The sequence below is a fragment of the Chanodichthys erythropterus genome, chromosome 11, assembly GCF_024489055.1.
Source record: "Chanodichthys erythropterus isolate Z2021 chromosome 11, ASM2448905v1, whole genome shotgun sequence".
NCBI lineage: Eukaryota > Metazoa > Chordata > Actinopteri > Cypriniformes > Xenocyprididae > Chanodichthys > Chanodichthys erythropterus.
Genome location: NC_090231.1, coordinates 49,000,064 through 49,057,888, shown reverse-complemented (window position 1 = coordinate 49,057,888; position 57,825 = coordinate 49,000,064). Strand labels below are relative to the sequence as shown.

The 57,825-nt window shown below is 37.8% G+C and overlaps 1 protein-coding gene across 2 annotated transcripts; it reads right to left on the bottom strand.

The window, feature by feature from the left end:
* Positions 1–36,736: 36,736 nt before the first annotated feature.
* LOC137030938 (C-type lectin domain family 10 member A-like) lies at positions 36,737–38,273 on the bottom strand. Of its 2 annotated transcripts, XM_067401476.1 has the most exons (5): positions 38,070–38,273; positions 37,727–37,987; positions 37,468–37,595; positions 37,178–37,284; positions 36,737–37,066 (listed from the first exon to the last, which is right to left on the bottom strand). In XM_067401476.1, the coding sequence occupies exons 1-5, from the start codon at positions 38,221–38,223 to the stop codon at positions 36,895–36,897; spliced, it is 822 nt and encodes a 273-aa protein (XP_067257577.1). In that variant the 5' UTR covers positions 38,224–38,273; the 3' UTR covers positions 36,737–36,894. The 2 variants fall into 2 exon arrangements, with proteins under 2 accessions (XP_067257577.1, XP_067257578.1); XM_067401477.1 differs by lacking the exon at positions 37,727–37,987.
* Between the last annotated feature and the right edge of the window lie 19,552 nt (positions 38,274–57,825).

Genomic DNA, 57,825 nt, shown 5'->3' with positions numbered 1-57,825 from the left:
TCTACATTTATGTTTATTTATTTATGTATTTATTTCCATATTTGTTCATTTACACATTGATTCATTTCTACATTTCTTTATTTTTACATTTATGTATTTTTACATTTCTTTGTCCGTAGGGTAATGAGGAGGGCGTGGTTTACCTCAGACATATTTTAAGTGTTTGTCACATGTTGTGCATGTAAAAGTAGGAAATATGAATGTGAAGTGAATTTGTGGTTTTGTTTTAAATGCAATTGATCAATATGCCAGCCAGCATAGTTTCTGAAGAAAATATGATCATATATCACCAATTTTATCATTTCTACACTGGTTACCCATTAAGTTCCGTATCGATTATAAAGTATTGCTAATGACTTATAAGGTTCTAAATGGTTTAGCTCCTGTGTACTTAACCGATCTTCTATTGCTCTACAATCCTTCACGCTCTTTAAGATCACAAAACTCTAGACTTCTGGTTGTACCTAGGATATCTAAGTCCACTAAAGGAGGGAGAGCCTTTTCACATTTGGCTCCGAAACTCTGGAATAGCCTTCCTGATAATGTTAGGGGCCCAGACTCACTCACCCAGTTTAAATCTAGATTAAAGACGCATCTCTTTAGCCAAGCATTCACATAATGCATCTCATACCAGATCAATTGCATATGACTATCTTTGCTTAATGTTATGAACAGCAGCTACGCTAATTATTCTCCATTTGCTTTTCTGTTTTACACCCGCTTCAGCCTCTTAAGAAGACCTCAGATGACCAACACCTATGAAGAGATGGCACCAACTCCTGCGAGGACTTCAGAAGACGCAATCATATGGATCAACATGCACAGTCCCAAATTTCTATATATCCTAATTATTGTTAATATGTAATTCATTATTTCCAGGAGCTCATTGCTTCTACCTTCAGTTAAACTGCTAACATTGATTTTAAATTAATTGCCTAAATTATTAAATTGTAATGTTGACATGCATTCTCTGTAAAGCTGCTTTGAAACGATATGTATCGTCAAAAGCTGTATACAAATAAATGTGAAATGAATTGAATTGAATTGAAAAGAGGAGCTGCATAAGCTCTGATGACAACACAGCTGTTCCACGATTGGCCAGATTCACCACATGACAACGTGTGTTTTTTGTTTATTTTCACACCTTCAGTTCAATGTTCACAAATCTGTATTTTTATAACAGTTAAAGCTATTTTCATGTAAGAAAAGTGAGGTTAAGAAAGTGAGGTTAAATACATAAAATATATTTGTGTTATTTAACATATTTAATTATTGCTGGTTTCTGTAATATTCTGAATTTGCATTTCACTATTTGTATTAATTTCGAGGAATACTGAATCTGTTTTTGTGCAAGTGAGAGGAGTAAACACGTTCACATTTAGTGAACATAATATGTACTTATTATAGTAATAGCAATAACTGGGTAATAACCATGTACTAACTCTGAACCTACCCCTAAACCTAACCTTAACCTATGTAGTTACCTTATATTACCCAGTACTTTCTTGGGTAAGTACGCTGTAAATACATGTAAGTGCATGTACTGTAAAATAAAGTGCAACCGGAAAAACAAAGTAACTTGCGTTACTTTTTTGAAAAAGTAACTTAAATATTTTGTTGTAAATTTAAAAGTAGGCCTAATGCATTACTTTACTAGTTACTTGAAAAAGTAATATGATTACATAATTTGTGTTGTAATGCATTACCCCCAACACTGATTACTACAGTAACTACATGTAACATGTGTAACAAGGACACTGTAAAATAAAGTGTTACCAAAATAACTTTTTTTTTTCTTTTTCCTTTTTTTTCAGTTGAGTACATCCTTAGATCTTCATATATTTCTAATGGAGAATTTTTATCAGCTCTAGGGATTCATTTGTTTACAAAGTATATAAATACTGTAAATAACCCCCACCATCCTCCACCCTCAGATGAAGCTGTTGTGCAGTTCAGTTGAATTGCTGTATAAATAGGATAGATTAATGAGGGGGCAGGAGTCAGGTGTGTTTATGACATGGGTTGTAGTGTCTAGTGTTTAATCATACCTGTCAATCTAACATCAAATAACACATTCAAAATAATAAATAATAACACATTCAGTCTCAACACATTTCTCTCTCTTTCTCTCTCTGCATGTGGTAACACTTTATTTTGATGGTCCACTTTAGACAAGTAACTTTACAACATGTCAATTAATTCTCATTAAAGTATGAGAAGACCGTATTCTTAATATCTGATACTTTATTTTGATGCTCCCCAACAGACATTCTACTGAAAATAAGTAACTTTGCAACTACATGTGAAGTTATATTGTAACACCTAACCCTAACCTAACAGTCTACTAACCGTCTACAACAGTCCACTAAACTCTAATAAGAGTTAGTTGACTTTAGTGTTGTTTTTGGATGCCTGTTTTTATTTTAGTGTTAGTCTAGTCTTTGTGTCAAGCTGTCATTTTAGTTTTTATTAGTTTTAGTCATGTTCATACTCTTTTTAGTCTAGTCAAGTTCCAGTAGTATAAAAGTCTGAGCATTTTAGTCTTATTTTAGTCAGAATTATCCATGACTATTTTCGTCTAGTTTTAGTTGACGAAAACTAATGACATTTAGTCTAGTTTAAGTCAATGAAAATTGTATTTTAGTCTCTTTTTAGTAATGCAATTCTATTTAACCCTGTCAATATAGTATAAGTACCTAGTAGTATAGACAAAACCAACATTCTTTTATCCAAACCCATTTCAAACAAGGTTATATTATTATATTAATGTTACCTTATAGATAATACCTTATAATGCCTTGAGATGTCTCTTAACCCTTTAAGACCTGAAGGCTTTTTTAGAGTTTGTTTTTTTTTTTTTTCTGAGTGACATACACAAAACTAAAGACTCATAACTCCAAAACTGTAGCAAGGAGAGTCAAAAGGTAGTTTTGTTTTTGGTAGTTTTATCTAGTTTCTCGCAGTGTTCATCAAAGTCTTTAGAGAAGACTATAATGTCATCCAAATATACCCATGGATGCTATTTTATGTTCAAATATTAACTGTGATGATGACACTCACTGTAATGACCTATGTGAAATGTACAATAGTATAGTGAGTGTTATATATGAGGCCAATAGACCTCTACACACTCACCCTAGAAAGGTTAAGAATACCAAGCCTGGTTGGACAAAGTATGTGTCACGGTTCACACAGAAACAAGCAGGTAGATCCAATTGCGGCAGAAGCATTTATTAAAGGGTAATCCAAAGTCGTAATCCAAAGAACAGGCAAGGGTCAAAATCCATGAAGACAGTCCAAACAAACAGATACAAAATAACACAAAGAAAACCAAACACGAGAATCAGAAGAACACGTAACATTAACAACGAACCACAACCAAAGACAGAAAAACCTCAGTATAAATAGACACTAATGACATAATACAAAACAGCTGAGTGCAATGAAGTGATGACGGGTCCATGCAGTGTGTTATGGGAAATGTAGTGTAAGTAACGAGTGGAACTAAGAGTCCGGGATGGAGTGCCTTCTAGTGGCTGATAGGGCACTTTCACTGGTGATCATGACATTACCCCCCCTCAAAGGAGCGGCTACCAGACGCTCCACCAGACAAAACAAAACAAAAATAAAAAAACTCAGGAGGGAAGTGGACAGGAGGAGGATCAGGAGGAGGGATAGCGGGCCAGATCCAGGGTGCCCAATAGATAGTCAGGGCGGTGCTGGAGAAACTGACCAGGCTGGTTCCAGCGGTTCTGGCGCTTCGTTGGCGCCGGCAGGACACGGCGCTTTGTTGGCGCCGGCAGGGCAAGGTTCGCTTGGAGAACCCACGAACAACCCCTAGAGTGGTCTCCAGGCCTTGTAGGACGGAGGAAGCCCTCTTCTTCCTTCTCCTCCGCTCATGAGGGTGAGGCGGTGGCTCACCCAAAATGGACTCACTGGCTGGAGCGGGCTCTGGAGCGGACTCGCTAGCTAGGGCGGGCTCTGGAGAGGACTCGCTGGCTGGAGTGGGCTCTGGAGCGAACTCGCTGACTGGAGCGGACTCACTAGCTTGAGCGGGCTCTGGAGCGAACTCACTGCCTGGAGCGGACTCACTGACTGGAGCGAACTCACTGACTGGAGCGGACTCACTGACTGGAGCGGACTCACTAGCTGGAGCGGGCTCTGGAGTGGACTCACTGCCTGGAGCGGACTCGCTGGCTGAAGAGGCCTCCAGGCCTTGAAGGATGAAGGAAGCCTTCTTCCTTCTCCTTCTCCTCCCTTTACCGGAGTGGAGCTGAGGCTCAGTGCCCACCTCCTCTGAAGACTGAAGATAACAAAGCTAGTGGCAAGGATAACATCACTGCGGAGCACCTTAAGTTAGCCAGCCCCAGGGTAGCAGTTCTATTGTCCATCTGGCTCACAGGACTGATGACACATGGCATACTGCCAGATACCATGTTGACAGTCACATTAGTGCCAGTCATTAAGGATAAGGCAGGTAAAATAGGGAGTTTGGACAGCTATAGACCCATCGCCTTAGCCAGCATTTTTTCTAAGGTGTTAGAAAAGTTGCTGCTAGATAGACTGAGTGAGTCAGTTTGGTTTTAAGGCCAAGCACAGTACAGATCTATGTACTGTATCTATGCCTTGAAAGAAGCTGTTGAATCCTACAGAAGGCAGGGTTCTACAATATTTGTAGGGTTTATTGATGCCTCCAAGGCTTTTTACAGGGTAAATCACCATAAGCTTTTTACTAAACTTAAGCTTAGGGGTGTGCCTGGATGCATCATACGTATCCTGGTTTATTGGTATGCCAAACAACATATGCAAGTTAAATGGGTAAACAGCCTATCCTCACCCTTCAGTGTAGGCAATGGAGTACGGCAGGGGGGACTTTTGTCTCCAGCCCTGCTCAACCTATACATGGACAGCCTGTCAAAACAGTTGGGAAAGTGTAAGACAGGTTGTCTGATAGGGAACACTCTGTTAAACCATCTGATGTATGCAGATGATTTGGCTATTATGTCCCCCAGCTCTGTTGGGTTCCAGCAGCTGTTAGATATATGCTCTGAGTATGGGGTTGAGTTTGATGTAAAGTACAATGCAAAAAAGAGTGTTGTATTGATATGTAGGACCAAGCAGGATCAGAAGCTGCATTTTCCAATGTTTTACCTGTCAGGGCAATCCCTCTGTGTATCTTACTGTACAAAATATCTTGGGCATATCATCACTGACAGGTTGGAAGATGATGCAGATATGTATAGGCAGAGACGAATGTTGTATGTTCAAGCAAACATGTTAGTCCGGAAATTCCATCATTGCTCTGATGATGTGAAAGTGAGATTGTTTTGAGCATACTGCACCCCTATGTATGCAGCCCCAATGTGGGTCAACTACAAGAAGGAGACCATGCGCAAACTTCAGGTAGCATATAATGACTGCCTGAGGATACTGCTAGAAAAGCCCAGGAGTAGCAGTGCAAGTAAGCTCTTTTGTGACTCAGGGCTAAGCACTTTACAGGCTCTCTTGAGGAACCTAATGTTTAAGTTCATGTCCCGACTTGATAAGTCTCAAAATTGTATTATAATGATGCTCACAAGCCCTAGGTGCAGCTCGGTTAGATATCAATCATGTTTGAGGAAACATTGGTATGGGTGCCTGTTAAGACTCTCATGAATCAAAATGTGTTTTTCTGTGTCTATGTATCTATTCCTTCTGTTATGTTGTTGGTCTTGTTGGGTCTAGAGCCTGTAATAAAGTTTATATACAGTAAAAGAGTGTCAAATGTCAAATCTCCAAGGACAACCCCCATTAGGTGTTGAAATGTAGCTGGGGCATTGCATAACCCAAAGGGCATGCGGGTCCACTCAAACAACCCGAAGGGTGTAGTCACCGCAGTCTTTATTTGATCCTGACTGGAAGTAGCCAGATGTCAAATCAAGCATTGAAAAAAAGCGGGCATTTCGATTGCATCGATTGACTCCTCCACTCGAGGGAGAGGGTATGCATCTTTACAGGTTATTTGATTCAGTCTCCTGTAATCACAGCAAAACCGAATTCCACCATCCTTCTTAACAACAATCACTGCGGGAGAAGCCCATGGACTGCAACTTTCCTTAAGGACGCCCTGGGACACAAGGTCCTGTACATGTCGCTTGACTTCTTGAAAGACTTGTGATGGGATGCGTCTGTGACGTTGTTTGATGGGCTGAGCATCCCCTGTAGGGATGCAATGAGTAACTGCAGTGGTGTGACCATAGACTTATGAGACTCTCTCACTCTCAGACTTAGAGAACACATCTATGTGTTTCTCTAAAAGTGCCCTCAATTTCAACATATGGTCGGGCTGCAAAAGTTCCAAATTAACTTCTACCGGTATTGGCAAAGGGTCAGATAATCCACCATGACAACTGACCTCACTTTTAACCCGTACACAGAGTGCATCTTGTTGCTCCTCAAAAATTATCGGGTCTTTCAGGTAGATCTCTGCCGGTTTATGGACCTCAGCAAGCCTAGCTCTGGGTGGCAGCCTCACTAGCTTGCTAGTGGCATTTAATATCCGAACTGGCACCTTTACTTCTTTTGCCTGGGTCAAGACATTACCAACAAGAACCCCACTTGGCAGACTTACTCCAGACTTACTCCTGTTGTGGCCTTATACTTGACATTGGCTCTTAACTGGAGTTCGGAAACGCCCTTGTACAATTACCTGAGTGTACGGTGGAATAGAAATTTTCCTCCTCCCTGCTACCTTGACATAACCTATTCTACCTTATGGGGCAATAGAGTTTGTCTCCCTCTCAATAGTTGCCAGTACTCTCTTGACACAGGCGTTCTCTCCCAACACCCTGTGGCAGTCTAGCTTGGTCAGCTCTTTGTGTGCCCCAAGCAGACCCTTAAGGTCCCCAGTGGTGTATAAAGTACTCGAAAACCATACTTGAGTAAAAGTATAGTTATCTTACCAGAAAATGACTTTGGTAGAAGTCAAAGTCACTGTTTAGAATGTTACTTGAGTAAAAGTTTTAAAGTATTTTTTTTTTATATTAAACGTACTTAAGTATTGAAAGTAAAAGTACAAGTAAATGTAAAATACAAAAGGAGCAAAAAAATTAAAAATTGTTCTATACACAGTTTGAGCAGCAAGATTGTGTTCAGTTTTAAATCTTTCTTACATTTTGTTTCTTTGAATTAAAAAATGGCAAAATGTTTATTGTAATTTTTAAATTTAAAAAAAAATAATATATTAATTATACATTGATCGTTCATGTTAATTCATAGTGCATTATAACTAATGTAAGAGACAACTTTAAAATGTAAAAATGTAAATGCTGAAATTAACAATGAACAATACTTTTATAAACCTTTAATTTACAAATGGACTCTTATTGTAAAGTGTTACCATTTCATAACAGCCATGCTTAAAACTTACCATCTTTACACACAAAATATAGCATGGGTCTATTATATGTACACATTATTTGCCTCAATTTTAGAAAACTTGATGATGATCTAATCAAAATATGTGTTACAGTGCCAATAAAAAGAACAAATCGAATACATTTCTGATAAATGTTTCTGTCGCTGCATGATGATGATACAGTTTAAATATGCAACTTTGCTGGATAACGAATGCATACCAGCGAACAAATGGATATAAACTAATGCAAATGAATGGTAACAATCGTGACATTAAACAGTTGGTATTTTTGTCACATTAGTAGTACCTCAAGCGGTTAAAACAATGTTAGCCTCGACGGAGAACATACTACTGTTCTCCACTAATGCAGCATCTAACTAATTACTTTATAATGATATGAAAACATGTACTGTAGTGTACACTGTATAACATACCGTTTTGTTGTTCGTTTTAAATCCGTTTTTGAAGTGTCCCGCTCTGTGCAGCGCGCAGCCTCACGTCACGTGTCAAAACAACAGCGCACTCTTCTCTGCCGCTCCAGCAACGGATGCAACCCGTATAATGAAATCAGCCGCGGTTGTACAAGCACTTGCTTGCAGTCTGTGTTCTTCCGACTTTATTTTGTAGTAAGTAACGAAAATGCTTTGGGAAAATGTATCGGAGTAAAAGTATACATTTTAAAAGTTGACAGAAATATAAAGACTCAAGTAAAGTACAGATTCTCTCAAAAAATACTTAAGTACTGTAACGAAGTATTATTACTTCGTTACATTACACCACTGAAGGTCCCCTAGTATATTCATGCCAACGATGCCAGGAACCCCCACCTCTCCTGGCTGTTCTGGATCATTTAGTACGAACACACACTTGTTACATAAGGTGGGTCCCATGCACTCCACATCCGTCTCCAGACACCCAACCACTGGGATCTCCAATCTATTTGCCGCAGTGAGGCGCACCCATCTGGCACTCGAGAGCTCTGATCCATCTCTACCAAAATGTTCTCTAAAGTAAGACTCTGTAATAACCTCCGAGCCTGTGTCCTACAAACAGCTGGTTACAACCCCAGCTATTTTTACCCCAATAACCAGACAGTTACCGAATGCCTGACTAGTAACTGGGTGGCCATGGACCACAGATGAGGCAGACTGAACCCGAATCGAAGATGACATATCAACACCTGTACTATCACCCTGCTGACTCGACACTGTTGTAGTCCTGGTCACCGGCCCCGTTGGCTGTTTTTCTCGATTTTGAGGACAATAGCTACTCGTGTGCCCAGGCTGGCCACAGGAGTAGCAAATGTATCTACCATCACTATCCTTCAGCGGGGCCCGAGAGCTGCACAAAGTAACTTTCCCTTGGCTCTACCTTCATTTCTTTAACAAGGCGAACCTCCTCAAACAGCTCTTCCTGACGGGCCGATAGTTTCTGAATAGCCCCATGCAGGCTTTCTAAACTGAGTGAAGTTGATTCTTCCACAGCAGTAGTAGCACTCACTGTGGCTCTGGACTTGCCACTACTTAAAACTGAGGCTGGCACATTCTTTTCACCTTCCTCCGACCAGGTAATCGCCGCTTCTATCACATCCTTAAAAGACATACTCCTTTGTTCCTTAACTGTCCTTTTAATTTCTCGGCGAAGACCGGCATCAAACAAACCCAACACCAGTTGTTCCTTCAGAACAACTTCTGGCTGAGGTACACGGTCTCTTTTTAAAACCTTCTCCAACTTTTTTTGAAGAGCGTAAGCATATGCCCTAACTGTCTCTCCTGGTCTCTGAGTGGTTTCGTAAAACTCCCTCAGTAGAGTCCCAACTGGTGTTCTGTCACTATAAGTGTCAAAGAGCACCTCATATATCTTTTCTGGATCATTTTCATTTTCACTTCAAACTTAGCTTCCCCTTTAAGGTGCTGTTTAAGAAGTTCAACTTGATCATCCTCAGGTATGTGGGACAACCGGAAGGTGGATCTCACTTGATCAATCCATTCCTCCACGTCTTGTTCCCCTGACGTACCACTGAAGTCGGAAAGCTTCCTCTCTCGAGGGATATAAATAGCTGATGTTACACTCTGTTTTTCTGTGGCAGCTTTTGCTAATGCCAAGGCCTCACGTTGACCTTCTCTGGCCAGTAGCAAAGCTTCGCCTTTTTCTTGCAATTTTTTGTTAAGTAAATCCACTTTTTTCTGTAAATCTTCCATTTGTCAAAGTAGGCTACTTATTCCCCACTTATATAACAGGCAAAAATGAATCCTGTTTGTGACGCCAAATGTAACGGGCATATATCCTGTGGCTCTGGATGAATGGTGACAATGGATCTTTGTCCTTGCCTCCAAATTCAATACGCTCCGTACTATTCTGTTTTTCTTATTAGGGCGAAAATGAGGAGGGCTCCAGGCTTTATGTTCTGTCAGCGGCCCAACCAGGAGTTTATAACACGTGAGAGAGCCCTGAATAACCTAATATATTCCCAACCTCACAATGTCCTACAGCATAGACGGGAACGCCCCTACCCCAGAACCAACAAATGCTTAAAGCCTAAATACCAGCAGTAACAGGCAGAAAAACATTCACAAAGTTTTTTTTCACTGGCTCAGAATCAACTATTTAATTTCTAGAAATCATATAAAAAATAAAGGTTTAGTCAGCTTAAACTGGTATAAAAAACAAAAAACAAAAAGAAAAAGAAAAAATAAAAAAATAAAAAATAAATAATTCAGAGAAAATAGACACTGAATAAATCAATAGAAACAAAGAAAACAACAGTTTCAAAGATCCAACTCTTGGGCTCTTTTTAAGTAAACAGTGTATACACAATTGGGGCTAATTCAACTTCGTTCAGAATAAACATTCTCTTAAAGGAAGTATTTCAACATTTCAGAAAACATTCAAATCAAATTAAATCTCTTTAACACAATCACATAACAAATTTCACCCAGTCAAATGAACATTTCTGTATTTCTTTAAAAGAACATTTTTTTCAAAACTCAAAGCTTTCTCTGTATTTCAGTTCTCTTAAATCTAATGCAGTCCAATCGTAGAACAGCTCAGATGTGTAATAAGCGTTTCAGTTCAATCTCTCCTGTTTGTTCAAATGTCCGTGCTGCTTTTACCTCTTAATCTGCAGGTTTCAGAATGAACAAGGAAACATCTCACTCGTGTCAAATCCTGCAATGTCATCTGATGGCAGGGTAAAATTATGTTTTTTTCCAACCAGCGTCAATGGGAGAGGTGGTTTCCTCGGTAATCCAGACTGATGGCACAGCACACTCACGATCTCAGGACGGCCTCCCTGTCTGTGGCGAACTCCAACTCCATGGAAAGTCACAAGTCATACCAGCTGTTGTAACTCCAGTCTTGACATTCGCTTGAGAGCAACAGTCAATTAATAGTATAACGTTAGTATACACAACTCAAATTCGTGATCGCATCTCCGGTCCCAAACTCGTCTCCTTCCCTCTCCTCGCACACCAATGTTGGGACACGCCCCTTCACTTTTATTACACAAATATGTTAAATCATTCCATGAGTAATGTCTTGTGATCAACACAATATATTATGTTGAAGTTGGATTCATTTTATTCGTGAGAATCTGCTTTAAATAATGATGTGCATTTTCTATGATGTGTGCATTTTTCATGAAGTTATGAGCACGTGAAATCTACATATTTCCCTACATATCGGCCCCTTTCTCTGTGTCAGACTTAACTTTGTTTGTTGTCCTTTATGCTAACTCAACGCAGCTGCATCTTCTAAATAATGCCGCAAGTGAGGCTTGAGGAAGTGAGATCGTATTATTATAGGGAGATAAGAGGGTCATCTCTTACCATTGGAAAAAGCGTAATGGCTAACTTAATCACATGCGGCACCTCTCAGCCTATCGTGTAATGGCAGTGACATCAGTCGCAACATTCCTTAGTCTGCCTTCTCTTAAAAAAATACATTTTTACATACATCTACATATAGTTCCCAACGAAAGTATTATTTAGTGTAAAACATGCTGAAGATTAGCAAACAGGCTGTCAATTAATGAAATGATTAGCTATTTCCCCACAAAAGCTGTTTAAACAGCATAGTGAAGCTTCTCATCCATTGACATCCATTCAAAAAACAGCCTCTGGTCTCCTTCTCTGCGTACCGCCGGGGGCGGGGAGTTAGCATTAGCCGTTATGCTTTTTTGGCTAAATGTTGCAGGCTTGCCTTCCAGTGGCTTTGCTGATGCAGCCCCTGAAGTGAGACACAGGAAACAGAAATACTGCAAAATAATAATAATAATAATAATAATAATAATAATAATAATGCGACTAAACGAGACGAAATAACATTATAACATTTCATCTCGTCTCGTTTTGGACATTTTAGCATAGTTTTTATTTTGCAAACCACATTTAGTCTCGTTTTTATTCATCAACAATATTGCATTATACATTTAATTATAGTCATCGTCACATGACCAGCATTTATAGTGATTATTATAGTGATATAAGTTCATTGACAACGATATTTAGTCATAATTTTCGTTGGCGAAAGCAACACTAGTTGACATGTAGTTGGAAAGTTCCTCATACTTATTAGAATATCTAAAGTGGACCATCAAAATAAAGTGTAACCAAAGGTTAATTGGGGTTCTATATAGAACCCAAGGGTTCTTGGCTCAATTACTAAAGAATGCTTTATGTCAAAAAATGTCCTATATAAGGAGAATCGTTTTAAATGATTGCATAACAATTTCATGTTTAATGGGTTATTTCAGTTTTTCTAGTGATACAGTATGTTTACTAGCTGTTTAACTTATAAAATTTAATTAAAATTACAAATAAAATAAAAATGATTCCATGATGGAACCCCTAATAATGTTTATATTTTAAAAATGTAACATTATTCACTACAGTTCACTCATAAAAATAAAGGTAGAAGAACCATTTTTGCTTCCCCAAAAAAACATTCAGTGAACAGTTCTTAACATAACCTTTTTTTTATTTTTTATTTAGTATAAAGAACATTTGAATAATCTAAAGATCCTTTTTGTGATGGAAAGGTACTTTGGATGTTAAAGGTTTTTCATGGAACTATATATGCCGATAAAGAACCTTTATTTTTAAGAGTGCATGTATGGTTTTGATAGCTTTTGCTTTATTGAAGTAACCTTGTGTTTAAGCAGCATAGTCAGCAGTATGTAAAAACACCTCATTATCAGAGCTGAGAGAGTGTGCGTATATGTGTTTTCCACCCCGTTCTGCCACGTACCTGACAGTATGATGTGGTAACAGTCGACACTAATAACAAAGAAGTACAGAAAGAACAGTCCTCGACCCGTCAATGTGCGTTCTGAGGGTAATGAATGAGCGCCGAGGTGTGTGTGCATGTGGGCATTAGAAAAATGAATAGTGCCGCAATCATCTTGTTGCAGCTACAGCTCACTGACTGGCCTGACAGATTTTTCACTACACTGACACACACACACACACACACTGAGTTCAGACTCAGGATTATATTTGGAAAGCCATAAATCAAATGGCAGACATACCCCTGTCCCTCCAATATTCAATTCGTTCTTTTCGGTTATTGTTAAGCCAGTGTATCTTATCCATGTATAAGCATTCATAAAGAGTGCTGATTTGATGACACAGAGCATGTCATTGTCAAACAATACATTCCCATCATTCTTCATTAGGCCGGTTGTCATGGTATTGGTTCAGCTGAACTAAACCCTATTAGTGGCACATCTGAGAGAACATTCAATCAACCTCACGTCTGCTATATTAGAGTTCAGTGTATTAGGGCATGTCTGTCTTTCACAGCCCAATAATGGTCTCTTTATGGATCTAAATGGTTTAGAGTTAAAAAGTGGGGTATAAAAATGATGTTTGAGTGATTTTTATACTTTGTGCAGTCATAAAAGTGTTTCTTGGGTCAGTGTATTGAGAACAGCAGTGTATTTGGTCAGTGTTGGGTGAGTGAGTGATTTGTTAGTTAAATGAGTATGTAAAGTCAAATGTAGCACCTGATTTGCACCGTGCAATTCTCCAACCCTTTGTAAAAAAAAAAAAAAAAAAAGAAGCACACTTTAGCATATTTTAAAAAGAGTACTTATTAACTTAGATCTGATCTGACTTGAATTTGGTGAAAATCGGACAAACAGTCTAGGAAAGGTTTGTGCAAGCACACTTGGCAATAAAGCTCTTTGTGATTCTGATTCTGCTACACTTCAAAACACATCAGTGTACCATCCCATTGCATGAATATTCATGACCCTAAATGAGAAAAAGTCACAAAATGTTAAGAAAAGAAGGGTTAACCAGTACTTCAGACAATTCAAATATCGAAATAAGTCAAATTAACCCTCAACAAAAGAACATAATATAACATAATTGTGAACTGAATATAAACTTATTAGACACTTAACTGCATCTTATTAGAAATTAAATGAAAATGTTTTATATCTTTATATTTATTTTAAATGCATATTTTCATGTAATTTCATAATTCTATTGTCTTTTGAAATATGGTTAAAGTCTACTTAAATTTGTATTATAAATTTGCAAATTTAGTATGTTTAAAATTGGCATAGGCCTTTTTCACAAGAATCGGAAATCACGTGACGCAGGGTAAAGTTAGTTCCGCTATGCGTCCACGGCTATTAGATTGATATGCTCTTTTCTCAAATATCGCTTCTTACCTTTTATGTTTTGTCTGTTTTCCAAGTCGCTTTTGTATAATCTACAAAGAAATTATTTTCTACTGGTTTGTAGCTTGTACGGCCGCTAAGACCGTTGCTCGAATTTACCGGCAGGTGGATTTATATTACCAGCTGTCATACAGTAAAGGCTACGCAGCTACTCATTCAGCTATTCCCCCAATCGTATTACCTACGACGAACATTATTTATTAATTAAAAAATAACTCCCAATATATACTTTAATGGGGGATATAAAATCGAGATACATAATATTGTCGTGAGTTTAATATGTTTTAAAAATATATAGCATGTAATATCATATGGCATCATCCCACATTCAAGCATATGTCATAACTAATCCTGATCGATTAAAATGATTAAACTAAGACATAATTAATTTCCAAAACCACATTGTACAACTATCAGTCTTTGCATTAATGTTGCAACAGCACAATACTGTGCATAATACACACTTTAAGATGACGACAGGAAAATGAGTGAGAGACTGAAGTGTTTATATCATAGACTGTAAGGTTTATATCCAGGAATATCAGGGTGCGAGTGGTCCTGTTTCATGAATCAGAGGATCTTGCGTGATAAGGGAGCTTCCAGCTGATAATTTCCCCAGCACGTCGCTAAAAGCACTCTATACTCCCAAAGTGCATACTATCCACCCTAAATAGCACTGAATATTAGTACACATAGACTACTATTTACTATTTTATTACACATAGACTAGCACTTTGAGACGCAGGCACCGTCTGTACAGCACATGGAGCGCGATAATGCACAGCCGCGCCAAACAGGCACGAAGAATATAACCAGTTTAACCGCCATCACTTCAAATTATTTATTAAATTTTGCTCTTAATAAGAGCTCTGTAGTCTCACCAATAATTCAACAAGAACGTTCAAACATTTTCATGACATTTAATTCGTAAAACGACTTTGATTCCCGAGCTGGTTCTGATCGAGGCTATCTATCACTGTAACCGGAAAAAGTTTTGCACTGCGTGGATCGTTCCGGAAGCCAAAAACCCGGAAGTGTGAAATTGGCCTATTATTGCAAATTTTAAAAGTGTGTTAAGAAAACTGTTACTCTCTTTAAGTACACTTAAGTGGCCTTTTATTTCATTAATATTATATTATCTGAAAGTACAGTTTTTACACATTCATTTTTTTTCACATTCAATACAATTAATCTCAATGATACAGATACAGAAACACCTAACAAACTTGGGTGTCACCATGAAATCAAAATGGTCAATTCTTGATTATTTATTGAATTATTTATTGCAGTGCTTATTGTAAATGCATGTATATGTAAATCAGTGCACATCTTCTTCTTCTTATTATTATTATTATTATTAATGTTCCTTGTAATTTTTAATCAAAATGATTTTTCCCCACTATTGGGTGTACTGGCACAAGGATGGGGCAACCTGTCACTCACATGACATCGACCCATAGCAAACCATAACCATCCAATCAATTCACCATGAACAAAATCAAGTCCCGCTATACATTTGTTCTTGTTCCAGAAGCTATTTCACTCAGATATACGTCAAAATGGGAAATAAAAGACTATCACAACTTCTGTTTCAAGCTGACTTTATACAAAACTTTTAAGTACTGTTCACAACTTTTTCTTATTGAATTTGCCCTTGAAAACATGTGAAGTACTGTATTAAAGGGGAGTGTTGTGTTCATGTTGTTAATGTATATGGCCAGATATCATCTCACCGCTCACATTGATCAGAACCTCATGGTAGATATTATAACACAGGGAAATGTTTGTATTGGGTGTTTGCGTGCATATGTACACACACTGTTGTTATATATGTCTCATACAATTAATCTCAGTGCAGCGCTGTGTGATTGGAGATTTGGTCCAATCTCTCTAGGGTATTGAGGTTATTTTATAGTATAAATGAATGGTGTCTGTGGGCCTGTAGTAAAGAGCAGTGATATTACTGCAGTAATGGAGTGTAATGAACTGGGCTCTGAGAGAAAAAAATATCAACATTTCTTATGTTTTCTCTCGTCTTCCCTCACCTCATGTTATTTTTACTCCAAATTTTAGAGACTTATTCTAGAGGAAAGACACAAACAGAGAGTTCCCTATCTGCCAGTCACTTTGACATGGTGTCATTTTAGAAACCTTTAGAAAAGTTTCCAAAAAATTGGCGAGTGGAATTTACATGCACCACTCCCCTGGACATACATTAAAGGAGCTGGTGTGCATCCACTCATTCAGATTTGTTCTTCTGAGCTGAACAAAGTGTCATCTATACACAAGCTCATTCCATTCGCTTTGTTTGAGAAGAATTGATGGTGTTACAGCGCAGTACTCTATCCATGTCTCACAGATAATTGCAGAGAAAACTTCCCCTTGGCTTTTAAGCAATCTGAAAGAGCAAGCTTGCTCCAAAAGAGCAAACACAGATGGAGAGCACCTTTTAACAGATGCCTTTCTGATTGTGGGTTTCTGGGTGCTGTCAATATCTCTAGTCCTTGGACTGCCGCGATCTTTGTCTCTCGTGTTTGGGCCACACTCACGCTGGGACAGCATTCGTGGATGGTTCATGTTCTCACGAGAACATGTCCATGGCAACGTTTCTAGTAAAAGGAGTCACCTCAGCTTAATTATCGATCACAGCATTGGGGGATTGGCTGATGCCTTCTGATGCTGAGAACTTGGCTGGTCTCACACTTTTGGGTGCGGTAACTCAGCCTAAGTTCGAAGCAGAGCTGCCGGTTATGCTTGTCTGGTATGATTGTATCTAGGCTTGGAGCACAACTCACAACCACACCCAGCCACAGTGCCCTTCTTCCCAGAAAATCATTGGTGACACCTTTACTGCCAGGTCCTGCTTTGTAGGCTATTCCATCCTAACTACCCTCGACAATAGCCAGGGGGTACAAGGAGGTTCCTCATGTTACTCACCTGGTGGTCCAGGAGAGACATCTCTGGTTGAACCTTGCTAAGATGCGGGATGCAAGTGGCAGTGGTACCCAAATTTGCAAAGAAAAAGCAGTTTCCTTATTCTCTGGGTCACACAGTTCACAGCTTGGACATAATGAATGTGAGCTGTCCGCCTCCTCATGTCCAGACGTGACTCACACAAAGCCCTGTAAAGGTTGGTGTGGCGTGTTTAGAGGATGTGCAGCTTCTTCACTCATCACAGACCAGTTTCAGTTAGGGCTTACGGAGCTAGGTAAGCATTTCAGTACACTCACAGCCACAGGATCGGGATAGATGGATTCCCAACATGGTGGCCAACACTCCCCTTTGCCACCCTGTCGCAGATATATCAAAAATGATTGTTCCTCTAGTGCCACTCGGGCAGGGTTTGGAGGCCTTTTAGCACTTCGCTGGCTCATCAGGACAGTCAGACTCAGCTACGTGATTCAGTTTACCAGGTGCCTGCCCAGGTTCAGCGGCGTTCCTTTACCTCAGTGGCAGGCAAATGTGCCCCTGTCATGCATGCAGAAATTGCAGTCCTATTGGACACAATAGAGCCTGTCCCTCCAGCTGAGATGAAGAAGGGTATTTACAGCCCTTAATTCATTGTGCCAAAGAAAGGCCATGGGTTGCGCCTGCGACTTTTGAATCAGGCCCTACACAAGCTCCTGTTCAAGATGTTAATGCATGAATGCATTTTGACATGCATTCGCCAACAGGATTGGTTCGCAGCAATAGACCTGAAGGTTCCTGTCACCTTGTGTCTTCACAAAAGTCACAGAGGCTGCCCTTGCCCCGTAAAGTGAATTGGGCATTCGCATTCTCAACTCGCATTCTCATCTCGATGACTGGCTGTTCCTAGCTCACTCTCAAGATTTGTTGTGTGCATGCGGGGACCTGGTGCTCAGACACCAAAGCCATTTGGGGCTTGAGGTCAACTGGGAAAAGAGGAAGCTCTCCCCAGTGCAGAGCATCTCTTTTCCTGGGATGGAGTTAGACTCAATCACTATGACAATGCTACTCAAGAACGAGTGCACTCAGTTGTTGTTGAATTCCCTGAAGATGTTCAAAGGAAAAACAGTGGTTTCAACGAAAACAATTTCAGAGGCTCCTGAGGCATATGATTTCCTCTGTGACGGCTATGCTTTTGGGATGATGCATATGAGACCACTTCAACATTGGCTACAGACTTGAGTCTTGAGATGGGCATGGCACAGCGACACACATCACGTGGTCATCATGCAGATTTGTCTTGCTTATCCAGCCCTTGGATAGACCTTGCATTTCTATGGGCAGGGGTTCCACTAGAACAAGTGTCTAGGTGTGTTGTGTTCAAAACAGATGCATCCAAGACTGACTGGTGTGTCATGTGCAATGGGGACACAGCGTCAGGCTCTTGGACAAGACCTCGACTGCAGTGGCACATAAACTGCCTTGAGTTGCAAGCAATTTTGCTGGACCTGCAGAGGGTTTGATCACTGATCCAGGGCAAGCATGTGTTGTTCTAGACAGACAACACAGCGGCAGGAATGTATATAAACCATCAAGGTGGTTTATGCTCATGAAGCATGTCCTAACTCGCCTGCAATCTCCTCCTCTGGAGTCAGCCACAATTGATGTCACTGCAGGCCACTCACATCCCAGGTGAACTCAATTGCACAGTGGATGCGCTCTCATGAGGAGTGACGTTTCAAAGGAGTGGAAACTCCCAGGAATCCGCCCATCTCCCGCTGTGGTATTCCATGACAGAGGCCCCCCTCGCCATGGATGTGCTGGCACACAGCTGGCCCCGGAGCCTAGGCAAATATGTCTTTCCATATGGTTGTGGAATTGCAGGTGTTCTTTGTCAGCAAAACATGCCTTGAGTTCAGTTCGGCATTCTCTTACATGATCTTGAGACCTTGGCCGGGCTACTTGCCCAAAGTTTTAGGGACAAAGTGGTGAACTTGCAAGCACTGCCCTAGGATGAGGTAGACCCAGCCTTGTCATTGCTGTGTCCAGTACCCTGCTTTTTTCCTTGGACTTCACACAGAGCTTCAGAAGCTCTGAGCAGCTCTTTGTCTGTTTTGGGGGACAGCAGAAGGGGAAGGCTGTCTCTAAAAGATGATGGACCACTGGATTGTGGATGCCATTTCCTTGGCATACCAGGCCCAAGGCCTGCCATGCCCTTTAGAAGTGTGAGCACACTCCAAGAGAAGTGGACATCTGTAGAGCAGAAGGCTGGGCTACACCCAATACCTCTCTGACATTTTACAATCTTCAGGTTCTCTTGGTTACAAACAGGTAAGTTACGGGCAATTTTCCAGATGTACCGCTTACATATAGTACCTTTCCCCTCCCTGATAACTTTTGGAGGGAACGAGACATGGTGTTCCTCATGCCACAATGCTGAACTGCCCGCTGAAATGTCGTATGTCCGGGGGAGTGCACATTCAAATACCACTCGCCAATTTTCATACTTTTCTCAAAGTATCAGAAGTGATACTTGGGGCTCTCAAGTATGACCCGTAGTGTCAGTCATCAACACCACATCTCATTCCCTCAATTAGAGAACAGAGGTTACAATAGTAACCAAGATGTTTTCAGTGACTGCAACAAAGAGAGGATTTCAGTGATTGTAAGATGGAGATTGAGAAGCTGCATGTAGTCACTCAGAATAACAATGTGGTCAGTGTGTGTGTGTGTGTGTGTGTGTGTGTGTGTTTGATGGAGTTATACTGATGTAAGCATTACATTCCATTCTGTCATTGGAAGATCAGAGAAAACCATTTTGATGGAGAGCAGTGGGAGTGAAAAGGGCTGAACCTACAACAAAGAATGGCACAAGAGCTTCATAAATGATGTATTCTCTTGTCCAAACACATCTCCTCCATCTTTTCTCACGTTCTGAGAATGATGAGCTGTCGTGATATGAATCATATTTGAAATCAGTCTGCTTTAAAATAATAAGTGTGTCATATTTTCTATCTTGAAGTGGTAATAAAAAAAAAAAAGAGAAAAAGAAAATTGTCATAATTTACTAATTCACCAATTAGTTGACCATGGCACCCGGACTGTAACTGTGTCCTAACCAGATGTGCCACAACACATCATAAAAGGTATATTTTCCATGTCCAGTAAAGTCAAGTCACCTTTATTCATATAGCGCTTTATACAGTTATACACATTTTGTATGACCTTTGGATGATTCACCTCAGATCTTGAAAATAAAGTCAGGAAAAGCACAGTTTGGCAATGATCAGGTTGAGGTCTGACTTTATAAGCAGCATATATATTATATATATATATATATATATACAGCATTTTATTCTTCTTGTTGACTCGCATATATGTCACAATAGGGAAGAAAAGACTATTGCAACTTACGTTTCATGCAGACTTTAAAGAGCTTCAGCCAAAGATGATAAAGTCCAGTCACTGACCAATCACTGCAGTCCAGAAACATCCTGAGCACAGCAAAACGAAGAAAAAAAAAAGCAAATACTCCACTACAGACACACACTAGTGGATCAAACGTAGTAGATTTTTGTACAAGTCTACACTTTATTTATTTAAAAAATGTTGTGCACATTTAAAACACTGTAAAAAACAAATGAGAATGCAGCAAGTTAAAATTGTTTTTACGTTTCAAATATATGACTGTTCCACTAAAACACATTTGTGATAAATGACGTGCCGCCTTTCATCTACATTTAATTATTTCAGCATCTTAAGAGTGTTTGATAATAAACAATGTTCTAACTGGGAAAATTATTTATAGATGTCATAATTTCTGGCATGGATGGGCAAGAAAAGACCCTTTGAAATGACTAGTTACCCTAGTAACTTTGTTTTCTGCTCATGATGAGATCGTTTTAATTAGTGAAGTTCCTAAACGTAATTTAGGGTGGAGCGAGCCCATCTAATCTTCCAATCAACAGCCAGAGTATATAAGCAGCTGTGTCTACCAACACAATGGCTAGTTCAATCCCAAAGAACTTTCAAATCTGCTCTATTTTCCTCTATAGCTTTCAGCAAGGTTAGTCCAGTTGCTCCATGTCCTTGTCGTTGGTGTACTTTTCAATCTAAAGAGTGTTAAAAATCTGCGCTTACACACATGCCATTACCTCCATCATAAATTATAATAATATGATAACATGTAAAGGCTTGTAATGTACTGAATAAGATACATGTATAATTATGGATTATCTTCTCGGTCTTAATGAAGATACGTTGGTCATCAGTTCTAATTAGATGTGACAAACTCAAGTCATTTTAATTAAATACTCTGATATCACTCATATCTCTCTCTTGCGGGGCACAGACATGATCCATGGACAAAGATTAAACTCAGTCTGACACGAAATTGGATTTTCAATAGAGAGCTGCCATTTATAATTTAGTTCTGAATTAAGTTTAGGCTACCCACGTAGAAGGCGACATTCTCATGACTTTGCGCAACGTTCCCTAAAAGTTCTCTAAAGGTGACGAAAATTCTGAACCTTTACAGAACATTAGGGACGTTCCTTAAACATCTTCTTTTGGTAATGAAAGTGCTGCAGTTCAAGGTTCCTTATATGACTTTAGGGAGGCATTCGAATTTGGTTAATTTTATGGTCACATAAGAACGTTACAAAGAGGATATTTGAAACATTAACTGAACGCTCCCATATGGTCATCTGTTGGTCATTTAATAACGTTCCCGATATGAGTTTAGGGGGATGTTTTAATTTGGTTATTTTATGGTCACGCGAGAACATTACAAAGAGGTCATTTGGGAAATTAACAGAATGTCCCATAGTAATAGTCCCCTAAACATTCCCAGAACATCCTGAATGTTTCCTGAAGGTCCACCAAATGATGTCCCCCAAAGAGCTCCACATGGTGACCGTCTCTGAACGTACTGGGTACGTTTCTAGACAACGTCCTTAACACCAGTGGGGACGATCTGAGAATGTTCTAGGAACTTAAAATTTCTAGCGGGGTATGTAGATAACAGCATGCCATCATGTTGCTATTTCTGTACTATATCGTATGATTAGTATGACATGCTAATACATTTGCCATATGTGCAGTATACAAAATAATGTATCATTGTAAAGTGCTTAATTTCCATTTCCAGTGTGATGAACCAAAATAAATATTAACAGTTATTATCATATCATTTTTTTATTTATACTTTGATTGTACTGATTGTGTTACCATTTTTCAGTGTACTACTTTACATCTAAATTAACAGGTTTTATTATTTGTTGTCTTTTTTTTTTTTCACCCGATCTCATGGCAATACATATGTATTTTACAAGGCGGCTAATTTGTACAAATTCGTATTAGTGAGGTCGTTTTTTATTAATACATTTTTTGCTAAATCATACTTATTATACGAGTTGCCAAATTCGCCTGAATTCGTATGAATGACATACCCCTAACCCCGCCCCTAAACCTACCCATCACTGGGATTTAGACAAGTCATATGAATTCATATATGTAAAGTCATACAAATTCATACGAATTAGCCACCTCGTAAAATACGTTCGAATTGGTCATGAGATAGCGTTGGTTAAATCAGGTAAAAATAGCTCTTTAAGGTAACAAGTGCAGGTTACCACTGTTCATAGTGTACTATTTTTTACCATAAGTCATATCTTGTTTGTCACTATATTTAGCTATAACAATACTAACACTGAGTCTTGTTCAATATTAAACAAGCAGAAAAAAATAGTTCAATTTGACAATAACAATTTTACACACATTCATTCTGCTCAAGATTGTGCCCTAATGTTAGTTTTGCTTGAAATATTGATTTGAGTTCAAATTATTTTAGTATGTGAGAAGGAACACTGAACTCATCACATCAGTGTGTATTTTGTGATAATTACCAGTACATTTATATCCTACAAGCAACTAATGAAGATCTGCAGCCTAAAACAGGCAGAGAAATCCAGCTTTAGATGCCATTGCTTGAGCGATGCACAACTGAAGATACCATAACACCTTCAGTTAAACCAAGGGCTCTTTGATGCTAAAAATGTGAGGTTTTATTCAGTTAACATTCATGAAATAAAACAACCAGCATTTGTGTGTATGTGCGTAGTGCGTTATACTAGCATTCCAGATTCTATTAATCAAATCTTATCTGCCTGGCATGTTCCCTTGAGACACACACACACACAGCGGCCCTCTCCGTAACAAGACTGCATTATCTCGTTCAGTAATGGATTGCCATGGTGAATATTCTGTCGGTGCTCATGTTCATACTGACACCTCGAAGAGCTTCAAACGCACTGCTTAAGCATTAATGGTCTGACAAAATTAGCTGCCACTCTTTTATTCATTCTTTACATCTTTAATTTTTCCTCAATCTTTCTTCCTTAGATATATATTTTATTTTCATTCATTCATGCATTCTTCCATTTGATAGTTGTATCTTTTGTTCATTAAAATGAAAACAGAAAATCTAAAAAGCAAATTCAAACTATTGCTCAATGACAACAAAATAACACTGGTTCAATCCTTTCATTTGTTCTTTATATCTTTAATTTTTCCTCAGTCATTCTTCCTTAGTTGTGTCTATTGTTCATTGATTTGTTCTGTCATTCTTATTTGTATTTGTGTCTTGTATCAGTTCAGAAGAACTCTTATTTTGATATTCATTTTATTCAGCTGTTCCTTGTTCATCTTTTTCTGTCCATTTCCTGTTTCCTTTGTTACCAAGGCTGCGTTCCACTCCACTTTTAGACATGCACTCACAAACTTCCCTAAGCACTTCCCCTCAGGGGAATCCCTGCCGCCATTTTGAAGTGCATTCCACTTCGTGAAGTGGTTGAGGGATATTTATATGGACAGACCCTCTCTCCCTCAATTTTGACCGAGTGAGTCGACTTCATATGTACACTTCAGGCAACACGACTGTGACGTCGCTGCATATTGTGTTTAATTTATCTCACCATATATATATATATATATATATATATATATATATATATATATATATATACAGTGTATATATATATATATATATATATATATATATATATATATATATATATATACATACAGTATATATATATATATATATATATATACAGTATATACATACAGTATATATATATATATATATATATATATATATATATATATATATATATATATATATATATATATATCGATATTTATATACACTGTATGTATATATATATATATATATATATATATACAGTGTATATATATATATATATACACTGTATGTATATATATATATATATATATATATATATACACTGTATATATATATATATATATATATATATATATATATATATATATATATATATATATATATATATATATATATATATATATATATATATATATATATATATATATATATGTATATATATATATATATATACTGTATGTATATATATATATATATATACTGTATGTATATATATATATATATATATATATATATATATATATATATATATATATATATATATATATATATACACACTGAAGTGTACAGGCAACACGACTGCGACGTCGCTGCACAGTGTATATATATATATATATATATATATATATATATATATATATATACATACACAATATATATATACATACAGTATATATATATATATATATATATATATATATATATATATATATATATAAACCCGATTCCAAAAAAGTTGGGACACTGTACAAATTGTGAATAAAAAAGGAATGCAATAATTTACAAATCTCATAAACTTATATTTTATTCACAATAGAATATAGATAACATATCAAATGTTGAAAGTGAGACATTTTGAAATGTCATGCCATATATTGGCTCATTTTGGATTTCATGAGAGCTACACATTCCAAAAAAGTTGGGACAGGTAGCAATAAGAGGCCGGAAAAGTTAAATGTACATATAAGGAACAGCTGGAGGACCAATTTGCAACTTATTAGGTCAATTGGCAAATGATTGGGTATAAAAAGAGCCTCTCAGAGTGGCAGTGTCTCTTAGAAGTCAAGATGGGCAGAGGATCACCAATTCCCCCAATACTGCGGTGAAAAATAGTGGAGCAATATCAGAAAGGAGTTTCTCAGAGAAAAATTGCAAAGAGTTTGAAGTTATCATCATCTACAGTGCATAATATCATCCAAAGATTCTCTTGTACCACTGTTTGAAGAATTTATCTTCCAGAATCTGGCAGTAAGGTGTGGGAGTTCACTTTTAGTCCATCTCTTATCCTGAAATGATTTTTGACTTTTCAGTCTGAGTTAAATCTCTTTTTTGGCTCATTTTATCTGTAAAAGAAAACCTGCCTAATAATTCTGCACACCTGAATATAGGGCATTTTTCATTTCCAGCCTTCATGAACAATTATATATCACTTATAAATGATTAAAAACAATATTAATAGTAGTTATTAAGATTGATGTGGATTGGAATTGGTAAAATGTGCTTGGAAAAAAAATATGATCAGAAAATCAACTTGCCTAATAATTCTGCACACAGTGTACATATATGTATACATACACACTACCAGTCAAAAGTTTGGACACATCCTCTCATTTAATGTTTTTTCTTTGTTTTCATGACTATTTACCTTGTAGATTCTCATTGAAGACATCAAAACTATGAATGAACACATATGGAATTATGTAGTAAACAAAAAAAAGTGTGAAATAACTCTAGATATGTTTCATATTTTAGATTCCTCAAAGTAGCCACCCTTTGCTTTGTTGACAGCGCTGCAAACCCTTGGCCTTCTCTCAATGAGCTTCATGATTTAGTCACATGAAATGATTTTCACTTCACAGGTGTGCCTTGTCATGGTTCATTTGTGGAATTTCTTGCCTTTGTTGGGACCATCAGTTGTGTTGTGCAGAAGTCTGGTTGGTACACAGATGACAGCCCTATTTGACAACTGTTAGAATTCATATTATGGCAAGAACCAATCAGCTAAGTAAAGAGAAATGACAGTCCATCATTACTTTAAGAAGTGAAGGTCAGTCAGTCCGTAAAATTGCAAAAACTTTGAATGTGTCCCCAAGTGCAGTTGGAAAAACCATCAAGCGCTACGACGAAACTGGCTCACATGAGGACCGCCCCAGGAAAGGAAGACCAAGAGTCACCTCTGCTGCTGAGGATAAGTTCATCCGAGTCACCAGCCTCAGAAATCACAAGTTAACAGCACCTCAGATTAGAGCCCAGATTAATGCCACACAGAGTTCTAGTAGCAGACACATCTCTACATCAACTGTTCAGAGGAGACATAAAGGCGAATCAGGCCTTTATGGTCAAATAGCTGCTAAAAAAAAACACTGCTAAGGAAAAGCAACAAGCAGAAGAGATTTGTTTGGGCCAAGAAACGCAAGGAATGGACATTAGACCAGTGGAAATCTGATGAGTCCAAATTTGAGATCTTTGGTTCTACCCGCCGTGTCTTTGTGCGACACAGAAAAGGTGAACGGATGGTCTCTACATGCATGGTTCCCAACGTGAAGCATGGAGGAGGAGGTGTGATGGTGTGGGGGTGCTTTGCTGGTGACACTGTTGGGGATTTATTCAAAATTGAAGGCACACTGAACCAGCATGGCTACCACAGCATCCTGCAGTGACATGCCATCCCATCTGGTTTGCATTTAGTTGGACCATTATTTATTTTTCAACAGGACAATTACCCCAAACACATCTCCAGGCTGTGTAAGGGCTATTTGTCCAAGTAGGAGAGTGATGGAGTGCTGCGCCAGATGACCTGACCTCCACAGTCACCTGACCTAAACCCAATCAAGATGGTTTGGGATGGACCACAAAGTGAAGGCAAAAAGGCCAACAAGTGCTCAGCATCTCTGGGAACTCCTTCAAGACTGTTGGAAAACCATTTCAGGTGACAACCTCATGAAGCTCATCGAAATAATGTCAAGAGTGTGCAAAGCAGTAATCAAAGCAAAGGGTGGCTATTTTGAAGAATCTAAAATATAAAACATGTTTTCAGTTATTTCACAATTTTTTGTTTACTACATAATTACATGTGTATTTATTCATAGTTTTGATGTCTTTAGTGAGAATCTACAATGTAAATAGTCATGAAAATAAAGAAAAAACATTAAATGTGAGGGTGTGTCCAAACTTTTGTCTGGTAGTGTATATATATACATATTTAAATATCTAAAACAACCCAAGCACACCTATATACATATAGAATGCTGCATTAAACAGTTTTGTAAGGGAAAAAAGTAAATAATAAAATCAACTCCATAGCAGATTCCAAGTGATCAAGGGCTTTGGACATTCCAATTCAGCCAATTGCACTAGTTCCACCAGTAGTGGGCACTTGTGCAATGTAAGCAATGACGTACATCTAAGTCAACAAGACTGAGGGAAGTTAGCGAGGGAAGGGCATAAAAAACCGAACTGGAACACAGCCTAAGTATATTCTCATTTTTTTTTTTTTCCTCTGGTTACTGATTATGTTCCTGACCTGTGTCTATTTAATTTTTTATTATACAGGTAGCCTACATCAGGTGTCTCCAGCCCTGCTCCAGGAGGGCAATGTTCCTGCAGACTTAAATTCCAACCCTGCTTCAACACACCTGCCTGTAATTTTCAAGTAATCCTGAATACCTTGATTAGGTGCTTCAGGTGTGTTAGATTAGGGTTGGAGATGAACTTTGCTAGACGGTAGCTCTCCAGGAGCAGGGTTAGAGAGGGCTGGTGTGCATCTATTCTCGCTGTTGGTTTTTGTCTTTGCTTTGTTAAGGCAGGAACACTTCAAGCTGACACCGACGAACTAGTGGCGACGAAAGCAGACTGCAGGGTTGGCTCACATCGGCAGCGTCTGGGTCCAAAGTTACCCTGACACACCAAACGGACGCTCGACAGCCGACGACCAAGTAGCACACACGTTCTGCGCCTGTGTAAGATGAAATGCCTTTCCGTGCCAGCAGGTGGCACTAGCTGAACAGCCAATCAGAATGATCAGATGGCCCGACGGACTGACAAGCTCCGACACCGATTTAACATGTCGAATCGGCCGAAAAAAAAAAAAAATGGACCAACTTAAGCCGATGGTGTTGAACACACTGAGAATACATACACATAGTCGTCCGATGAACAAAAACTGCCCGACGGCCGACCGTCGGCTTGGTGTGTTCCTGCCTTAAAGGTAAAAAGCTGTCACATCAGTGTTTTTCCTTGGATCATCTTCTTGTTTTGTTTAATTCAAATAAAGACTGCTAAATGTTACAATCTGCTGGATGCGGCTCCAGGTTCACGACCCTGCAGGTAAATCACAGTGTGTGTATTCAGAATGTGTCAGTACTCTGCGTGAGTGTTTTGGCGTCTCCTTGCACCTGAGTAACGCTTCAATGTCACACCTGCTGTGAGAATAAATTCAATATTTAAGGAATCTTCCACTCCCCACGTAACAGAGAAGTGGAACGACTCAAAGTTAATTATCATCTTCATGCATGATGTTTGTCATTCGTTTTACTCGCTGTGAAATCATGTTCATTGTTTGACATTCATGCAGTGTTTAAAGTACACATTAGCCTCAAAAACTCACCATGTTTTGATGTTATAAAAATGTTAATTTGATCTTTGCTGATGTCTGCTCTTAAGTCAGCACAAAAATTGCCATAGTTTAGTGGGGCGAATCTCACAAAGAAATAAACTGGTCTTTTTCAACTTAGAATCAAAAGTGAAAACAACCCAGGAAAAATGTGCCTGTGATAACCCTTACACAAAGAAAATATATTTCCTAATATATGAACAATCATTATATTAAATGATTTACCAGTATATTAGAAAATAAACAGAATAATACATAAGGAATTGCCGCTTTCATATATTGAAAAATATGTGACAATATCCAAAGTCCTGTCCAGGCAAGTCAGAAATGTTACTTGATGATATTTTCCAGTGAAAATTCTTATACTGGTCATACTTTCAAGACGTAGAATCTGTGATTCTGAAATACAGTATCCACTGGTGCGGTGACTGACAGCAAGCATTAGATTCATCCGCGCTGACGAGCTGTGCCGTTGCACAACGCACGTACAGATAACTGTTCCGCATATGACTGCAATTGCAGGTTTCAAACAGAGATGGCAACAAAGTGGAAAAAAATCACAAACTGCAGCTTTAATAATTCACTTAATTTTATTATCACGGGAAATGACGCAGACAATATGTGAATCAGCTTCCAACATTTTGCGAGCAACTGGTGATAAAGAAAAATGGCATGTCGCAATATTGAAAATATTACCATTTTAATCCATGAAAGCGAGCCAGTTGATATCACACAAACAATGTGCAAACTTTGCATGAGAGTTATGCGGGTAAAGTCTCACTAGAGAACAGTAGCGGCTCCTTGCCATAAATATATGTAGGGCAGATTCTGGGTGTTAGTGTGAGTTTATAATAACTATTTTGTAAGCTATAATATTCTAATCGTTGAACACATCAGACACACTTTTGACAGAATTCGAATGTCCTTGCGTTATTCAGCCTGAGGGTGGCGCTCTAATGATGATTGACGGACTTTAGTACACACAACACACAAAATCTGAGAATCTTGTATTATTGCTGCCGAATTTTGTTTTAGAATATTGTTTTAGAATAGTTATGTAGGAATTCGAAAAAAGACATGTCTATTTTCAGAACAAACATAAACAACAGAACTACTAAAGCTATTCACATGAGCACGTTTAAAATACTCTCATTAATTTGATACGCTACTCCACGTAGGAAGAACAGACATGCCAAACAGTACTGACCTGATACAGACGCATATCTGAAGTAGACTGATGTCGTCTTGGTCTGGAGCAAGCGGCAACCTCCCCCTTTCTCTCGTGATCCAATACGGAAGTAACTTAAACTGCGATTCATCGACTGGCCGCTAGGGACAGGCTCCAAAAGAGAGCAGAATCTCATAGAGTCCCATGTTAAATTGGCCAAGTTTTTAGCAGAAAAAATATGTTTACAAGTTGGTTCAAATTGTGGTTTTGGTCTATACTGCTATTTTTGCCCTTCATGACAACTCTGAGGGGGGTGAATTTTTTTGTAACTTATCCATTTAAATTATATTAAGCCTTAAAGTTCTGCATAATTCAGGGCGTGGTCACTTGAGTGACAGGTAGATTGCGCTACTGTCTGTGAGCCGTCACTTTACCTCAGCTGCCGCTGAATTTGGCATCTCAGCCGTTTTTTTTTTTCTCGATTATTTTATACAATTATAAAATATGGCTTGCTGCATAATATTCGAGACTGATATGTGTCTGTGTAGATGTGTTCGCATGCGGAAGAAACAGAACACACGTTGTTGGATCTTGGCATTGGCTGAAAGGTTTGGTTGTGAGATTTACTACAATGACAATGGCGGGAGGATATCAAAATCCGACAGCACTGCTTTTTATATTATAACTAAAACTGCTGCACTACTTTTGAAAAAAATATACTTTGGACACAGGCTCATTTGTTTGTTAGAAACGATCGTATACAGTTTTACAACATAAAGGCTGTTCAGATTGCATCCTTTCTTGAAGAATGATGACAGAGAGCAGATCATTCAGAAGAAATGTGACATGTTTTTTTGTTTTGCAATGGACACTCATATTTTACCCAAGTGCCACAGATTGGTTTCATCTCGGGATCTCTATTTTATTATAAAGGTATGAAGTCACATTTGATTTTCCATGTTGTTATTTGCACACCCAACACTACTGGTGTTGGAGGATCTATATCTTAAAAAAACACTGTAGATTGACAGTAAACCTTTAGAACATTCTGATGATAAAACTTATCTTTTCAGCAACCAGTCATATCAGCTCAAACCACCTCCCCGCCTCTTTGCCCATTTTCAGTTATCCGGGAGTGACGTGCGGTGACGCGCAGCTAAGATGGCTGCGGCCTCATTTACGTGTCAAAACTGCTGTTCAGAACTCTATGGGTGACGTCACGGACACTACGTCCATATTTTTTTACAGTCTATGGTCTGGAGCGAGGTTTACGTGAGGTGTGTGTGGAAATAAGCAGGGCAGCCAGAAATCTGCTACAATGGCTCTCTATGAGAGGGTGCTGCAGTTCCATTTTACATCACAGATTTACATAGGAAAGTTGGGGCGCTGTAGAGCTGGGAAGGGCTCTGAAACCGGCTGCCCCGCTTAGTATTATGAATACATGCCTGTCGACTCCATGCGCTACATTTTAATATATCCACTTTACGTCTTAAAATAGTCTAGAAAATCTGAAAAATATTTGTTGCAGAATGCTGAACACATTTATTATTTATTATTCAGTGTAGGAGGTAGGCCTATATTTTAGGATGATAAATATTTTGGTAATTTTTACAAAGCCACAGAAACTGAGTTTTTGGCTTTTGTCACTGCATTAACGGCGCATTCTCTTAGAGACTATTAATTTATTTTCTTAATTGGACCCGAGCACCGATGGTGTGAGGACCCTATAGAGTGCCCCAGGGATGACGCGTTTTTGTAGGCAAAACACGGAAGCGAGTTAGCATTTTAGGACTTCCGGTTCCAACACCGTAAAGTCGATGGGTTTTTTGAATGGGTTTTTTGCTAAATCGCCTGAAATAAGGTCTGTGGTTAAAAAAGCCTTAAAAATACTTTCACGTTTTGATCTATGACATAAAACACACCAGTTATAACCCACTTGTGATTTTTTTTTAACTTTTACTGTGTTTTCAAATCGGCGGTTGCTAACAAATTGCTAAAAGGGACTACTTCCTTTGGTGGGGACTTTAGACGTCATCATTAAAAACGGGACATTTGGAAAGCATTTCTCATGAAAAAGTGGATAAGTATTCATACACAGCGCAGATCATAATCAGTGAGCATGTTTTTAAATAGAGTTGTTTTCTAAATAAAGTTTGAGGACGCTTGGTGGTGACGACGTTGATCCTCGACCATGGTGTGCTGTAGTCCGTTTATAGCCTACTGTTAGCCTAGCTTTCAGTCGAGGGAACCCATGCTTCCGGGTTGGCCTACAAAAACGCGTCATACACATATATATATATACACACATATATATATAATCTATGGGGTATTTTGAATGAAGAAGTGAAAGTCTATATCGTCATTGTATTATAAAATACAATGACAATGTAGACTTTCAGTTCTTCATTTTTACTTGCATCAAACTTGTATCTTTTCACCTTCTAAATGTTTAATATGCCAATAAATTAGGTCTGTGATTTTTTTTTTCATTGCACCTTTTTTGTGTGTGTTCCTTACAAAACAAAACAACACAAACACATTGTTAAAAAAAACACAAATGCACAAATACAAATGCAATTTTACATTTTTATTCAAGAATATTATTTGTTTCATTTTGCTGGAGCTTAAGCGACTCCTTTATTACTAATCACATCCCTAGCTTTAGAAAATATTTGTTCATTTGTCCCCGACGTGATGTGTCAGTGAGGTAACAAAGCTTAATTTCCACAGGTCACGTGACAGACTCATTTCAAGCAATGCTCCGAAACACAGTTTCAGAGCACTAGTGTGTCGAACTCGAGACATGTGTCGACACTGGATGTCGAGCTACCCTTCCCTAGTAACAGCCCAATACCTCTATGCCCAATACCTACAATAAAGTCTCTTGGAGCTGAAACCGAACAGGAAGTCAGATATTTTTAATTTTCTTTAAAAAATGGTGTCACTTCCACATTGTACTTTAACCAACTCCTGACCATCAGCAGCACAAAACCAGCAAACAAAGTCCAGTGAAAGATTTAGCATAGATGTGATGGCAAACAGGTATGCATGTTGTTTTTCATAAATAAATTTGTCTGTAATTATTACCTTCCATCATTTTACTAGTCTCAAGTTGTAACCCGTAATGTTGTCGTGTTTAATCAGATTGTCCATGACACCCTGAAAAAATAATCCAGTGACAAGAAAGAAGACTATGATAAGACAGACTTGTGCACTTCCATAAGGTAAAACTCGCAATACTGTTGCAATGTCATTGTGAACTTCGAAATTATGGTTGTAAATACCATAATGCAGTGGTTTTCAGTCATGGTCCTGGGGACCCACAGTTAAATTCATGGATCTCCCTGCAAATGAGCTGATGATCTGAATCAGGAGTTCAATAAGGACATAATCTGTGGAGTGCAGCTTTTTAAATTTTTATTAAGGGGTTAATTTACTGAAATATAATTTGTGCTTGCCCTCATGACATTCCTAACCCTTAAGACTTTTGATCATCTTCAAAACACAAATGTAGTTATTTTAATGAAATCTGATTTGTTGATTCATTGACAGTATACAAATACCACTGTGATGCTTCAAAAAGTTCATAAAGAGATCATAAAACTTAAGTTGTTCTGTATTTTCTGAAGAGACTTGCATTATGTGAATATTTAACTGTCTTTTTATTTACATATAAACACAAACAGATCAGATATGGTAAACGGGAATTCATGCACAAGTTTATTCTCAGTGTTATGCAGCATCGTTTGAGCTTCCACAAGAACTATTTGTGCTGATTAATGTGAATAAAAACCTAAAATAAATCTCCATCATATAAGGTGGCTGTGTTTCTTCAGAAAGTTTGGACTAAAGTGCTAAACTTCATATGGATTATTTTTACAATCCCTTTATGAACTTTTTGAAGCATCAAAGTGGTAGCTGCGTGGACTCTGTGGGTGGACAAATCTTTCAGTATTTTCACTTGTATTTAAAAGATGAACAAAAGTCTTACGGGAGTGGAACAACATTGTTTTGGGTGAACTATCCCTTAAAGCACAATTCTCATCAAACAATACTATTACTGAGAGTATGTTTAACCGCTAACATTTTGAAGTTTTACATGTCTTTTGACCTGCAGAGTTCACATGGGTGAATTTGATGATGTTTTGTCTAAGACACATCATTGTTGAAAATAAACGTTCAAACTGATACAACGTATTGGCTGTTATTTAAAGGTGCCCTAGAATCAAAAATTTAATTTATATTGGCATAGTTAAATAACAAGAGTTCAGTACATGGAAATGATATACATTGAGTTTCAAACCCCATTGCTTCCTGCTTCTTATATAAATCTCATTTGTTTAAAAGACTTCCGGAAAACAGGCGGATTTCAACACAACACCGACTGTTACGTAACAGTCCGGCTCATTAATATGTATGACCCCAATATTTGCATATATGCCAGCCATTAGAGGCATTAGACAAGGAAAGTCAGTATTAACGTCTGGATCTGTGCACAGATAAGGTAAGCCAGCAAGAACAACAGCGAAAAATGGCAGATGGAGCAATAATAACTGACATGATCAATGATAACATGATATTTTTTGTGATATTTGTAAATTGTCTTTCTAAATGTTTCATTAGCATGTTGCTAATGTACTGTTAAATGTGGTTAAAGTTACCATCGTTTCTTACTGTATTCACGGAGACGAGAGTCGTTGCTATTTTCATTATTAAACACTTGCAGTCTGTATAATTCATAAAAACAACTTCATTCTTTATAAATCTCTCCAACAGTGTAGAATTAGCCGTTAGCCACAGAGCATAGCCTCAAACTCATACAGAATCAATAAATACTTTACTCACATAATTCGAAGCATGCATGCAGCATGCATGACGAACATCTTGTAAAGATCCATTTGAGGGTTATATTAGCTGTGTGAACTTTGTAAATGCACTGTAATATAGTCGAGAGCTCGTGTGGCAGGAAGCACGCGATTTAAAGGGGCGGCGCTGTCAACATCAGTGTATAGTTAATGATGCCCCAAAATAGGCAGTTAAAAAAATTAATTTAAAAAAATCTATGGGGTATTTTGAGCTGAAACTTCACAGACACATTCAGGAGACACCTTAGACTTATATTACATCTTGTGAAAAAGATGTTCACTGTGCACTAGGGCTTGCATAGACTAGTCGAGTAGTCGAGAGATCGACTATTTCAATCACTGTCGGAAACAAGTGACTACTCGAGCGTGCATTAACTGTAAATGAATTCAAGTTTCAAATGTCACCAACAGACACCACGCATTAGATGTGGAAGTATTTCATCAATGATGACAAATATTGTAATTTGCCAACTCTGTAAGACTACTTTAAAATCAACCCAATCACATGAGAATGCGTATCAATAGTACGCGAGTGTAATCTCGTGGAATTTATACGCTTTATGGCGTGTATATAATATGCTTGGTAGTCTTGGGTCAGATTAGTGGTGTGGGGTTCGTGCCTATATTGTACGCCATAAAGTGCGTATCATATGCATGTAAAAAACTGCGTATCATATGCGTGCCATTCTGAATTAAAGAAGAATTTGATACAGGAGAAGAAAGTTCAACACACTTATTTCGAAATCTGATCTAAAGTATTTTTTTGCTTGTTTGTATGGTTGAATCGGATCATTGAAGGTCAGCAGCAAAGACATTAGATAATAAAGTGAGATTAAATACATAATGTATATTTGTGTAATTTAATATGGTTAATTATTACAGGTTTGCATAAAATTCGTAGATTGCATTTCACTGTTTTTATTCATTTTGAGGAATACTGAATGTATTTGTGCAAGTGAGATGAGTAAATGCATGTTCACATTTAGTCTAAAACTACAATAACCATCATGTTTACACAGCACACACAACACCTCTGCACTTTATTTCTCTCAAAATCGGGACAGGAGAGCTGTCAGTCAATAAATGTGAACTTGTGTTACTTATTTGAAAAAATTACTTTTATTGTATTTATTGAATATTTTATTGTAAATTGAAAAAGTAATGCATTACTTTACTAGTTACTTGAAAAAAGTAATCTGATTACATAACTCAAGTCACTGTCAGCATTCTCTACACTCTTTCATAGATGTCCCGTTTAAATGCACTACATTTAAACAATGTTTTATCGAATTCATTACTTTTATTTATATAAAGTAATACTTTAGATTTATATATTACGTTACTTATGAAAGTGGCAAAACATTTATACATAGGCTATGTTAAAATTACAGACATTAGGCCTATAAATTAAAACTTAGACCTACACAAAAACAGCAGACTCTTCTTTTCTTGAATTTTGATTCATGAAATCCTGCGGGTCATAAAGATTTTTTTTTTCCACCTCCACAAAAAGACGAGTGCTAAGAAATAAGGTAGATTTTAAATTTTGTGCATTTATGGTGAAATTACCAACATTTTCATGTCAATCCATGTTTATTGTAATGCAAACAATTTGCTGTCGCTTTAATTTAGTGCGGTGCAGCACAGCAAAAATAGATTGGGTGGGGAAACGATCGATGCATTGCTGCAGACGCACCGCTTCTGGAACGCACTGCCAGACCGCATCTGCGTGCGGTGTGAAGGCTCTAATCCGTTAACATGGGCACTGCATACAGAGTATGAGTAAAAGATTCCCTAAATTTCTACTTTGTCCTTAAACAACAATAATGCTCTTTGTTGTCTAGGAAGTGAATATTTAGCCGTTAGCCTAGCGCTAACATCAGTCTGTTGTTACAAGTGTGAGGCTACAGACTCTTGATCTGATGTGTTTGGCATCATTGGTATTGAGATATCGGAAGTATAACAGTTTTATCATGAATGTAGAGTAGTACCTCATACATTAAAACTGCAGAAAACTGTTGAGAAGCTGCACACGTAAAAATAAAATATAACAGGGACAGATTATTTTGTCAATTTATTTAATAATAAAGATGATTCTTTACAGTAGGACTTATAAAGGACTAATAAACTAGCTTAAAAGCACATACAAGTACAACTATATATTTTACAGTTGAAAGTTGTTTTACTAACACACAACGCAAAGCAATAACATTTTCAATTATGACAAAAGTTTTGTACTGTTAAACTTATATCAAAAAAGATGTGTAATGTTCCTATGGCAATATGAGTTGTGAAATATTCTTCTCACAGATCCATTGATAAGCTCTATTGCATGGTTCATCAATCCACCCTACTAAACCAGGCCACTCTGGCAATTTAGGCACAGCCACAGTCACAGCACAGTTCTCTGCTCTACCTCCATTAGGCTCTCCAGACGCCCAGAACCTGAAAATACAGATGAGAATTAGATGTTCAGTGCTACTTTCTGTGTGATATGATGCTGACTGTGAGAATCATTTATTAGATATAAATTAGTTCAGTTCAGTGATTTCTCACCCAGAGGTCAGTATGCTGCCATCGACCCATTTCCATCTGTTCTCCACATGACTGTCAGCCAGACCAATCCAGACTACAGCAGCACCAGATATGTTCTTAACAAAATCCTGAGCAGATGAAACAGTTGCACATTTATTTCATAAACAGACAATAGACACATTTCATCTGACCATTTCTCATTTAGCTGCTACATGCACACACACACACACACACACACACTTAAACAAGCCTATATTACACACACACACTCTCTCTCTCTCTCTCTCTAACTCACTATCCATCTCACTCACTTGTTCCTCTCTGTTGTGTATGATGATCAGATCTGCTCCTCTCTCTGTACAGTATCGTCTGCTCTCAGTCCAGCTCTTGCTTTCAGAGGAAATGAAGTAAAAACTGGATTGATAATAGACCCATCCACCTGAAAACACAAGCAGTTTCAGCTATTAGCTCTTTATTTTAATCACACTGATCCATACTCATTTCTAAATAATTCCTATATGTATTATATAAAACAAAACTTGTTCTTTTTGGTTTGCAGTTTATGATTACCCAATTTCAACAGTTCATTTTTCTCCTTCTTTAACTGGTCTCTTTGTTTAATCAGGTCCTGGTTATTTGATGATAATCCATCTCTCTCTTTTGTCAATTGCATGTTGCTGGTTAGTAGCTCATTTCTCTCTTCTGTGCAGTTTGTGCTCTTTGTATGGATGTAGACACACAGCACTATGACTGCAGTCAGCAGAAGAACACACAACAGTGCCAAACACATTGGAGCTGCTCTGGAGCTTCTGATCCTCACACAATCACTTCCTGTACACCACAGATATGAAGATTCATGCTAATTACTCATGTGACTCAAATGTGTGTGATATAATGGAATAAATCTCAGTACCTGTGTGATGAAGAGTTTGGTGTCTCTTGGTGTCAGAGGGCTCTGTCCTGACATCAAAACTGTTTATAGGATCAGCATAGATATTCATCTCTTCTTCATCATCTCTGTCCATCTCATGTTTCCCAGGAATGCTCACATTTCTGTAATGAGACATATTCAGCCTGCTGGAGTTGAATTTGAGATTACTAGAAGCTGTTTCTTCAAATGGTCTGCACTAATCTGAACTTCTGCTTTTGAGCTTTTATTTTTTAACCACCGTGGTCAAAAACATGTGATATCCTGTTGGGATGCTAAAAAAATGTGCTGACATATATAACTCTTCTACGTTACTGCAGATTATTATGAAAAGTTGCTCTTTTATAAATGTACTCCACTACAGTGTACTGCACTACAGCTGTGGAAAAAATTAAGAGACCACTTAACACTGATTTCTGAACTTGGAGTGTTCTCTTAATTTTTTCCATAGCTGTATAATATAAATATATATATATATATATATATATTATATACATATATATATATATATATATATATATATATATATATATATATATATATATATATATATATATATATATATATATATAAATTCCAAATGTGAGCAAAAAAGGCATTGGCGAGTATATGAAACGGTGTCACTCACCAGTTGTCCAGTAACAATTTTATGAATTTTAACAATGCATGAACCTCTCCTGGAAAGTCTGGGCTCCTCCTGCATATTGATGGTGCCTCCTTGACACCCGCAAATTATATACAATATCCTGGAAATCAAGCGAACAAGAGAGAAAACCTGTTTCTACCTGTATTCAGATGAGTTTTCAGTGAATCGATCACAAGTGGTCAGCCAAGACGTATTACTGTTACACATTTTAAATGTCTTCTGTGACCACTTGCGTTCAGATTTTGTGGAGCCCCTTTGTCTCTTTTTTTTTTTTTTTTGTAACACTCAACTACATCACACCATTTGCTTTTAAAGTGACAGCAGCCTAATACTCCTGCTGCTGTCTGTGTTTTTACAGTTTTTCTCGATTGCTTAAACACTATAACTAGGCTTTTGAATTAAAATTACCATAAGGTCATTTATCAAAAAGCACACCCATTTCCCTGAACTATAAACACTATTCCCCTTTTTGACACATGAAACAGATTTGTTGAACTGTCACTGCAAAACTACACACAAATCCCTTCATTTCTCATTGCCTACACCATGTTGTCACTTAGAAAGCACTAGCATTGAATATTGTTCACTTAAGTCAGCACAGCTTGAGCTCAATTAGCACACAGTTACCCACATGGAAACACTAAGAGTTAAAATGTATCACACACCAATCAGAAACTTCAATAGCTAGATAAAAGAGCCCATGTCAGTTCATTCAGTCTTGGAACAATGGATCCAGAGAGACATGATTGAAAATGAGGAGGAGGAGGAGGAAGAGGAGGAGCAGTAAAGAGTGGATTTGTGTTTACTGTATTGAGAATATGAGGCATAGTTTCAAGAAATGTGTTTACAGTTTTTTACAATTGCTTTAGCACAATTTTAAAAACAAGGCTCATTTTGTCAAAACACTACACTGCCCTACAAAGCAAAAAGGCAGTAACTGCATTTTTGGTCAAAAATTAGTTATTGTCATTTTCATGACATTCAAGGCATCCTTTGTTAAGTGACAAAACATCTTATCTGAAATGTGTGTCGTTTTGGAGAAAAATGGTAGTTGTTTGTACAGTAACTGCAAAAAGCCCTAGTGAAACAAAGCATAAGTACAGTAACATCCATTACGGTATTCTTGTTATGTTTTACCTAACAAAAAATAACCGTTTTGCTGCGCAGTGAAGTTACTGTTTCCATGGTGAACACACACAGCTGATTTCGCGGCATCCTCGCGAGTCGCGGGACGGTTTTTACATTTGCGATTTCACCCTTCTAACTTCACAGACATTTTGTTTGAGATGGCACAAAGCCGAGGAAAGAAAATGGTCGAACTGGCGTTGAAAAGAAAATACCCGGAGAATGGTAAGTAACAGTGACAGATTAAACATTAAGAGGCTCGGCTATCACATAAGCACTTGTCAGCTGCCAGGGCGGGACTTCCTCTCAGAGGTCCATTCAGATAGCATTATGCTAATTAACAGGCGATGTTTTAAATAGCTTTGCTTACCTGCGTTGTTGTCCAGCAGGAGAATATAACTGTCCATAAACACAGCTATCAGTGTAACGTGACAGGTGTTCAACTTAAAACGCACTCTCTTCACAGCCGCTGTTTGAAGACTATGTCCGCTGTTTAGAGCAGTTAGCGAGTTGTGAGCAAAACTGACATCTTTCTCTTTAGTAAGCATCCATGCTTTCAACAAAAAACAAACTTCCGCAGGTATTTACGCCCCCTCCCTCTCCCCCCTTAGCTCTCAGACTCAAACACATTGGTTCCTGTTCCTAAGCATTTATTTATTGCACGGCTTCTTCTTCTGAATATAAAATTATGTTTAATTTGGATTCCCCTAAATTATATTAAAATGTTGTCCCTCTGCATGACTGCAAGCTTCTATGTTTTATCCTATTATTGTAGGCCTAATGTAAATATGAAGCCAGGTTGCGTTTTTGTGTGTTGGCTTTATTTTTATTTTCATTGAGGGTGCAAAATTATTAATTTATTATTGTGTTAGCCTAATTCATGCATTATTTTGTCATATATATATATATATATAAAATCTGTAATCTATATACAATCTATTATTAAATGTATGTTTACTAATTTGAAATATCTGTCCCATGTATTCATTTCATTCAGTACTTTGTGTTTATAAACCTTCTGAAACAGATACTGCACCGTATAAAATCAACTTGTTTATCTTAATTATCATCCTAAGAGTTTAAAAAAGCCTTAGAAACACTTAGACACAATTATTTTGTTTTGCTCTGTTGAATTGGAGTTTAACTTGCCTATATTGCTCCAAAGAAAAGTTTTTTTGGAGTGCTTTAACATTAATGTGATTTGTAGGTATAGCAAATACTACATTACAGATACAGAAACACCCCCAGACACACATTAATCTAATACTCACAAATAATAATGTGGTCCTAAAATAAATGGTCCCAATTTGGACCTTGATACAGCTTAGCAATGTGAGACTTTAAGCAGCCGTTTCAGCACCAGAACAGCTTCCGGGTGGAAAATATTGACCTAAAATGGTCAAATTAGTTTGGGTTTGGTATATCCATGTTCAGGAAAACAAATGGTTCCAATTATTTCAAATACAGTGTATCTAAGACACCCATAGCCCAAGTTGTGGCAAAATAGTTTTTGGAGAATCTGTAGTTACTGCCTTTTTTCTTGGTATGGTGTCACGTTTTTGGTAAGTAATACAAAGCAATAATACAGTAACTGCAAAATAGGGGTAAAATATCAAATTAAATATGAGGATTGATATGTACAAAGAATAAGCTAATATAAAGTAACATAACAGCAACATGTCCAATAATCTACCTACAACTACTTAGGCTGGATGACAGGATAACTTTTAAGTCATTTTTCTCAGTTCTGCACTCTGCGTAGTTACTGCCTTTTTGCTTTGTAGGGCAGTACACACAATTCACACACAAGTAGCAGGACACCTCAGGTCTTTTGCAAAATGAAACATTTCATTCAAAACTTTACATTCATTTAACAAAACCCAACTTTAACACCGTATGGAACACACGTGGTTCATACATTCTGATTCTGTTTGAGCACAGCAGTGTGTAAATGAATCTTAAACACTTGTAACTTTTATACTTTTCTAATTATATTATTTTTTTCCAGAGATATTGTTAGAGTAATGCACATGAATATATTGACAAACAAACAAAAAACACAAGACCAGGGGCCCGTTTCAATAAAGAGGTTCAACCAACTCTGAATTAAAACTTGAACTCTGAGTTGACTTACTCTGAGATGGGAAACAATGAGTTTTTAGTTTCAGAACAGCTGAATAGAGTCTGGGAACGTGACGTCAGCAGCGCATTGCATTCTGGGACATTAGGTCACGGACAGTACAGTAGAGACTGGGAAATAGTGGAGGAAGATGTTAAAATTTATATTATACAGTTAAAATCATATTAGAATGGTGAACGCTGGCTGTGGTATGAACTATATGCATATACTGACCAGCGTGGAAAACGAATGTGAAATGGAGCGCCATTTTGTCCCATTTTCGGGACATTCTAAAAAGCTTAATGTGGCGTAATGTAAGTAAACATCATACTAATAGCCCAGAATTTGAACGCAACGGGTTTAATTTCACGTTAAACGTTTTCCTTCCATAGAAACTTGTAAGTAACAGTTACAGCAAAGCAGATATGAGCCTAGAATATGAACAGAACCCGTCTTTTTACACGTTAAAGGTACAGTTTGTAAAATTTTTGCAGTAAAATATCCAAAAACCACTAGGCTAGTGTTATATATTTTGTTCAGCTGATTACTAACAATATCTCTAATGTTTTCAACTACTTGTAAATCATGAGAAAATTCCCATTCTAAACAGTGACACGGGGCAGTGCAGTCGCCTGTCAATGACGCAGTTACCTTTGTTACCGCCTTTACTGACGTAGAAACCACATGACAACAGTGCCGTGGACAAATGCGGAAGTAGAGTCTAGCGTCCAGCAAACCACTAGCTTGCTTCAAGCAGTTCCTTATTTACTTCTTGCACGTTTTATGGTGGATTGTGTTACTTATTTATGGAACATAATTACTGTTTACCATCTGCCGCTGGTTCTGTCGACAAGGACAGCTCCCGTAAACTCATGACCGGAAAAGCGGAAGCGGCGCCGGCGACTGTGTCATAATAAAAGTCCCGCTGCTCGTGAGGCGTGTGTTGATCAATCGCTCCAGCTCCTCGTTCAGCTCCCGCAACACTCGGTCCTGCTTTGCTTCACACTACAGTAACGTTAATAATCGCATCCACGAACATGAGTTCTTCCAGACTCCAATCCCTATTCTTTTGCACCGTCCGTTGATATGGAGACCACATGTCCCAAGTTTCCACTCTAAAACTTTACGTCATCAAACTACGTCTTTGTTTTGAATAGGCTTCTAGCGACCTCTAGCCGAAAAAAATATCACAAATTGTACCTTTAAGTCACTGCCCATTAACTGTTTTCTTTATGGGAGGAAAATGCCTGTGTTAAATGTGCGTTCATATTCTGGGCTCGTCTGCTTTTCTGTAGTAAACACCAAACTAATAAAGCATTAGCATTAGTAATTTAAGCCACGTTAAGCTTTTTCACGTTAAGCATGTTATAATGTCCCTCATTTTCTGCCTTCCGGCTTAGAAACACAATGGTGAAAGTGAAACTCAAAATAATTTTGACCAAAATTTGGCTTTGTCATTTGTATTTATTACAGATTAATAACTTCTGATCCGTTTGAATATGTACGTGCTCACGCCATGAATAATGTACGAAAACGCGTTTAGAAATGTTATTTGTGGTATAGCTCGTTGCGATCACTCTCCGTGTTGATAAAGCAACACCTCTGATTCATTGTTCAGCTTGTCTCGGTAAGAAATCATGTATTTATTCCATTTAGGTCCAGTAAAACTTACTTGGTGTAGCGATTCCACAATAGAATTCATTTCAGAGCTGCATTACAGATGGCCATGCTGTTATGTTATCCCTTAATGCTTTAACATGAAGAAATCAGGGCGATATGATGATATGCTGGCTGAGATCAATCTATATTGTGTTTATTATTTTATCTGGCAGATATATCGGTGCCACTAAGTTATTAAAAACTGAAATAGAGAAATCTCTTTTGTCCTGTGTGTGGTCCGATAGAAGGTGTCAGTATGATTTCTATGTGTGTATAGATCATGTCCTGGCCACACGACTGAGCGATCGAATGAACACAAGAGATTCAAATATTAGTCCATTTATTTTCAGTAAGTACAAGCAGCTCTTTAAAAAATGAACGTAAATAAAGTCGTTTTTTCATCTGGTGATTTGTATTTATTGTCATTGTACGCTCCTGAGCGTGACATAAAACATGGCGGCGACTACCTAGAATGCAACGCGCAGTGACGTAGTTTGCCAAGCTCAATAGAGTGCCCCAGGGATGACGCGTTTTTGTAGGCAAAACCCGGAAGCGAGTTAGCATTTTATGACTTCCGGTTCCAACACCGTAAAGTCGATGGGTTTTTTGAATGGGTTTTTGCTAAATCGCCTGAAATAAGGTCTGTGGTAAACAAAGACTCTAAATACTTTCACGTTTTGATCTATGACATAAAACACACCAGTTATAACCCACTTGTGATTTTTTAAACTTTTACTGCGTCTTCAAATCGGCGGTTGCTAACAAATTGCTAAAAGGGACTACTTTGGCGGGGACTTTAGACGTCATCATTAAAAACGGGACATTTGGACAGCATTTCTCATGAAAAAGTGGATAAGTATTCATACACAGCGCAGATCATAATCAGTGAGCATGTTTTTAAATAGAGTTGTTTTCTAAATAAAGTTTGAGGACGCTTGGTGGTGACGACGTTGATCCGCGACCATGGTGTGCTGTAGTCCGTTTATAGCCTACTGTTAGCTTTTTATATCTGACGACTTTATTTAGGCTTCAAAATCTATAAATGTTGTGTTAACTTGTAAAGATTATCTTGATAGACAAAACGTGTAAGTGTCATAACCCTTTGTTAAACACAGAGCTTATTTTCTGCGATTTTCCAAAAGTCTATGGGAAAAATTAATAGGCTTTCAGTCGAGGGAACCCGCGCGCCGCTAACTTCCGGGTTGGCCTACAAAAAACGCGTCATCCCTGGGGCACTCTATTGAGTTAGTTCAGTCGACTCTGAGTAGGTTGACTCGGAAGTAGGCACGTACACCACGACTGTGAAAAGCCATCATCAATGGAGCTCCGATATTACGATTCACCATGGCAACAGCACATGACAAAATGACGTCCACATACTTCTGAGTCAATGCAAGTTTAATTCTTATCACTGTTATAATATCAAAGGTGAAAACTGGTAGAAAGGCAAGTTATTGAACTAATATTCATTTTCATGGTATCCCACATGCAAAAAGAAGAAGAAGAAAAAAAAAAATAACAGGATGCAATAATAAGAGTGTAAATGATTTTATCATTATTAAACACTTGTAATTTACTTCAACTTTTAGAACATTGTCTTAATTTTTATTGAAAATAAATGCCTTTCTGATGTGATGTGAAACATCACAGTGTGAAACATCACTAGCACTTTAAAAAGGGGGAGGAGACCGAAGGAAACTCTGGGTTTACTGAAAAAAACCTGCTCCTGACCAGGTTAGGTTCACAGAGTATAAGTTACCTCTCTTTTAGAAACAGGCTTGACTTACCTTGCTTTATCGGGGTTGACATACCTCTCATTCTGAAACGGAAAACCCAGAATTTCCCTCATTTCAGGGTTAACATATTCAGAGTTTTCACATAACCTCCTTTCTGAAATGGGCCCCAGTACTGCATATTGATGAAAATATTTATTTTTCACCACATTGTAAAACCATTCAATATACCAATGCCTTTCCAAAGGTTTCATTTTTCACTGAAAATCAGAACATATTCTAAATACAATATAGCACATGAACAAAACCATTTTTGGATACAAAACAAAAGCATGATTTTAAATGAAAAAAAAAAAAAAAAAAAACACCTTAAGCATCATCTCTGACCTAGGTGGATCTGGCCATAGCACTTCATCCACATCACAGGCGATGTCCTCTCTCGCAAGACAGTGAGGGAAGAATCTTCTTGAATGGCGAATCCATCCTTGCACAAACCCTGCATCAGTTAGGTCACAGGCCTTCTCCATGGCTTGAATGAGGCATATCCTGACATAGGGCTGGAGATTGTAAACCTTCCATGCCCCCCAAAAAAAAAAAACTCCTCAATGGGTTTAAGGAAGGGACAGTATGGCGGGAGGTATTGGAGTGAAAATTGTGGATGCTACTGAAACCAGTTTCGGACCAGAGCAGATAGGTGGAAATTTACATTATCCCATATGACAATCTCATCTGCTCTGCATCCATTTGGTCTTCTGCTGTGACGATTTTGTGCAGTCTGTCTAAAATGTGAATATGTAGGTGTGTTGTAAGGGCCTAAGTTGGCATGCTGGTGGAGGACCACATTCTGCATGATTGCAACATATATTGTGATGTTAACACCATGTTGGCCCGGGACATTCAAAATGATTCAAAATTATGTTTCTCCCTCTCCCTCTTACTGCAACATTGTCTTTCATTTTGTTGAAGACACATAAACTCACCTTTTGCCTTTATATAGTACTTGCACCTGATTGTTGAGTTTACAGTTAAGCACCTAAGTGTCTGCACACCTGACGGCTGTGTTTGATCAATTGGTTTATGGGGTGGTATTTTGGAAAGCAGTGTCTTGAAATAACAAAGAAGCGACATTATGTTACATTTCTGTGTCTAATGTAGAGAAGTGTGTTTAGCGTTGTGCAAAACAATGTGTGTAGTTTTTTGCAAAAAGTGTGAGGCTGAGAATGTGCTTATAGTTGTGCAGTTCTGGGCTAAGGCTTTGCTCCTTAAGTGTAGAGTTTCAGTAACTGTTTGTTATTTTTAATTTTAGTGTGTAGGCAATCATAAAAAACTAAGCAATCGAGGAAAAACTCTAATGTTACACAACAAAGGACAAAGAAAAAAAAAAATCACTCACTGCTCATGACTGAATAACTATTGTAACGTTAATAAGGACTAATAAGGATGTTTAATTTATTTTCTTAAAAAAATTTCCACACGTTGTATTTTAACGAACTCCTCCCAGAGCTTTAATCAGATCAACGTCATATTTGGTCAGTCTAATCTAAAGGCCTTTGCGCCGTTACATTGCGAAGATCTTGACTCTTCACTGAAGGGCGTGTCTGTGGCGGCCTGACAAATTTTGATGTTTCGCCATGAAACAGGAAGCTGTTGTAACTCAGGTATGTCCAATCTGCTCCAAACTTCACGTGTTTTATTAGAGACCTGGCCTGAAGACATGGCAATATTTAGTTATAGCGCCCCCTGTGGGCAACAGGAAATGTCATGTTTCACACTGTGATTAACTCCTCATAGAGATTTAACCAGATCAACATTGTATGTTGTCAGTCTAATCTTAACACCTTAGCGATGATAAATATCAAAGATTTTGAGCTTTCACAAAAAGGCGTGTCCATGGCGGCCTGACAAAGTCTGATGTTTCGCCATGAAAGAGGAAGCCGTTGTAACTCAGGCATACAGTGTTCGATCTGCCCCAAACTTCACATGTGTGATAAGAGTCCTGGCCTAAAGACATCCATTTGCCAACATTCACTTAGTCATAGCGCCAACTGCTGGCAACTGGAAATTGGACATGCTCTGCACTGTATTTCACTCCCAGAAAAACACGTTGGTATATGCCACAAAGTACCAAACATGGTAGAAACACGTTAAATCATGCAACTTTTGGCTAAGAGCTCATTTTTGCAATTAACACCACAAAACAGGAAGCTGTTGTAACTCAGGCATACAATGTCTGATCTGCACCAAACTTCACATGTTTGATAATAGTCCAGGCCTGAAGAATCTACATGGCAATATTCAGTTACGGTCAAAGCGCCACCTGTTGGCAGAAGGAAGTGTTGCACTTTGAAATAACTTTGTCGTAATTCTTCTGTATTTACTCACTTACATGCATGTCTACCACTGTTCACTGTTTTTCTAAGGCCAACGGGTGGTGGTGGTTGCAGCTTTAATATTTCTCTTGTGGTCCATAGTGAGGAAAAAAATTATAAAATTGTACAGAAATATTTCGTGTTAAACAAGTTTTGTTTTTTTTTAAATGAGGAGTATCCAACTAATCTTTTATTATCCTCACATACAGTGCATCGGTTATGCAGTGATGCACTTTGATATTGTGGGGCAAATTAATTAAAATATTATTTTAATAATACAAGTAACATAATAATAAAAATAATAATTTAATAGCCCTGCGTGCCCCGTCTGGTATATGCCACTGTGAAGGGATAAACGGTGTTCAGGCACGGCATCAAATCGATTAACTGTTTTATCCAAATCCACATGCATGGATTGTTCAATGTTTAGTACTGCAACGTCTACTGTCTCATGATGTTTCTCATGTGTTTTCAGAAATGTTTACTAGACTGTGGACTTGCTTTGACTCTGAATAGTGGCCCCGTTTTTTTGTGACCACGGTCTTTCCGCACTCACGGGCAAAGGAGTATCTTTGAAAGGCTTGCGCTCAACTGTGCGCGACATGGAGCGATGGAGCGGTACCCGGGAAATTAAATATACCCGGGCCTTAACCACTCCAAATTGTAGTGGGCGAGCTGACGGCTCACATTGGGAAAAATATGGCCCCCCCCTAATGTCGGCCATATTATATATATATATATATATATATATATATATATATATATATATATATATATATATATATATATATATATATATATATATATATATATATATATATATATATATTATATATTTATTAGGGCTGTCGATTTAATGCGTTAATTAGATTAATTAGTTAAGGTGAAAAATAACGCGTTAAAATTATTAACGCAATTAACGCACCTGCCCCGCCCCTGACCTACATAGGTCATCTGACATTTCATACAGTTGATTGATAACGAATAGGAAGCAGGTCAACAACTCACTGCGTGGCGGAGCCTATAGAATGCAGTTAGAATGATCCTAGAATTCAAGATATCTGGTCAAAAATGCCCCTGTATGAGTTGTCGTCTTATATTTATGTCATATGATATAGTTGTGCAATATCACACGAGTAGTGTTTTTGTCTCGAATAGCACGAGTGCAAATGTGATATTGATTTTATACAACAGTTCAATAAATCAGAAGTTAATACTGTGTTATATTTTAGACATACTGTCTGCTTTTGCTCAATTTTGCCAATGAAAATATTAAAGCCACAGCAGAACTTGTGCGTCTCCGAGCAACACACAGCTGTGTTTCATTTCTGAATGAATCCGCGTTTTGAGCGAATCAATCAGGTGAATCAATGATTCAATGGCCCATTGATAATGACCGCCATTTACATTTACTTTACTTACTTTGAACGAATTGAATGAATGAATGACTCAATGACTCACTCATCAAAACATTTACCACCACCTACTGGCAGTTTTAGATTCTTTTTTAGAGGATAAGTTTATTTAAAAAAAAAAAAAAAAAGAAATCACATTTCCATATTAATAATAATAATTTAAAAAACAAAAAAACATTAAATTGATAGTTTACCCAAAAATGAAAATTCCATCATCATTTACTCACCCTCATGTTGATTCAAATAAAATATTTTTTTCTAAAGCTACTTTTTGTAATGTCCCTTTGATCTTTTGGGGGTAATTTATCAGCCAAATTTGCTGTGCGATTAAATTGCGATTAATTAGATTAATTAATTAATAATTAATATAAGAATTAATATTAATTAATATACATCGCTTGACAGCGATATATTATATATATATATATATATATATATATATATATATATATATATATATATATATATATATATATATATATATTATATTATATTATATATATATATATATATATATATATATATATATATAAAATTTCTGAATTGTGCATAGCCATTACTTTTTAAATAAAGTAATACATATTCATTATGGTGTTTGGCCAATCGTCAACCTAACCACAGGCTCTACTCAATAGAGTAGACAATGATAACCCCAAAAACTCACACATACCAGAAACCCTGTTAAATCCGATAACACTAAATAAAACACTAACAGCTCTCTGCCTGTATTAATATTGAGCAAAACACATGCAATAACAATTCATTTTAACATCTACTATCCTTTAACAGTCAAAAGCAATGCATGCTCAGAACTAAAAATCTGTTGTAGCTCATTCCGTGAATATGTATATACAGTGGTGTGAATAAGTGCTTGCCCCCATCCTGATTTTAATTTTTTTTGCATGTTTCAGATCATCAAACAAATTTAAATATGAATCAAAGATAACACAAGTAACATGCAGTTTTTAAATAAAGGATTTTATTATGAAGGGAAAACAAAATCCACACTCACATGGCCCTGTGTAAAAAAATGTTTATCCCCCGCTGTTAAAATATAACTGTGGTTTATCACACCTGAGTTCAGTTTCTCTAGCCACACCCTGGCCTAATTACTGCCACACCTGTTCGCAATCAAGAAATCACTTAAATAGGACCTGGCTGACAAAGTGAAGTAGACCAAAAAAATCTCAAAAGCTACACATGTTGAGATCCAAAGAAATTCAGGAACAAATGAGAAAGAAAGTAATTGAGATCTATCAGTGAACCACAGTGAGAGCCATTATCCACAAATGGTGAAAACATGGAACAGTGGTGAACCTTCCCAGGAGTGGCCGGCCCACCAAAATTACCCAAAAAGTTCAGCGATGATTCATCCAAGAGGTCACAAAAGACCCCACAACAACATCCAAAGAACTGCCGGCCTCACTTGCCTCAGTTAAGGTCAGTGTTCATGACTCCACCATAAGAAAGAGACTGGGCAAAAATGGCCTGCATGGCAGAGTTCAAAGTCGAAAACCACTGCTGAGCAAAAAGAACATAAAGGCTTGTCTCAGTTTTGCCAGAAAACATCTTGATGATCCCCAAGACATTTGGGAAAATACTGACGGACTGACGAGACAAAAGTTGAACTTTTTGGAAGGTGTGTGTCCCATTACCATTTCAGAAAAAGAACATCATACCAAAAGTAAAATATGGTGGTGGTAGTGTGATGGTCTGGGGCTGTTTTGCTGCTTCAAGACCTGGAAGACTTGCTGTGATAAATGGACCATGAATTCTGCTGTCTACCAAAAAATCCTGGAGGACAATGTCCGCCCATCTGTTTGTGACCTCAAGCTGAAGTGAACTTGGGTTCTGCAGCAGGACAATGATCCAAAACACACCTGCAAGTCCACCTCTGAATGGCTGAAGAAAAAGAAAATGAAGACTTTGGAGTGGCCTAGTCAAAGTCCTGACCTCAATCCTATTTAGATGCTGTGGCATGACCTTAAAAAGGTGGTTCATGCTCGAGAACACTCCAATGTGGCTGAATTACAACAATTCTGCAAAGATGAGTGGGCCAAAATTCCTCCACAGCGCTCTGACAGACTCACTGCAAGTTATCGCAAATGCTTGATTGCAGTTGTTGCTGCTAAGGATGGCCCAACCAGTTATTAGGTTTAGGGGGCAAGCACTTTTTCACACAGGGCCATGTGGGTTTGAATTTTGTTTTCCCTTCATAATAAAAACTGCATGTTGTGTTTACTTGTGTTAACATTGATTCATATTTAAATTTGTTTGATGATCTGAAACATTAAAATGTGACAAACATGCAAATAAATAAAAAAAAATCAGGAAGGGGGCAAGCACTTTTTCACACCACTGTATGTGTGTACAGTACAGTCACATTTAAATGGGAACATATATGTGCACTAGGTACACAAGAGAGGATAAAACTTTATGAATATTACATGTAATGCAATTTTTGTCTTCATTTCTAAATATTTTATATATCAATATAGCCATACATGGTCAATGCATACATTGCAGTATAATGAAAAATGTAAGCACTAGTTTTATCTGGAAATGTTACACTGGTTGTTGTACATATTGTGGAAGTTTTGAAATTAAATGTCTGGTTAGTGGACCTAAAAGGTTATTGCTGTAGCGTGTTTGAAAATAACGTAGCATTTACCAGGGCTGCGCGATTTATCACAATTAAACTGCACGCGATTTTGCAAAGGCTGCAATTATTTTATGCGCAGCTTGTCAGAGCTGTATGCTTCTCCATCTGAACGCCAGAGGGTGCTCTTGCGCAGAAACTCCAAATATGCCCTGCCGCAGTAGAAGATAACATGCGTCATATCGCTGTAGCTGAATGAACAGAGGATTGTAAAGCTTTGATCGATTAAACATGACTAATAAACAAACGACTGCCTTATTCTGTGTAAGAAGCCACATCATCTCACAGAAGGATGTTCAACTGTCTATGAAGTGAGTTTGAAATAAAAACATGTTATTAAATGTTGTCCTGTGTTGGACATGATGTTCATAAATGCTTCTCATGTCTATAAAGATGTTTGACGTGTTGCTTTTCAAATGTACATTATAAGTGATTCAAACTCGCTGTGCTTTCAGATGGATTAGTATTTGGAGCTATACTTCATTGACAAGCTGCTCATAAAAAATAGTTGCAGCTTTTGCGATTTAATAATTGCACTAAGAATCATGTTTAAGCAGTAATCGCATTTAAGTTCAATGATATTTTCCGTATCACGCGACAGCATGCAGCCCTAGCATCTACACTAAACCCTATACTAAACCTAACCAAGTTACAAAGGCAAACATGAGATAAATGCCCATTTGCTGAAGCAACCTTGTCATTTTATCTTGCTTCTACAAGCCTTTGAGCTCTTTTATCATGACTCTTGTTTCATGGGACTCGTACCGGTTATGGATTCTACTTTCTTCACACGAGGCACCTCTTATGTAGAAGTTTCACAGGTGGCACCAAATTAATATTTTGTTGGATTTGGTCATGTCACTTAAGATGAGTGTGAGAATGTCAGATAAAGTCTTACTCCTCTTACCTCAGGGCACCAGCTAAGGACATTTTCCTTAATAATCTAACAAGCAAAGATGATTGTTGAATAAATAAAATTATATAAATTGGAGTGAGTTGGCTCAATCAAAAGGATTTATGAGATATCGATTTAACTTGTAAAGCCTCTATTATCAATACAAGGAAGATACAAGTGTGGTTAAACTGTTAAACAAATACAAGTGGTTAAACTGGGTGGGGCTATGGCAGTTACGTTATCTAATGAAAAGAAAAATGGTTGTAACTAATAAGGTGAAGAACCTTATTATGCATAAAAGATTATTTGTTTTTAAGTTGCATCAGTTATATTACTTATAATGTAAATTAGAAAATCATACTGATAATATACAACAATGCCAAGGTCTCTAGTAAGAGGTTTGTTAAAGTGATAGGTCTTCCTCTGTTTGTACTGGGTAACAATGTTTCAACTGCCTTGAACACAAATCTCTGTGTGATACTGGTCTCCTGGAGCACCAAAAGGGGTCCAAAAATATAGAACACACAGATGAGGTATGTGCAGAAGGTCCTTAACAATGTGGAACACACAGACAAAGGTACAGTTCCTTGAAGTGAAGGTTTGCTCTCCTGAGCTCAAACTTTTTGCAAATGTATAGCTCTGCCTCTGGGCCAGAAACTCAGAACTTGCATGGCCAATCCGCTTTTGTCTCTCTGGCGTAGAGACTCAGGACGTGCTCGCTGGACCAAGACTCTGAATGCAGTGTTTGTGAATGTTTTCTTCCTCACAGACTGGAGGGTCAGAATGTAGTCATATCTTTTGCTGCCTCAAAAGCTGAAAACTCAGAGCATGGAATCTGTTGCTGTCTCTTCCTACACAGGTCAGATACTCAGAACGTTGTATCTGCTATTGTCTCACCTTTGCAGGACAGAGAATCAGAATGGTGGTCTATCTAGACTGGAGGCTCAGAATGGTGCTGTGAATCCCTTACAGTTCTTCTCAGTCAGTTTGACACATTTCTCCAAACTCAGGTCAATTAAGACAGATAACAGTAATCTGAACACTTTGTAATTGTCCTTAACAGATTGTACATTTTCCCTCATTTCATGCAAATTACAAATCACATGCATCATTTTCTCATAACACTGAGCACAAAATTCCCAAATGATTTCACAGTAGTTCATACAGCCAACCAAAACTTTAATATATCAGGCGAAAACAATTGCAGCTCTTTTTATTGGTTTTACAAAAGTCACAATAATTTGTGTGCCATTTTTCCAATCACAACAAACAAAACTGTTATTTGTTCAATTCTCAGTTGCACTTGGAATGTTCTCAATTAGCCCCAAATAAATATATGCTGAGTTAGTAATACAACACAGGAAATGCACATTTTCTAATTGTTTACACAGCTATTTCAATTACAAAAACTATAAAAAGGGAAAAGAAAAACAACAAAAAAGTAGAAGAATGGGAAAAAGAAGAGGTGTTCGCATGAGAGGTTTTTGGAGAGGATAGAGGAGGGGTAATATTGAGAGGGAAAGGAACAGAAGAGGTAGAAAGAGATGAGTACGAAGAGGAGATGGAGGATGTAGGAAAAGGAGAGGAGGGAGTAGAGGAAGAAGGATAGGGTACAGATGAAATCAGATGCAATCGAATTTACCATGTCATAAATTATGGTCTTTCCTTGAGAGAAGCTGGAGAGAGTTCAGCGCAATATAAACATCACACCACAGTCAATGTCCCTGGACAACAAGTGCTCCAATCCACTGATGGTGTGGAACACAACGCTGTCTTGGGGCCGCACAGCATAGAAAGGATTCTAAATTGTTTAAACTCCCTCAATGAAATCCACTTTACTCAGGGTGATCAGGAGCAAACTGAGCGAAATTGTGTAGCGGTGTGGGACAATGTGCACTTTCACCATACAACTGGTACAAGAGTGGTTTGAGTATCACCCACATTTCAGGATGGTGTTTCTTCCAGCATATTCAGAAGATGAGGCACAAGGATTGATCCAGCATTCACAGCTTTTTTTTGTTTTTTTCCACACAAACCATGACTTGTGAAAATATATGCTGAGATGTTGATTAAATTCTTTGGCTAGATGTAAATTCAAGGCAGTGGCAGCTCCAGGATTTTTTCTTGGGGGTGCTAAGGGGGGCTTAACAGTTCAAAGGGGGTGCTAAGAAGAAAATTATGTACATCAATAACTTAACTTCAATACCCTGCATTTATTGCATTTTACTTTTTAAATTTTCCATTTTCCCTTAAACTATTACAAGGTCTCATTGAAGTGAAGTGTACACAGTTACTAAGCACAGTAGCCTATCAATTTTGCTTAACACCTTTATTATTACCTTATCAGCTCTTTCAATAACAGTTTATTAAATCTTGTTGACTACAGTCTCATAGATATAGGCGTACGTACGTCTATGTATCCTGTAGTGAGCTAAATGAAGGAACGCGCTTGTGATTTTAAAATGCAAACAACATGGAAAACAGAACAGGGTGTCGGGTGACGTGTTTTTCAGAAGATGAACTTGACTCAGCGTTTTAAAACACGGCGCGGGAAACTGAAAAAGCAGATGAGATGTGGTCAAAGACACCTGTTTAACGTATTAAAGGTGCCCTAGAACTTCTTTTTAAAAGATGTAATATAAGTCTAAGGTGTCCCCTGAATGTGTCTGTAAAGTTTCAGCTCAAAATACCCCCTATATTTTTTTTTTATTCATTTTTTTAACTACCTATTTTGGGCCATCATTAACTATGCACCGATATATAGGTTGCGGCCCCTTTAATTCTCGTGCTCCCCCGCCCACGGAGCTCGCGCTTGCCTTGAACAGCATAAACACAATTCACACAACTAATATAACCCTCAAAATGTATCTTTACCAAATGTTCGTCATGCATGCTGCATGCATACATCGGATCATGTGAGTATTGTATTTATTTGGATGTTTACATTTGATTCTGAATGAGTTTGATAGTATGCTCCATGGCTAAAGCTAACATTACACACTGTTGGAGAGATTTATAAAGAATGAAGTTGTGTTTATGAATTATACAGACTGCAAGTGTTTAAAAATGAAAATAGTGACGGCTCTTGTCTCCGTGAATACAGTAATAAATGGTACAGTAATAGATGGTAACTTTAACCACATTTAATAGTACATTAGCAGCATGCTAATTAAACATTTAGAAAGACAATTCACAAATATCACTAAAAATATGAGATCATGGATCATGTCAGTTATTATTGCTCCATCTGCCATTTTTCGCTACTGTCCTTGCTTGCTTACCTAGTCTGATGATTCAGCTGTGCACATCCAGACGTTAATACTGGCTGCCCTTGTCTAATGGCTTGAACATGGGCTGGCATATGCAAATATTGGGTCGTACACCCCGGCTGTTACGACCCAGTCGGTGTTATGTTGAGATTCGCCTGTTCTTCGGAGGGCTTATAAAAAAATGAGATTCATATAAGGAGGAAACAATGGAGTTTGAAACTCAGCGTATGTCTTTTCCATGTACTGAACTCTTGTTATTCAACTATGCCAAGGTAAATTCAATATTTAATTCTAGGGCACCTTTAATACATACCATTAATAATTACCATACAAGAGAAGAGGACAATATCTCTGTTGTTATCTTCTGAAATATTCCGAGATGTGTCTAAAGTCTGCGGTCTTTTGCTTCATTATGGCTGTTGACGAGGTGCTTTATCGCTATTCCTAATGCGTGCGCCATACCTGAACATGCAATGACTCCTCCCCCAGTAAAACCTTTGTTTATAGGCACATTTACAACATTTATTAAAGGGATAGTTCACCCAAAAATGAAAATTTGATGTTTATCTGCTTACCCCCAGGGCATCCAAGATGTAGAGGACTTTTTTTCTTCAGTCGAACGCAAATTATGATTTTTAACTGCAACCGCTGCCGTCTGTCAGTCAAACAATAGCAGTGATTGGGAACTTGAACAATAAGAGTCGAAAAAACTTCCATAGACAAATCCTAATTAAACCCTGCGGCTCGTGACGGCACATTGATGTCCTAAGACACGAAACGATCGGTTTGTGCGAGAAACCGAACAGTATTTATATAATTTTTTACCTCTAATACACCACTATGTCCAACTGCGTTCAGCTTCCGGCTAGTGAGGTCTGATCGCGCTCTGACAACAGAAGTGATGTCTCGCGCTCACTGAAGTATATGGGCGAGACATCACTTCCGTCATCACAACGCGTTTTTTTACCTCACTAACAGGAAGCTGAACGAAGTTGGACATAGTGGTGTATTAGAGGTAAAAATTATATAAATAATGTTTGGTTTCTCGCACAAACCGATTGTTTCGTGTCTTAGGACATTAATGTGTCGTCACGAGCCACAGGGTTTAATTTGGATTTGGTCTAAGCAAGTTTTATTTACTGTTATAGTTGAAGTTCCCAATCACTGCTATTATTTGATTGACAGGCGGCAGCGGTTGCAGTTAAAAATCATCATTTGCGTTCAACTGAAGAAACAAAGTCACCTACATCTTGGATGCACTGGGGGTAAGCAGATAAACATCAAATTTTCATTTTTGGGTGAACTATCCCTTTAACCCTCATTTTATTTTATTTTTAGGTTTTTAAAGGGCTCAGTTTGAGCAGATGTTTGATGCCATCATCACTGTCCTTGTCAGAGCTCATTTCCCAGTAAATTCAGCAAATAAAAGGCTAGTTTTATGTTTGAGTTTTATATTCTCAAAACTATATAATTTTCAGCATCTTCAAAATCAATATTTCGATCGCTAACAGCTTCACCAGATAAATCCAGTGACAGTTACAGTCATATTTCATTGCGTACAGTACTTGCTCTGCAGTAAATCGCTGAGCCATTTCATGTTTTGCTTATTCTTTCTTTTTTTGTCTGAATGAATCGTCACTTCATCATTGTGTATCAGACATTTGCCACCTTGTGGAATAAAGGTGAATTGCACTTATTCTGTCATCTAAGATTCAATTATTGCTGTGCAGAAAAAATATACGTACACTCATACACACCTCAGGTCGATAGCGACACTATACAATTTTTACAAAAAATGAATACAAAAACAGGCATTCTTTTATAATTGTATGATTTTTTTCTTGTTATATTC

Coding starts and splice junctions, on each gene's coding strand:
- LOC137030938 (XM_067401476.1), bottom strand. CDS start 38,223: ATGTCTCATTACAGAAATGTGAGCATTCCTGGGAAACATGAGATGGAC. Junction 37,988..38,069: donor CCAAACTCTTCATCACACAG/GTACTGAGATTT, acceptor TGTGGTGTACAG/GAAGTGATTGTGTGAGGATC. Junction 37,285..37,467: donor TACACAACAGAGAGGAACAA/GTGAGTGAGATG, acceptor TCATCTGCTCAG/GATTTTGTTAAGAACATATC.